We start from the raw sequence: 72089 nt of genomic DNA on the forward strand, positions 1-72089 counted from the left end.
TGCTGAATAAAGTGTCAAAACCAGAAATGCAGGACAGGCCATGGAGAAACGGGAGCCTTGCTACGCTGATGGGCGGGATGTAAATTGCCAACAGCCACTCTGGAGAAGGGTACGGTGTGTCCTGAAACATCTAAAAAACTCAGCTTACAGAGCATAGGGCACTTCCACTCATGGGCGAATAAATTGGGAAAACTAAAAATCAGCAAGACACAGGCATCCCAAAGTTTAGGGCTGCTGAGCTGACAAGAACCTCCACTTCGTTACACCTTAAATATCCCAGGAAAGAGAAAAATGGATAAAGAAGTTGTGGTCCTTATGTACAATGGAATATCACTCAGCCATGAAATCAACCTCATAATGCTGGCAGCAGCATGATGAGTGGATTGAGGTACGACGATTCTAAGTGAAATAAGTCACACAGAAAAAGACACTTATCAGAAGATATCACTTATAGAGGGAATGTAAAAACCGCTACACTTGAACTGAATTACAAAACAGAACAGAGTCACACGTTTAGAAAACACACTATGGCTGCTTAACGGGAAAGGTGTGATGGGGTGATGCATAAAACAAGGGTTTCAAATTAGCTCAGATACCGTTCCATAAACCCAATATGTAATAGACAAGACCTACTCCTTGCTCAGTGAACTGGACTCAAGACCCCCTATTCACCGCCCAAGAATATATCTGACTAGTAAGAATCTTAAAACCTATGTATTGATATCTCTCTGTAAGTGAGTCTAGTGGGTGTAAAGCAGCATAAACACAGCAGTGAAAAGCAGCTAAACCCCATTATAAAAATCAATTACTTTTAAAAACCCGTGAAACAAAGACAGTGAAAGAGAGAGAAATTCTTACCAAATTCGTTCAGGGGCTGTGATGCCACCTGGATTGACCATATCTAGACCCACAGCTGATTGAGACATAAGGGTGGACACTCAGGGGCTGAGAGGTTTGGTGAGGTTGGGGGAGCAAACGCAGACCCTTTAAAGGAATACTGCGTGGTACCCATCCCATGGGTCCCAAATCTACAGGTTCAAGGGCATCTTTCTACATCGAAAACATTCATGAGAAACCCAGAAGATGGTACACCGTGTGATCGGGAAAGGTTTCTAAAACGCTCCTCATTTCTCATCTCCTTGGGCTCGGGGTCGCCATTCCAGCCGCTTTACTAGCAATCTCCCTCCTTGGAGAATCAGCACCTTTAACCTCCTGTTCCGTACAGGTTGCAATTTGTCCTGAGGATGAACGGGAAGAGGGGGAACCAATGAGAGACTAGCTCTAGGTGATGGGACAGGCACAGCTCACTCTATTTTCCCATCAGGAAGAAGAATTAACCACAGGCTCAGCCTGCGCCCGGATCCAGAATAGGGTCTGAAGCAATCCTGCGCTTTTGCGGCCAGCTCCCAAGAAAGCGAGTTGAAAAATGGAGCTCAGGGGCACTGCAATTCACAAACCTGCAGAGTTAAAAATGATAACTCTCGGCCACAAATATTTTGAGGGAAGGCAACCAAGAGGATTTGAAAGCAAGGCAGAATTGCAGGAAACAGATTTCAGGAGGTAGATTCGAATCGCCTTTAAAGCACAGGAAAAGCGGCGAAACCTCGACAATGATGCCCTTGGCCAAAAAGGGCGTATGCGTTTTTTCCTGAATATATTCAGGAAAAAACGCATACGCCCTTTTTGGCCAACCAAGCAACCTGGAAAGGCAAATCAGCGCTACAAAGAAGTCTCGCTTCCCATCGGTCAAAAGGGCCATGCTGAATAAAGTGTCAAAACCAGAAATGCAGGACAGGCCATGGAGAAACGGGAGCCTTGCTACACTGATGGTCGGGATGTAAATTGCCAACAGCCACTCTGGAGAAGTGTACGGTGTGTCCTGAAACATCTAAAAAACTCAGCTTACAGAGCATAGGGCACTTCCACTCATGGGCGTATAAATTGGGAAAACTAAAAATCAGCAAGACACAGGCACCCCAAAGTTTAAGGCTGCTCTGTTGACAAGAACCTCCACTTCGTTACACCTTAAATATCCCAGGAAAGAGGAAAATGGATAAAGAAGTTGTGGTCCCTATGTACAAAGGAATGTCACTCAGCCATGAAATCAACGTCATAAGGCTACTAGCAGCATGATGAGTGGATTTAGGTACGACGATTCTAACTGAAATAAGTCACACAGAAAAAGACACTGATCCTAAGATATCACTTATAGAGGCAATGTAAAAACCGCTACACTTGAACTGAATTACAAAACAGAACACAGTCACACGTTTAGAAAACACACTATGGCTGCTTAACGGGAAAGGAGATGTGGGGTGATGCATAAAACAAGGGTTTGAAAGTAGCTCAGATACCATTCCATAAACCCAATATGTAATAGACAAGACCTACTCCTTGCTCAGTGAACTGGACTCAACACCCCCTATTCACCGCCCTAGAATATATCTGACTAGTAAGAATCTTAAAACCTATGTATTGATATCTCTCTGTAAGTGAGACTTGTGGATGTAAAGCGGCATAAACACAGCAGTGAAAAGCAGCTAAACCCCAGTACAAAAATCAATTACTGGGCTTTCCTGCTTGCGCAGTGGTTGAGAATCTGCCTGCTAATGCAGGAAACACGGGTTTGAGCCCTGGTCTGGGAAGATCCCACATGCCGTGGAGCAACTAGGCCCGTGAGCCACAACTACTGAGCCTGCGCGTCTGGAGCCTGTGCTCCGCAACAAGAGAGGCCACAATAGTGAGAGGCCCGCACACCGCGATGAAGAGTGGCCCCCACTTGCCACAACTGGAGAAAGCCCTAGCACAGAAACGAAGACCCAACATAGCAATCAATCAATCAATCAATCACTAAAGAAATCTTAAAAAAAATTTGCTTATATTTAAAAAAAAAACCATTACTTTAAAAAAACCCGTGAAACAAAGACAGTGAAAGAGAGAGAAATTCTTACCAAATTCGTTCAGGGGCTGTGATGCCACCTGGATTGACCATACCTAGACCCACAGGTGATTGAGACATAAGGGTGGACATTCAGGGGCTGAGAGGTTTGGTGAGGTTGGGGGAGCAAATGCAGACCCTTTAAAGGAATACTGCGTGGTACCCATCCCATGGGTCCCAAATCTCCAGGTTCAAGGGCATCTTCCTACATCGAAAACATGCATGAGAAACCCAGAAGATGGTACACCGTGTGATCGGGAAACGTTTCTAAAACGCACCTCATTTCTCATCTCCTTGTGCTCGGGTTCGCCATTCCAGCCACTTTACTAGCAATCTCCCTCCTTGGAGAATCAGCACCTTTAACCTCCTGTTCCGTAAAGGTTGCAATTTGTCCTGAGGATGAACGGGAAGAGGGGGAACCAATGAGAGACTAGCTCTAGGTGTTGGGACAGGCACAGCTCACTCTATTTTCCCATCAGGAAGAAGAATTAACCACAGGCTCAGCCTGCGCCCGGAACCAGAATAGGGCCTGAAGGAATCCTGCGCTTTTGCGGCCAGCCTTCAAGAAAGCGAGTTGAAAAATGGAGCTCAGGGGCACTGCAATTCACAAACCTGCAGAGTTATAAATGATAACTCTCGTCCACAAATATATCGAGGGAAGGCAACGAAGAGGATCTGAAAGCAAGGCAGAATTGCAGGAAACAGATTTCAGGAGGTAGATTCGAATCGCCTTTAAAGCACAGGAAAAGCGGCAAAACCTCGACAATGATGCCCTTGGCCAAAAAGGGCGTATGCGTTTTTTCCTGAATATATTCAGGAAAAAACGCATACGCCCTTTTTGGCCAACCAAGCAACCTGGAAAGGCAAATCAGCGCTACAAAGAAGTCTCGCTTCCCATCGGTCAAAAGGGCCATGCTGAATAAAGTGTCAAAACCAGAAATGCAGGACAGGCCATGGAGAAACGGGAGCCTTGCTACGCTGATGGGCGGGATGTAAATTGCCAACAGCCACTCTGGAGAAGTGTACGGTGTGTCCTGAAACATCTAAAAAACTCAGCTTACAGAGCATAGGGCACTTCCACTCATGGGCGAATAAATTGGGAAAACTAATAATCAGCAAGACACAGGCATCCCAAAGTTTAGGGCTGCTGAGCTGACAAGAACCTCCACTTCGTTACACCTTAAATATCCCAGGAAAGAGAAAAATGGATAAAGAAGTTGTGGTCATTATGTACAATGGAATATCACTCAGCCATGAAATCAACCTCATAATGCTGGCAGCAGCATGATGAGTGGATTGAGGTACGACGATTCTAAGTGAAATAAGTCACACAGAAAAAGACACTTATCAGAAGATATCACTTATAGAGGGAATGTAAAAACCGCTACACTTGAACTGAATTACAAAACAGAACAGAGTCACACGTTTAGAAAACACACTATGGCTGCTTAACGGGAAAGGTGTGATGGGGTGATGCATAAAACAAGGGTTTCTAATTAGCTCAGATACCGTTCCATAAACCCAATATGTAATAGACAAGACCTACTCCTTGCTCAGTGAACTGGACTCAAGACCCCCTATTCACCGCCCAAGAATATATCTGACTAGTAAGAATCTTAAAACCTATGTATTGATATCTCTCTGTAAGTGAGTCTAGAGGGTGCAAAGCAGCATAAACACAGCAGTGAAAAGCAGCTAAACCCCATTATAAAAATCAATTACTTTTAAAAACCCGTGAAACAAAGACAGTGAAAGAGAGAGAAATTCTTACCAAATTCGTTCAGGGGCTGTGATGCCACCTGGATTGACCATATCTAGACCCACAGCTGATTGAGACATAAGGGTGGACACTCAGGGGCTGAGAGGTTTGGTGAGGTTGGGGGAGCAAACGCAGACCCTTTAAAGGAATACTGCGTGGTACCCATCCCATGGGTCCCAAATCTCCAGGTTCAAGGGCATCTTCCTACATCGAAAACATGCATGAGAAACCCAGAAGATGGTACACCGTGTGATCGGGAAAGGTTTCTAAAACGCTCCTCATTTCTGATCTCCTTGGGCTCGGGTTCGCCATTCCAGCCGCTTTACTAGCAATCTCCCTCCTTGGAGAATCAGCACATTTAACCTCCTGTTCCGTACAGGTTGCAATTTGTCCTGAGGATGAACGGGAAGAGGGGGAACCAATGAGAGACTAGCTCTAGGTGTTGGGACAGGCACAGCTCACTCTATTTTCCCATCAGGAAGAAGAATTAACCACAGGCTCAGCCTGCGCCCGGATCCAGAATAGGGTCTGAAGCAATCCTGCGCTTTTGCGGCCAGCTCCCAAGAAAGCGAGTTGAAAAATGGAGCTCAGGGGCACTGCAATTCACAAACCTGCAGAGTTAAAAATGATAACTCTCGGCCACAAATATTTTGAGGGAAGGCAACCAAGAGGATTTGAAAGCAAGGCAGAATTGCAGGAAACAGATTTCAGGAGGTAGATTCGAATCGCCTTTAAAGCACAGGAAAAGCGGCGAAACCTCGACAATGATGCCCTTGGCCAAAAAGGGCGTATGCGTTTTTTCCTGAATATATTCAGGAAAAAACGCATACGCCCTTTTTGGCCAACCAAGCAACCTGGAAAGGCAAATCAGCGCTACAAAGAAGTCTCGCTTCCCATCGGTCAAAAGGGCCATGCTGAATAAAGTGTCAAAACCAGAAATGCAGGACAGGCCATGGAGAAACGGGAGCCTTTCTACGCTGATGGGCGGGATGTAAATTGCCAACAGCCACTCTGGAGAAGTGTACGGTGTGTCCTGAAACATCTAAAAAACTCAGCTTACAAAGCATAGGGAACTTCCACTCATGGGCGTATAAATTGGGAAAACTAAAAATCAGCAAGACACAGGCATCCCAAAGTTTAGGGCTGCTCTGTTGACAAGAACCTCCACTTCGTTACACCTTAAATATCCCAGGAAAGAGAAAAATGGATAAAGAAGTTGTGGTCCTTATGTACAATGGAATATCACTCAGCCATGAAATCAACCTCATAAGGCTGGTAGCAGCATGATGAGTGGATTTAGGTACGACGATTCTAAGTGAAATAAGTCACACAGAAAAAGACACTTATCAGAAGATATCACTTATAGAGGGAATGTAAAAACCGCTACACTTGAACTGAATTACAAAACAGAACAGAGACACACGTTTAGAAAACACACTATGGCTGCTTAACGGGAAAAGTGAGATGGGGTGATTCATAAAACAAGGGTTTCAAATTAGTTCAGATACCATTCCATAAACCCAATATGTAATAGACAAGACCTACTCCTTGCTCAGTGAACTGGACTCAAGACCCACTATTCACCGCCCAAGAATATATCTGACTAGTAAGAATCTTAAAACCTATGTATTGATACCTCTCTGTAAGTGAGTCTAGTGGGTGTAAAGCAGCATAAACACAGCAGTGAAAAGCAGCTAAACCCCGTTAGAAAAATGAAATACTTTAAAATACCCGTGAACAAAGACCGTGAAAGAGAGAGAAATTCTTACAAAATTCGTTCAGGGGCTGTGATGCCACCTGGATTGACCATATCTAGACCCACAGCTGATTGAGACATAAGGATGGACCCTCTTGGGGCTGAGAGGTTTGGTGAGGTTGGGGGAGCAAACGCAGACCCTTTAAAGGAATACTGCGTGGTACCCATCCCATGGGTCCCAAATCTCCAGGTTCAAGGGTATCTTCCTACATCGAAAACGTGCATCAGAAACCCAGAAGATGGTACACCGTGTGATCGGGAAAGGTTTCTAAAACGCTCCTCATTTCTCATCTCCTTGTGCTCGGGTTCGCCATTCCAGCCGCTTTACTAGCAATCTCCCTCCTTGGAGAATCAGCACCTTTAACCTCCTGTTCCGTACAGGTTGCAATTTGTCCTGAGGATGAACGGGAAGAGGGGGAACTAATGAGAGACTAGCTCTAGGTGTTGGGACAGGCACATGCCACTCTATTTTCCCATCAGGAAGAAGAATTAACCACAGGCTCAGCCTGCGCCCGGAACCAGAATAGGGCCTGAAGCAATCCTGCGCTTTTGCGGCCAGCTCCCAAGAAAGCGAGTTGAAAAATGGAGCTCAGGGGCACTGCAATTCACAAACCTGCAGAGGTAAAAATGATAACTCTCGGCCACAAATATTTTGAGGGAAGGCAACGAAGAGGATTTGAAAGCAAGGCAGAATTGCAGGAAACAGATTTCAGGAGGTAGATTCGAATCGCCTTTAAAGCACAGGAAAAGCGGCGAAACCTCGACAATGATGCCCTTGGCCAAAAAGGGCGTATGCGTTTTTTCCTGAATATATTCAGGAAAAAACGCATACGCCCTTTTTGGCCAACCAAGCAACCTGGAAAGGCAAATCAGCGCTACAAAGAAGTCTCGCTTCCCATCGGTCAAAAGGGCCATGCTGAATAAAGTGTCAAAACCAGAAATGCAGGACAGGCCATGGAGAAACGGGAGCCTTTCTACGCTGATGGGCGGGATGTAAATTGCCAACAGCCACTCTGGAGAAGTGTACGGTGTGGCCTGAAACATCTAAAAAACTCAGCTTACAGAGCATAGGGCACTTCCACTCATGGGCGTATAAATTGGGAAAACTAAAAATCAGCAAGACACAGGCATCCCAAAGTTTAGGGCTGCTCTGTTGACAAGAACCTCCACTTCATTACACCTTAAATATCCCAGGAAAGAGAAAAATGGATAAAGAAGTTGTGGTCCTTATGTACAATGGAATATCACTCAGCCATGAAATCAACCTCATAAGGCTAGTAGCAGCATGATGAGTGGATTTAGGTACGACGATTCTAAGTGAAATAAGTCACACAGAAAAAGACACTTATCAGAAGATATCACTTTTAGAGGGAATGGAAAAACCGCTACACTTGAACTGAATTACAAAACAGAATAGAGTCACACGTTTAGAAAACACACTATGGCTGCTTAACGGGAAAGGAGAGGTGGGGTGATGCATAAAACAAGGGTTTCAAATTAGCTCCGATACCGTTCCATAAACCCAATATGTAATAGACAAGACCTACTCCTTGCTCAGTGAACTGGACTCAACACCCCCTATTCACCGCTCAAGAATATATCTGACTAGTAAGAAAGTTAAAACCTATGTATTGATATCTCTCTGTAAGTGAGTCAAGTGGGTGTAAAGCGGCAGAAACACAGCAGTGAAAAGCAGCTAAACCCCATTATAAAAATCAAATACTTTAAAATACCCGTGAACAAAGACCGTGAAAGAGAGAGAAATTCTTACAAAATTCGTTCAGGGGCTGTGATGCCACCTGGATTGACCATATCTAGACCCACAGCTGATTGAGACATAAGGATGGACCCTCTTGGGGCTGAGAGGTTTGGTGAGGTTGGGGGAGCAAACGCAGACCCTTTAAAGGAATACTGCGTGGTACCCATCCCATGGGTCCCAAATCTCCAGGTTCAAGGGTATCTTCCTACATCGAAAACATGCATCAGAAACCCAGAAGATGGTACACCGTGTGATCGGGAAAGGTTTCTAAAACGCTCCTCATTTCTCATCTCCTTGTGCTCGGGTTCGCCATTCCAGCCGCTTTACTAGCAATCTCCCTCATTGGAGAATCAGCACCTTTAACCTCCTGTTCCGTACAGGTTGCAATTTGTCCTGAGGATGAACGGGAAGAGGGGGAACCAATGAGAGACTAGCTCTAGGTGTTGGGACAGGCACAGCTCACTCTATTTTCCCATCAGGAAGAAGAATTACCCACAGGCTCAGCCTGCGCCCGGAACCAGAATAGGGCCTGAAGCAATCCTGCGCTTTTTCGGCCAGCTCCCAAGAAAGCGAGTTGAAAAATGGAGCTCAGGGGCACTGCAATTCACAAACCTGCAGAGGTAAAAATGATAACTCTCGGCCACAAATATTTTGAGGGAAGGCAACGAAGAGGATTTGAAAGCAAGGCAGAATTGCAGGAAACAGATTTCAGGAGGTAGATTCGAATCGCCTTTAAAGCACAGGAAAAGCGGCAAAACCTCGACAATGATGCCCTTGGCCAAAAAGGGCGTATGCGTTTTTTCCTGAATATATTCAGGAAAAAACGCATACGCCCTTTTTGGCCAACCAAGCAACCTGGAAAGGCAAATCAGCGCTACAAAGAAGTCTCGCTTCCCATCGGTCAAAAGGGCCATGCTGAATAAAGTGTCAAAACCAGAAATGCAGGACAGGCCATGGAGAAACGGGAGCCTTTCTACGCTGATGGGCGGGATGTAAATTGCCAACAGCCACTCTGGAGAAGTGTACGGTGTGTCCTGAAACATCTAAAAAACTCAGCTTACAGAGCATAGGGCACTTCCACTCATGGGCGTACAAATTGGGAAAACTAAAAATCAGCAAGACACAGGCACCCCAAAGTTTAAGGCTGCTCTGTTGACAAGAACCTCCACTTCGTTACACCTTAAATATCCCAGGAAAGAGGAAAATGGATAAAGAAGTTGTGGTCCTTATGCACAAAGGAATATCACTCAGCCATGAAATCAACGTCATAAGGCTAGTAGCAGCATGATGAGTGGATTTAGGTACGACGATTCTAAGTGAAATAAGTCACACAGAAAAAGACTCAGATCCTAAGATATCACTTATAGAGGGAATGTAAAAACCGCTACACTTGAACTGAACTACAAAACAGAACAGAGTCACACGTTTAGAAAACACACTATGGCTGCTTAACGGGAAAGGAGAGGTGGGGTGATGCATAAAACAAGGGTTTGAAAGTAGCTCAGATACCATTCCATAAACCCAATATGTAATAGACAAGACCTACTCCTTGCTCAGTGAACTGGACTCAACACCCCCTATTCACCGCCCTCGAATATAGCTGACTAGTAAGAATCTTAAAACCTATGTATTGATATCTCTCTGTAAGTGAGACTTGTGGATGTAAAGCGGCATAAACACAGCAGTGAAAAGCAGCTAAACCCCATTACAAAAATCAATTACTGGGCTTCCCTGGTTGCGCAGTGGTTGAGAATCTGCCTGCTAATGCAGGAAACACGGGTTCGAGCCCTGGTCTGGGAAGATCCCACATGCCGTGGAGCAACTAGGCCCGTGAGCCACAACTACTGAGCCTGCGCGTCTGGAGCCTGTGCTCCGCAACAAGAGAGGCCACAATAGTGAGAGGCCCGCGCACCGCGATGAAGAGTGGCCCCCACTTGCCACAACTGGAGAAAGCCCTAGCACAGAAAGGAAGACCCAACATAGCAATCAATCAATCAATCAATCAGTAAAGAAATCTTAAAAAAAATTTGCTTATATTTAAAAAAAAAACCATTACTTTAAAAAACCCGTGAAACAAAGACAGTGAGAGAGAGAGAAATTCTTACCAAATTCGTTCAGGGGCAGTGATGCCACCTGGATTGACCATACCTAGACCCACAGGTGATTGAGACATAAGGGTGGACACTCAGGGGCTGAGAGGTTTGGTGAGGTTGGGGGAGCAAACGCAGACCCTTTAAAGGAATACTGCGTGGTACCCATCCCATGGGTCCCAAATCTACAGGTTCAAGGGCATCTTCCTACATCGAAAACATGCATGAGAAACCCAGAAGATGGTACACCGTGTGATCGGGAAAGGTTTCTAAAACGCATGTCATTTCTCATCTCCTTGTGCTCGGGTTCGCCATTCCAGCCGCTTTACTAGCAATCTCCCTCCTTGGAGAATCAGCACCTTTAACCTCCTGTTCCGTACAGGTTGCAATTTGTCCTGAGGATGAACGGGAAGAGGGGGAACCAATGAGAGACTAGCTCTAGGTGTTGGGACAGGCACAGCTCACTATATTTTCCCATCAGGAAGAAGAATTAACCACAGGCTCAGCCTGCGCCCGGAACCAGAATAGGGCCTGAAGCAATCCTGCGCTTTTGCGGCCAGCCTTCAAGAAAGCGAGTTGAAAAATGGAGCTCAGGGGCACTGCAATTCACAAACCTGCAGAGGTAAAAATGATAACTCTCGGCCACAAATATTTTGAGGGAAGGCAACGAAGAGGATTTGAAAGCAAGGCAGAATTGCAGGAAACAGATTTCAGGAGGTAGATTCGAATCGCTTTAAAGCACAGGAAAAGCGGCGAAATCTCGACAATGATGCCCTTGGCCAAAAAGGGCGTATGCGTTTTTTCCTGAATATATTCAGGAAAAAACGCATACGCCCTTTTTGGCCAACCAAGCAACCTGGAAAGGCAAATCAGCGCTACAAAGAAGTCTCGCTTCCCATCGGTCAAAAGGGCCATGCTGAATAAAGTGTCAAAACCAGAAATGCAGGACAGGCCATGGAGAGATGAGAGCCTTGCTACGCTGATGGGCGGGATGTAAATTGCCAACAGCCACTCTGGAGAAGTGTACGGTGTGTCCTGAAACATCTAAAAAACTCAGCTTACAGAGCATAGGGCACTTCCACTCATGGGCGTATAAATTGGGAAAACTAAAAATCAGCAAGACACAGGCATCCCAAAATTTAGGGCTGCTCTGTTGACAAGAACCTCCACTTCGTTACACCTTAAATATCCCAGGAAAGAGAAAAATGGATAAAGAAGTTGTGGTCCTTATGTACAATGGAATATCACTCAGCCATGAAATCAACCTCATAAGGCTAGTAGCAGCATGATGAGTGGATTTAGGTATGACGATTCTAAGTGAAATACGTCACACAGAAAAAGACACTTATCAGAAGATATCACTTATAGAGGGAATGTAAAAACCGCTACACTTGAACTGAATTACAAAACAGAATAGAGTCACACGTTTAGAAAACACACTATGGCTGCTTAACGGGAAAGGAGAGGTGGGGTGATGCATAAAACAAGGGTTTCAAATTAGCTCAGATACCGTTCCATAAACCCAATATGTAATAGATAAGACCTACTCCTTGCTCAGTGAACTGGACTCAACACCCCCTATTCACCGCCCAAGAATATATCTGAGTAGTAAGAATGTTAAAACCTATGTATTGATATCTCTCTGTAAGTGAGTCAAGTGGGTGTAAAGCGGCAGAAACACAGCAGTGAAAAGCAGCTAAACCCCATTATAAAAATCAAATACTTTAAAATACCCGTGAACAAAGACCGTGAAAGAGAGAGAAATTCTTACAAAATTCGTTCAGGGGCTGTGATGCCACCTGGATTGACCATATCTAGACCCACAGCTGATTGAGACATAAGGATGGACCCTCTTGGGGCTGAGAGGTTTGGTGAGGTTGGGGGAGCAAACGCAGACCCTTTAAAGGAATACTGCGTGGTACCCATCCCATGGGTCCCAAATCTCCAGGTTCAAGGGTATCTTCCTACATCGAAAACATGCATCAGAAACCCAGAAGATGGTACACCGTGTGATCGGGAAAGGTTTCTAAAACGCCCCTCATTTCTCATCTCCTTGTGCTCGGGTTCGCCATTCCAGCCGCTTTACTAGCAATCTCCCTCCTTGGAGAATCAGCACCTTTAACCTCCTGTTCCGTACAGGTTGCAATTTGTCCTGAGGATGAACGGGAAGAGGGGGAACCAATGAGAGACTAGCTCTAGGTGTTGGGACAGGCACAGCTCACTCTATTTTCCCATCAGGAAGAAGAATTACCCACAGGCTCAGCCTGCGCCCGGAACCAGAATAGGGCCTGAAGCAATCCTGCGCTTTTGCGGCCAGCTCCCAAGAAAGCGAGTTGAAAAATGGAGCTCAGGGGCACTGCAATTCACAAACCTGCAGAGGTAAAAATGATAACTCTCGGCCACAAATATTTTGAGGGAAGGCAACGAAGAGGATTTGAAAGCAAGGCAGAATTGGAGGAAACAGATTTCAGGAGGTAGATTCGAATCGCCTTTAAAGCACAGGAAAAGCGGCAAAACCTCGACAATGATGCCCTTGGCCAAAAAGGGCGTATGCGTTTTTTCCTGAATATATTCAGGAAAAAACGCATACGCCCTTTTTGGCCAACCAAGCAACCTGGAAAGGCAAATCAGCGCTACAAAGAAGTCTCGCTTCCCATCGGTCAAAAGGGCCATGCTGAATAAAGTGTCAAAACCAGAAATGCAGGACAGGCCAAGGAGAAACGGGAGCCTTGCTACGCTGATGGGCGGGATGTAAATTGCCAACAGCCACTCTCGAGAAGTGTACGGTGTGTCCTGAAACATCTAAAAAACTCAGTTTAGAGAGCATAGGGCACTTCCACTCATGGACGTATAAATTGGGAAAACTTAAAATCAGCAAGACAAGGGCACCCCAAAGTTTAGGGCTGCTCTGTTGACAAGAACCTCCACTTCGTTACACCTTAAATATCCCAGGAAAGAGAAAAATGGATAAAGAAGTTGTGGTCCTTATGTACAATGGAATATCACTCAGCCATGAAATCAACATCATAAGGCTAGTAGCAGCATGATGAGTGGATTTAGGTACGACGATTCTAAGTGAAATAAGTCACACAGAAAAAGACTCAGATCCTAAGATATCACTTATAGAGGGAATGTAAAAACCGCTACACTTGAACTGAACTACAAAACAGAACAGAGTCACACGTTTAGAAAACACACTATGGCTGCTTAACGGGAAAGGAGAGGTGGGGTGATGCATAAAACAAGGGTTTGAAAGTAGCTCAGATACCATTCCATAAACCCAATATGTAATAGACAAGACCTACTCCTTGCTCAGTGAACTGGACTCAACACCCCCTATTCACCGCCCTCGAATATAGCTGACTAGTAAGAATCTTAAAACCTATGTATTGATATCTCTCTGTAAGTGAGACTTGTGGATGTAAAGCGGCATAAACACAGCAGTGAAAAGCAGCTAAACCCCATTACAAAAATCAATTACTGGGCTTCCCTGGTTGCGCAGTGGTTGAGAATCTGCCTGCTAATGCAGGAAACACGGGTTCGAGCCCTGGTCTGGGAAGATCCCTCATGCCGTGGAGCAACTAGGCCCGTGAGCCACAACTACTGAGCCTGCGCGTCTGGAGCCTGTGCTCCGCAACAAGAGAGGCCACAATAGTGAGAGGCCCGCGCACCGCGATGAAGAGTGGCCCCCACTTGCCACAACTGGAGAAAGCCCTAGCACAGAAACGAAGACCCAACATAGCAATCAATCAATCAATCAATCAGTAAAGAAATCTTAAAAAAAATTTGCTTATATTTAAAAAAAAAACCATTACTTTAAAAAACCTGTGAAACAAAGACAGTGAGAGAGAGAGAAATTCTTACCAAATTCGTTCAGGGGCAGTGATGCCACCTGGATTGACCATACCTAGACCCACAGGTGATTGAGACATAAGGGTGGACACTCAGGGGCTGAGAGGTTTGGTGAGGTTGGGGGAGCAAACGCAGACCCTTTAAAGGAATACTGCGTGGTACCCATCCCATGGGTCCCAAATCTACAGGTTCAAGGGCATCTTCCTACATCGAAAACATGCATGAGAAACCCAGAAGATGGTACACCGTGTGATCGGGAAAGGTTTCTAAAACGCACGTCATTTCTCATCTCCTTGTGCTCGGGTTCGCCATTCCAGCCGCTTTACTAGCAATCTCCCTCCTTGGAGAATCAGCACCTTTAACCTCCTGTTCCGTACAGGTTGCAATTTGTCCTGAGGATGAACGGGAAGAGGGGGAACCAATGAGAGACTAGCTCTAGGTGTTGGGACAGGCACAGCTCACTCTATTTTCCCATCAGGAAGAAGAATTAACCACAGGCTCAGCCTGCGCCCGGAACCAGAATAGGGCCTGAAGCAATCCTGCGCTTTTGCGGCCAGCCTTCAAGAAAGCGAGTTGAAAAATGGAGCTCAGGGGCACTGCAATTCACAAACCTGCAGAGGTAAAAATGATAACTCTCGGCCACAAATATTTTGAGGGAAGGCAACGAAGAGGATTTGAAAGCAAGGCAGAATTGCAGGAAACAGATTTCAAGAGGTAGATTCGAATCGCTTTAAAGCACAGGAAAAGCGGCGAAACCTCGACAATGATGCCCTTGGCCAAAAAGGGCGTATGCGTTTTTTCCTGAATATATTCAGGAAAAAACGCATACGCCCTTTTTGGCCAACCAAGCAACCTGGAAAGGCAAATCAGCGCTACAAAGAAGTCTCGCTTCCCATCGGTCAAAAGGGCCATGCTGAATAAAGTGTCAAAACCAGAAATGCAGGACAGGCCATGGAGAGATGAGAGCCTTGCTACGCTGATGGGCGGGATGTAAATTGCCAACAGCCACTCTGGAGAAGTGTACGGTGTGTCCTGAAACATCTAAAAAACTCAGCTTACAGAGCATAGGGCACTTCCACTCATGGGCGTATAAATTGGGAAAACTAAAAATCAGCAAGACACAGGCATCCCAAAGTTTAGGGCTGCTCTGTTGACAAGAACCTCCACTTCGTTACACCTTAAATATCCCAGGAAAGAGAAAAATGGATAAAGAAGTTGTGGTCCTTATGTACAATGGAATATCACTCAGCCATGAAATCAACCTCATAAGGCTAGTAGCAGCATGATGAGTGGATTTAGGTATGACGATTCTAAGTGAAATACGTCACACAGAAAAAGACACTTATCAGAAGATATCACTTATAGAGGGAATGGAAAAACCGCTACACTTGAACTGAATTACAAAACAGAATAGAGTCACACGTTTAGAAAACACACTATGGCTGCTTAACGGGAAAGGAGAGGTGGGGTGATGCATAAAACAAGGGTTTCAAATTAGCTCAGATACCGTTCCATAAACCCAATATGTAATAGATAAGACCTACTCCTTGCTCAGTGAACTGGACTCAACACCCCCTATTCACCGCCCAAGAATATATCTGAGTAGTAAGAATGTTAAAACCTATGTATTGATATCTCTCTGTAAGTGAGTCAAGTGGGTGTAAAGCGGCAGAAACACAGCAGTGAAAAGCAGCTAAACCCCATTATAAAAATCAAATACTTTAAAATACCCGTGAACAAAGACCGTGAAAGAGAGAGAAATTCTTACAAAATTCGTTCAGGGGCTGTGATGCCACCTGGATTGACCATATCTAGACCCACAGCTGATTGAGACATAAGGAAGGACCCTCTTGGGGCTGAGAGGTTTGGTGAGGTTGGGGGAGCAAACGCAGACCCTTTAAAGGAATACTGCGTGGTACCCATCCCATGGGTCCCAAATCTCCAGGTTCAAGGGTATCTTCCTACATCGAAAACATGCATCAGAAACCCAGAAGATGGTACACCGTGTGATCGGGAAAGGTTTCTAAAACGCCCCTCATTTCTCATCTCCTTGTGCTCGGGTTCGCCATTCCAGCCGCTTTACTAGCAATCTCCCTCCTTGGAGAATCAGCACCTTTAACCTCCTGTTCCGTACAGGTTGCAATTTGTCCTGAGGATGAACGGGAAGAGGGGGAACCAATGAGAGACTAGCTCTAGGTGTTGGGACAGGCACAGCTCACTCTATTTTCCCATCAGGAAGAAGAATTAACCACAGGCTCAGCCTGCGCCCGGAACCAGAATAGGGCCTGAAGCAATCCTGCGCTTTTGCGGCCAGCTCCCAAGAAATCGAGTTGAAAAATGGAGCTCAGGGGCACTGCAATTCACAAACCTGCAGAGTTATAAATGATAACTCTCGTGTACAAATATATTGAGGGAAGGCAACGAAGAGGATTTGAAAGCAAGGCAGAATTGCAGGAAACAGATTTCAGGAGGTAGATTCGAATCGCCTTTAAAGCACAGGAAAAGCGGCAAAACCTCGACAATGATGCCCTTGGCCAAAAAGGGCGTATGCGTTTTTTCCTGAATATATTCAGGAAAAAACGCATACGCCCTTTTTGGCCAACCAAGCAACCTGGAAAGGCAAATCAGCGCTACAAAGAAGTCTCGCTTCCCATCGGTCAAAAGGGCCATGCTGAATAAAGTGTCAAAACCAGAAATGCAGGACAGGCCATGGAGAAACGGGAGCCTTGCTACGCTGATGGGCGGAATGTAAATTGCCAACAGCCACTCTGGAGAAGTGTACGGTGTGTCCTGAAACATCTAAAAAACTCAGCTTACAGAGCATAGGGCACTTCCACTCATGGGCGTACAAATTGGGAAAACTAAAAATCAGCAAGACACAGGCACCCCAAAGTTTAAGGCTGCTCTGTTGACAAGAACCTCCACTTCGTTACACCTTAAATATCATAGGAAAGAGGAAAATGGATAAAGAAGTTGTGGTCCTTATGCACAAAGGAATATCACTCAGCCATGAAATCAACGTCATAAGGCTAGTAGCAGCATGATGAGTGGATTTAGGTACGACGATTCTAAGTGAAATAAGTCACACAGAAAAAGACTCAGATCCTAAGATATCACTTATAGAGTGAATGTAAAAACCGCTACACTTGAACTGAACTACAAAACAGAACAGAGTCACACGTTTAGAAAACACACTATGGCTGCTTAACGGGAAAGGAGAGGTGGGGTGATGCATAAAACAAGGGTTTGAAAGTAGCTCAGATACCATTCCATAAACCCAATATGTAATAGACAAGACCTACTCCTTGCTCAGTGAACTGGACTCAACACCCCCTATTCACCGCCCTCGAATATATCTGACTAGTAAGAATCTTAAAACCTATGTATTGATATCTCTCTGTAAGTGAGACTTGTGGATGTAAAGCGGCATAAACACAGCAGTGAAAAGCAGCTAAACCCCATTACAAAAATCAATTACTGACCTTCCCTGGTTGCGCAGTGGTTGAGAATCTGCCTGCTAATGCAGGAAACACGGGTTCGAGCCCTGGTCTGGGAAGATCCCACATGCCGTGGAGCAACTAGGCCCGTGAGCCACAGCTACTGAGCCTGCGCGTCTGGAGCCTGTGCTCCGCAACAAGAGAGGCCACAATAGTGAGAGGCCCGCGCACCGCGATGAAGAGTGGCCCCCACTTGCCACAACTGGAGAAAGCCCTAGCACAGAAACGAAGACCCAACATAGCAATCAATCAATCAATCAATCACTAAAGAAATCTTAAAAAAAATTTGCTTATATTTAAAAAAAAAACCATTACTTTAAAAAACCCGTGAAACAAGACAGTGAGAGAGAGAGAAATTCTTACCAAATTCGTTCAGGGGCAGTGATGCCACCTGGATTGACCATACCTAGACCCACAGGTGATTGAGACATAAGGGTGGACACTCAGTGGCTGAGAGGTTTGGTGAGGTTGGGGGAGCAAACGCAGACCCTTTAAAGGAATACTGCGTGGTACCCATCCCATGGGTCCCAAATCTCCAGGTTCAAGGGCATCTTCCTACATCGAAAACATGCATGAGAAACCCAGAAGATGGTACACCGTGTGATCGGGAAAGGTTTCTAAAACGCACTTCATATCTCATCTCCTTGTGCTCGGGTTCGCCATTCCAGCCGCTTTACTAGCAATCTCCCTCCTTGGAGAATCAGCACCTTTAACCTCCTGTTCCGTACAGGTTGCAATTTGTCCTGAGGATGAACGGGAAGAGGGGGAACCAATGAGAGACTAGCTCTAGGTGTTGGGACAGGCACAGCTCACTCTATTTTCCCATCAGGAAGAAGAATTAACCACAGGCTCAGCCTGCGCCCGGAACCAGAATAGGGCCTGAAGCAATCCTGCGCTTTTGCGGCCAGCCTTCAAGAAAGCGAGTTGAAAAATGGAGCTCAGGGGCACTGCAATTCACAAACCTGCAGAGGTAAAAATGATAACTCTCGGCCACAAATATTTTGAGGGAAGGCAACGAAGAGGATTTGAAAGCAAGGCAGAATTGCAGGAAACAGATTTCAGGAGGTAGATTCGAATCGCCTTTAAAGCACAGGAAAAGCGGCGAAACCTCGACAATGATGCCCTTGGCCAAAAAGGGCGTATGCGTTTGTTCCTGAATATATTCAGGAAAAAACGCATACGCCCTTTTTGGCCAACCAAGCAACCTGGAAAGGCAAATCAGCGCTACAAAGAAGTCTCGCTTCCCATCGGTCAAAAGGGCCATGCTGAATAAAGTCTCAAAACCAGAAATGCAGGACAGGCCATGGAGAGACGGGAGCCTTGCTACGCTGATGGGCGGGATGTAAATTGCCAACAGCCACTCTGGAGAAGTGTACGGTGTGTCCTGAAACATCTAAAAAACTCAGCTTACAGAGCATAGGGCACTTCCACTCATGGGCGTATAAATTGGGAAAACTTAAAATCAGCAAGACACAGGCATCCCAAAGTTTAGGGCTGCTCTGTTGACAAGAACCTCCACTTCGTTACACCTTAAATATCCCAGGAAAGAGAAAAATGGATAAAGAAGTTGTGGTCCTTATGTACAATGGAATATCACTCAGCCATTAAATCAACGTCATAAGGCTAGTAGCAGCATGATGAGTGGATTTAGGTACGACGATTCTAAGTGAAATAAGTCACACAGAAAAAGACACTTATCAGAAGATATCACTTATAGAGGGAATGTAAAAACCGCTACACTTGAACTGAATTACAAAACAGAATAGAGTCACACGTTTAGAAAACACACTATGGCTGCTTAACGGGAAAGGAGAGGTGGGGTGATGCATAAAACAAGGGTTTCAAATTAGCTCAGATACCGTTCCATAAACCCAATATGTAATAGACAATACCTACTCCTTGCTCAGTGAACTGGACTCAACACCCCCTATTCACCGCCCAAGAATATATCTGAGTAGTAAGAATGTTAAAACCTATGTATTGATATCTCTCTGTAAGTGAGTCAAGTGGGTGTAAAGCGGCAGAAACACAGCAGTGAAAAGCAGCTAAACCCCATTATAAAAATCAAATACTTTAAAATACCCGTGAACAAAGACCGTGAAAGAGAGAGAAATTCTTACAAAATTCGTTCAGGGGCTGTGATGCCACCTGGATTGACCATATCTAGACCCACAGCTGATTGAGACATAAGGATGGACCCTCTTGGGGCTGAGAGGTTTGGTGAGGTTGGGGGAGCAAACGCAGACCCTTTAAAGGAATACTGCGTGGTACCCATCCCATGGGTCCCAAATCTCCAGGTTCAACGGTATCTTCCTACATCGAAAACATGCATCAGAAACCAAGATGATGGTACACCGTGTGATCGGGAAAGGTTTCTAAAACGCTCCTCATTTCTCATCTCCTTGTGCCCGGGTTCGCCATTCCAGCCGCTTTAATAGCAATCTCCCTCCTTGGAGAATCAGCACCTTTAACCTCCTGTTCCGTACAGGTTGCAATTTGTCCTGAGGATGAACGGGAAGAGGGGGAACCAATGAGAGACTAGCTCTAGGTGTTGGGACAGGCACAGCTCACTCTATTTTCCCATCAGGAAGAAGAATTAACCACAGGCTCAGCCTGCGCCCGGAACCAGAATAGGGCCTGAAGCAATCCTGCGCTTTTGCGGCCAGCCTTCAAGAAAGCGAGTTGAAAAATGGAGCTCAGGGGCACTGCAATTCACAAACCTGCAGAGTTATAAATGATAACTCTCGTCCACAAATATATCGAGGGAAGGCAACGAAGAGGATCTGAAAGCAAGGCAGAATTGCAGGAAACAGATTTCAGGAGGTAGATTCGAATCGCCTTTAAAGCACAGGAAAAGCGGCGAAACCTCGACAATGATGCCCTTGGCCAAAAAGGGCGTATGCGTTTTTTCCTGAATATATTCAGGAAAAAACGCATACGCCCTTTTTGGCCAACCAAGCAACCTGGAAAGGCAAATCAGCGCTACAAAGAAGTCTCGCTTCCCATCGGTCAAAAGGGCCATGCTGAATAAAGTGTCAAAACCAGAAATGCAGGACAGGCCATGGAGAAACGGGAGCCTTGCTACGCTGATGGGCGGGATGTAAATTGCCAACAGCCACTCTGGAGAAGTGTACGGTGTGTCCTGAAACATGTAAAAAACTCAGCTTACAGAGCATAGGGCACTTCCACTCATGGGCTTATAAATTGGGAAAACTAAAAATCAGCAAGACACAGGCACCCCAAAGTTTAAGGCTGCTCTGTTGACAAGAACCTCCACTTCGTTACACCTTAAATATCCCAGGAAAGAGGAAAATGGATAAAGAAGTTGTGGTCCTTATGCACAAAGGAATATCACTCAGCCATGAAATCAACGTCATAAGGCTAGTAGCAGCATGATGAGTGGATTTAGGTACGACGATTCTAAGTGAAATAAGTCACACAGAAAAAGACTCAGATCCTAAGATATCACTTATAGAGGGAATGTAAAAACCGCTACACTTGAACTGAACTACAAAACGGAACAGAGTCACACGTTTAGAAAACACACTATGGCTGCTTAACGGGAAAGGAGAGGTGGGGTGATGCATAAAACAAGGGTTTGAAATTAGCTCAGATACCATTCCATAAACCCAATATGTAATAGACAAGACCTACTCCTTGCTCAGTGAACTGGACTCAACACCCCCTATTCACCGCCCTCGAATATAGCTGACTAGTAAGAATCTTAAAACCTATGTATTGATATCTCTCTGTAAGTGAGACTTGTGGATGTAAAGCGGCATAAACACAGCAGTGAAAAGCAGCTAAACCCCATTACAAAAATCAATTACTGGGCTTCCCTGGTTGCGCAGTGGTTGAGAATCTGCCTGCTAATGCAGGAAACACGGGTTCGAGCCCTGGTCTGGGAAGATCCCACATGCCGTGGAGCAACTAGGCCCGTGAGCCACAACTACTGAGCCTGCGCGTCTGGAGCCTGTGCTCCGCAACAAGAGAGGCCACAATAGTGAGAGGCCCGCGCACCGCGATGAAGAGTGGCCCCCACTTGCCACAACTGGAGAAAGCCCTAGCACAGAAACGAAGACCCAACATAGCAATCAATCAATCAATCAATCACTAAAGAAATCTTAAAAAAAATTTGCTTATATTTAAAAAAAAAACCATTACTTTAAAAAACCCGTGAAACAAAGACAGTGAGAGAGAGAGAAATTCTTACCAAATTCGTTCAGGGGCAGTGATGCCACCTGGATTGACCATACCTAGACCCACAGGTGATTGAGACATAAGGGTGGACACTCAGGGGCTGAGAGGTTTGGTGAGGTTGGGGGAGCAAACGCAGACCCTTTAAAGGAATACTGCGTGGTACCCATCCCATGGGTCCCAAATCTCCAGGTTCAAGGGCATCTTCCTACATCGAAAACATGCATGAGAAACCCAGAAGATGGTACACCGTGTGATCGGGAAACGTTTCTAAAACGCACCTCATTTCTCATCTCCTTGTGCTCGGGTTCGCCATTCCAGCCGCTTTACTAGCAATCTCCCTCCTTGGAGAATCAGCACCTTTAACCTCCTGTTCCGTACAGGTTGCAATTTGTCCTGAGGATGAACGGGAAGAGGGGGAACCAATGAGAGACTAGCTCTAGGTGTTGGGACAGGCACAGCTCACTCTATTTTCCCATCAGGAAGAAGAATTAACCACAGGCTCAGCCTGCGCCCGGAACCAGAATAGGGCCTGAAGCAATCCTGCGCTTTTGCGGCCAGCCTTCAAGAAAGCGAGTTGAAAAATGGAGCTCAGGGGCACTGCAATTCACAAACCTGCAGAGGTAAAAATGATAACTCTCGTCCACAAATATATCGAGGGAAGGCAACGAAGACGATCTGAAAGCAAGGCAGAATTGCAGGAAACAGATTTCAGGAGGTAGATTCGAATCGCCTTTAAAGCACAGGAAAAGCGGCGAAACCTCGACAATGATGCCCTTGGCCAAAAAGGGCGTATGCGTTTTTTCCTGAATATATTCAGGAAAAAACGCATACGCCCTTTTTGGCCAACCAAGCAACCTGGAAAGGCAAATCAGCGCTACAAAGAAGTCTCGCTTCCCATCGGTCAAAAGGGCCATGCTGAATAAAGTGTCAAAACCAGAAATGCAGGACAGGCCATGGAGAGACGGGAGCCTTGCTACGCTGATGGGCGGGATGTAAATTGCCAACAGCCACTCTGGAGAAGTGTACGGTGTGTCCTGAAACATCTAAAAAACTCAGCTTACAGAGCATAGGGCACTTCCACTCATGGGCGTATAAATTGGGAAAACTAAAAATCAGCAAGACACAGGCATCCCAAAGTTTAGGGCTGCTCTGTTGACAAGAACCTCCACTTCGTTACACCTTAAATATCCCAGGAAAGAGAAAAATGGATAAAGAAGTTGTAGTCCTTATGTACAATGGAATATCACTCAGCCATGAAATCAACCTCATAAGGCTAGTAGCAGCATGATGAGTGGATTTAGGTACGACGATTCTAAGTGAAATAAGTCACACAGAAAAAGACACTTATCAGAAGATATCACTTATAGAGGGAATGTAAAAACCGCTACACTTGAACTGAATTACAAAACAGAATAGAGTCACACGTTTAGAAAACACACTATGGCTGCTTAACGGGAAAGGAGAGGTGGGGTGATGCATAAAACAAGGGTTTCAAATTAGCTCAGATACCGTTCCATAAACCCAATATGTAATAGACAAGACCTACTCCTTGCTCAGTGAACTGGACTCAACACCCCCTATTCACCGCCCAAGAATATATCTGAGTAGTAAGAATGTTAAAACCTATGTATTGATATCTCTCTGTAAGTGAGTCAAGTGGGTGTAAAGCGGCAGAAACACAGCAGTGAAAAGCAGCTAAACCCCATTATAAAAATCAAATACTTTAAAATACCCGTGAACAAAGACCGTGAAAGAGAGAGAAATTCTTACAAAATTCGTTCAGGGGCTGTGATGCCACCTGGATTGACCATATCTAGACCCACAGCTGATTGAGACATAAGGATGGACCCTCTTGGGGCTGAGAGGTTTGGTGAGGTTGGGGGAGCAAACGCAGACCCTTTAAAGGAATACTGCGTGGTACCCATCCCATGGGTCCCAAATCTCCAGGTTCAAGGGTATCTTCCTACATCGAAAACATGCATCAGAAACCAAGATGATGGTACACCGTGTGATCGGGAAAGGTTTCTAAAACGCTCCTCATTTCTCATCTCCTTGTGCTCGGGTTCGCCATTCGAGCCGCTTTACTAGCAATCTCCCTCCTTGGAGAATCAGCACCTTTAACCTCCTGTTCCGTACAGGTTGCAATTTGTCCTGAGGATGAACGGGAAGAGGGGGAACCAATGAGAGACTAGCTCTAGGTGTTGGGACAGGCACAGCTCACTCTATTTTCCCATCAGGAAGAAGAATTAACCACAGGCTCAGCCTGCGCCCGGAACCAGAATAGGGCCTGAAGCAATCCTGCGCTTTTGCGGCCAGCCTTCAAGAAAGCGAGTTGAAAAATGGAGCTCAGGGGCACTGCAATTCACAAACCTGCAGAGTTATAAATGATAACTCTCGTCCACAAATATATCGAGGGAAGGCAACGAAGAGGATCTGAAAGCAAGGCAGAATTGTAGGAAACAGATTTCAGGAGGTAGATTCGAATCGCCTTTAAAGCACAGGAAAAGCGGCGAAACCTCGACAATGATGCCCTTGGCCAAAAAGGGCGTATGCGTTTTTTCCTGAATATATTCAGGAAAAAACGCATACGCCCTTTTTGGCCAACCAAGCAACCTGGAAAGGCAAATCAGCGCTACAAAGAAGTCTCGCTTCCCATCGGTCAAAAGGGCCATGCTGAATAAAGTGTCAAAACCAGAAATGCAGGACAGGCCATGGAGAAACGGGAGCCTTGCTACGCTGATGGGCGGGATGTAAATTGCCAACAGCCACTCTGGAGAAGTGTACGGTGTGTCCTGAAACATGTAAAAAACTCAGCTTACAGAGCATAGGGCACTTCCACTCATGGGCTTATAAATTGGGAAAACTAAAAATCAGCAAGACACAGGCACCCCAAAGTTTAAGGCTGCTCTGTTGACAAGAACCTCCACTTCGTTACACCTTAAATATCCCAGGAAAGAGGAAAATGGATAAAGAAGTTGTGGTCCTTATGCACAAAGGAATATCACTCAGCCATGAAATCAACGTCATAAGGCTAGTAGCAGCATGATGAGTGGATTTAGGTACGACGATTCTAAGTGAAATAAGTCACACAGAAAAAGACTCAGATCCTAAGATATCACTTATAGAGGGAATGTAAAAACCGCTACACTTGAACTGAACTACAAAACGGAACAGAGTCACACGTTTAGAAAACACACTATGGCTGCTTAACGGGAAAGGAGAGGTGGGGTGATGCATAAAACAAGGGTTTGAAATTAGCTCAGATACCATTCCATAAACCCAATATGTAATAGACAAGACCTACTCCTTGCTCAGTGAACTGGACTCAACACCCCCTATTCACCGCCCTCGAATATAGCTGACTAGTAAGAATCTTAAAACCTATGTATTGATATCTCTCTGTAAGTGAGACATGTGGATGTAAAGCGGCATAAACACAGCAGTGAAAAGCAGCTAAACCCCATTACAAAAATCAATTACTGGGCTTCCCTGGTTGCGCAGTGGTTGAGAATCTGCCTGCTAATGCAGGAAACACGGGTTCGAGCCCTGGTCTGGGAAGATCCCACATGCCGTGGAGCAACTAGGCCCGTGAGCCACAACTACTGAGCCTGCGCGTCTGGAGCCTGTGCTCCGCAACAAGAGAGGCCACAATAGTGAGAGGCCCGCGCACCGCGATGAAGAGTGGCCCCCACTTGCCACAACTGGAGAAAGCCCTAGCACAGAAACGAAGACCCAACATAGCAATCAATCAATCAATCAATCACTAAAGAAATCTTAAAAAAAAATTAGCTTATATTTTAAAAAAAATCAATTACTTTAAAAAACTCGTGAAACAAAGACAGTGAAAGAGAGAGAAATTCTTACAAAATTCGTTCAGGGACTGTGATGCCACCTGGATTGACCATATCTAGACCCACAGCTGATTGAGACATAAGGGTGGACACTCAGGGGCTGAGAGGTTTGGTGAAGTTGGGGGAGCAAACGCAGACCATTTAAAGGAATACTGCGTGGTACTCATCCCAGGGGTCCCAAATCTCCAGGTTCAAGGGCATCTTCCTACATCGAAAACATGCATGAGAAACCCAGAAGATGGTACACCGTGTGATCGGGAAACATTTCTAAAACGCTCTTCATTTCTCATCTCCTTGTGCTCGGGTTCGCCATTCCAGCCGCTTTACTAGCAATCTCCCTCCTTGGAGAATCAGCACCTCTAACCTCCTGTTCCGTACAGGTTGCAATTTGTCCTGACGATGAACGGGAAGAGGGGGAACGAATGAGAGACTAGCTCTAGGTGTTGGGACAGACACAGGCCACTCTATTTTCCCATCAGGAAGAAGAATTAACCACAGGCTCACCTGTGCCCGGAAGCAGAATAGGGCCTGAAGCAATCCTGCGCTTTTGCGGCCAGCCTTCAAGAAAGCGAGTTGAAAAATGGAGCTCAGGGGCACTGCAATTCACAAACCTGCAGAGTTATAAATGATAACTCTCGTCCACAAATATATCGAGAGAAGGCAACGAAGAGGAACTGAAAGCAAGGCAGAATTGCAGGAAACAGATTTCAGGAGGTAGATTCGAATCGCCTTTAAAGCACAGGAAAAGCGGCGAAACCTCGACAATGATGCCCTTGGCCAAAAAGGGCGTATGCGTTTTTTCCTGAATATATTCAGGAAAAAACGCATACGCCCTTTTTGGCCAACCAAGCAACCTGGAAAGGCAAATCAGCGCTACAAAGAAGTCTCGCTTCCCATCGGTCAAAAGGGCCATGCTGAATAAAGTGTCAAAACCAGAAATGCAGGACAGGCCATGGAGAAACGGGAGCCTTGCTACGCTGATGGGCTGGATGTAAATTGCCAACAGCCACTCTGGAGAAGTGTACGGTGTGTCCTGAAACATCTAAAAAACTCAGCTTACAGAGCATAGGGCACTTCCACTCATGGGCGTATAAATTGGGAAAACTAAAAATCAGCAAGACACAGGCACCCCAAAGTTTAGGGCTGCCCTGTTGACAAGAGCCTCCACTTCATTTCACCTTAAATATCCCAGGAAAGAGAAAAATGGATAAAGAAGTTGTGGTCCTTATGTACAATGGAATATCACTCAGCCATGAAATCAACGTCATAAGGCTAGTAGCAGCATGATGAGTGGATTTAGCTACGACGATTCTAAGTGAAATAAGGCACACAGAAAAAGACACTGATCCTAAGATATCACTTTTAGAGCGAATGTAAAAACCGCTACACTTGAACTGAATTACAAAACAGAACAGAGTCACACGTTTAGAACACACACTATGGCTGCTTAACGGGAAAGGAGAGGTGGGGTGATGCATAAAACAAGGGTTTGAAATTAGCTTAGATTCCGTTCCATAAACCCAATATGTAATAGACAAGACCTACTCCTTGCTCAGTGAACTGGACTCAACATCCCCTATTCACCGCCGTAGAATATATCTGACTAGTAAGAATCTTAAAACCTATGTATTGATATCTCTCTGTAAGTGAGACATGTGGATGTAAAGCGGCATAAACACAGCAGTGAAAAGCAGCTAAACCCCATTATAAAAATCAATTACTGGGCTTCCCTGGTTGCGCAGTGGTTGAGAATCTGCCTGCTAATGCAGGAAACACGGGTTCGAGCCCTGGTCTGGGAAGATCCCACATGCCGTGGAGCAACTAGGCCCGTGAGCCACAACTACTGAGCCTGCGCGTCTGGAGCCTGTGCTCCGCCACAAGAGAGGCCACAATAGTGAGAGGCCCGCACACCGCGATGAAGAGTGGCCCCCACTTGCCACAACTGGAGAAAGCCCTAGCACAGAAACGAAGACCCAACATAGCAATCAATCAATCAATCAATCACTAAAGAAATCTTAAAAAAAAATTAGCTTATATTTTAAAAAAAATCAATTACTTTAAAAAACTCGTGAAACAAAGACAGTGAAAGAGAGAGAAATTCTTACAAAATTCGTTCAGGGGCTGTGATGCCACCTGGATTGACCATATCTAGACCCACAGCTGATTGAGACATAAGGGTGGACACTCAGGGGCTGAGAGGTTTGGTGAAGTTGGGGGAGCAAACGCAGACCATTTAAAGGAATACTGCGTGGTACTCATCCCAGGGGTCCCAAATCTCCAGGTTCAAGGGCATCTTCCTACATCGAAAACATGCATGAGAAACCCAGAAAATGGTACACCGTGTGATCGGGAAACGTTTCTAAAACGCACCTCATTTCTCATCTCCTTGTGCTCGGGTTCGCCATTCCAGCCGCTTTACTAGCAATGTCCCTCCTTGGAGAATCAGCACCTTTAACCTCCTGTTCCGTACAGTTTGCAATTTGTCCTGAGGATGAACGGGAAGAGGGGGAACCAATGAGAGACTAGCTCTAGGTGTTGGGACAGGCACAGCTCACTCTATTTTCCCATCAGGAAGAAGAATTAACCACAGGCTCAGCCTGCGCCCGGAACCAGAATAGGGCCTGAAGCAATCCTGCGCTTTTGCGACCAGCTCCCAAGAAAGCGAGTTGAAAAATGGAGCTCAGGGGCACTGCAATTCACAAACCTGCAGAGTTAAAAATGATAACTCTCGGCCACAAATATTTTGAGGGAAGGCAACGAAGAGGATTTGAAAGCAAGGCAGAATTGCAGGAAACAGATTTCAGGAGGTAGATTCGAATCGCCTTTAAAGGACAGGAAAAGCGGCGAAACCTCGACAATGATGCCCTTGGCCAAAAAGGGCGTATGCGTTTTTTCCTGAATATATTCAGGAAAAAACGCATACGCCCTTTTTGGCCAACCAAGCAACCTGGAAAGGCAAATCAGCGCTACAAAGAAGTCTCGCTTCCCATCGGTCAAAAGGGCCATGCTGAATAAAGTGTCAAAACCAGAAATGCAGGACAGGCCATGGAGAAACGGGAGCCTTGCTACGCTGATGGGCGGGATGTAAATTGCCAACAGCCACTCTGGAGAAGTGTACGGTGTGTCCTGAAACATCTAAAAAACTCAGCTTACAGAGCATAGGGCACTTCCACTCATGGGCGTATAAATTGGGAAAACTAAAAATCAGCAAGACACAGGCACCCCAAAGTTTAGGGCTGCCCTGTTGACAAGAACCTCCACTTCGTTACACCTTAAATATCCCTGGAAAGAGAAAAATGGATAAAGAAGTTGTGGTCCTTATGTACAATGGAATATCACTCAGCCATGAAATCAACGTCATAAGGCTAGTAGCAGCATGATGAGTGGATTTAGCTACGACGATTCTAAGTGAAATAAGGCACACAGAAAAAGACACTTATCATAAGATATCACTTATAGAGGGAATGGAAAAACCGCTACACTTGAACTGAATTACAAAACAGAATAGAGTCACACGTTTAGAAAACACACTATGGCTGCTTAACGGGAACGGAGAGGTGGGGTGATGCATAAAACAAGGGTTTCAAATTAGCTCAGATACCGTTCCATAAACCCAATATGTAATAGACAAGACCTACTCCTTGCTCAGTGAACTGGACTCAACATCCCCTATTCACCGCCGTAGAATATATCTGACTAGTAAGAATCTTAAAACCTATATATTGATATCTCTCTGTAAGTGAGACATGTGGATGTAAAGCGGCATAAACACAGCAGTGAAAAGCAGCTAAACCCCATTATAAAAATCAATTACTGGGCTTCCCTGGTTGCGCAGTGGTTGAGAATCTGCCTGCTAATGCAGGAAACACGGGTTCGAGCCCTGGTCTGGGAAGATCCCACATGCCGTGGAGCAACTAGGCCCGTGAGCCACAACTACTGAGCCTGCGCGTCTGGAGCCTGTGCTCCGCCACAAGAGAGGCCACAATAGTGAGAGGCCCGCACACCGCGATGAAGAGTGGCCCCCACTTGCCACAACTGGAGAAAGCCCTAGCACAGAAACGAAGACCCAACATAGCAATCAATCAATCAATCAATCACTAAAGAAATCTTAAAAAAAAATTAGCTTATATTTTAAAAAAAATCAATTACTTTAAAAAACTCGTGAAACAAAGACAGTGAAAGAGAGAGAAATTCTTACAAAATTCGTTCAGGGGCTGTGATGCCACCTGGATTGACCATATCTAGACCCACAGCTGATTCAGACATAAGGGTGGACACTCAGGGGCTGAGAGGTTTGGTGAAGTTGGGGGAGCAAACGCAGACCATTTAAAGGAATACTACGTGGTACTCATCCCAGGAGTCCCAAATCTCCAGGTTCAAGGGCATCTTCCTACATCGAAAACATGCATGAGAAACCCAGAAGATGGTACACCGTGTGATCGGGAAACGTTTCTAAAACGCTCTTCATTTCTCATCTCCTTGTGCTCGGGTTCGCCATTCCAGCCGCTTTACTAGCAATCTCCCTCCTTGGAGAATCAGCACCTCTAACCTCCTGTTCCGTACAGGTTGCAATTTGTCCTGAGGATGAATGGGAAGAGGGGGAACCAATGAGAGACTAGCTCTAGGTGTTGGGACAGACACAGGCCACTCTATTTTCCCATCAGGAAGAAGATTTAACCACAGGCTCAGCCTGCGCCCGGAACCAGAATAGGGCCTGAAGCAATCCTGCGCTTTTGCGGCCAGCCTTCAAGAAAGCGAGTTGAAAAATGGAGCTCAGGGGCACTGCAATTCACAAACCTGCAGAGTTAAAAATGATAACTCTCGGCCACAAATATTTTGAGGGAAGGCAACGAAGAGGATTTGAAAGCAAGGCAGAATTGCAGGAAACAGATTTCAGGAGGTAGATTCGAATCGCCTTTAAAGCACAGGAAAAGCGGCGAAACCTCGACAATGATGCCCTTGGCCAAAAAGGGCGTATGCGTTTTTTCCTGAATATATTCAGGAAAAAACGCATACGCCCTTTTTGGCCAACCAAGCAACCTGGAAAGGCAAATCAGCGCTACAAAGAAGTCTCGCTTCCCATCGGTCAAAAGGGCCATGCTGAATAAAGTGTCAAAACCAGAAATGCAGGACAGGCCATGGAGAAACGGGAGCCTTGCTACGCTGATGGGCGGGATGTAAATTGCCAACAGCCACTCTGGAGAAGTGTACGGTGTGTCCTGAAACATCTAAAAAACTCAGCTTACAGAGCATAGGGCACTTCCACTCCTGGGCGTATAAATTGGGAAAACTAAAAATCAGCAAGACACAGGCACCCCAAAGTTTAGGGCTGCCCTGTTGACAAGAGCCTCCACTTCATTTCACCTTAAATATCCCAGGAAAGAGAAAAATGGATAAAGAAGTTGTGGTCCTTATGTACAATGGAATATCACTCAGCCATGAAATCAACGTCATAAGGCTAGTAGCAGCATGATGAGTGGATTTAGCTACGACGATTCTAAGTGAAATAAGGCACACAGAAAAAGACACTTATCATAAGATATCACTTATAGAGGGAATGGAAAAACCGCTACACTTGAACTGAATTACAAAACAGAATAGAGTCACACGTTTAGAAAACACACTATGGCTGCCTAACGGGAACGGAGAGGTGGGGTGATGCATAAAACAAGGGTTTCAAATTAGCTCAGATACCGTTCCATAAACCCAATATGTAATAGACAAGACCTACTCCTTGCTCAGTGAACTGGACTCAACACCCCCTATTCACCACCCAAGAATATATCTGACTAATAAGAATGTTAATACCTATGTATTGATATCTCTCTGTAAGTGAGTCAAGTGGGTGTAAAGCGGCAGAAACACAGCAGTGAAAAGGAGCTAAACCCCATTATAAAAATCACTTACTTTAAAAAACCCGTGAAACAAAGACAGTGAAAGAGAGAGAAATTCTTACAAAATTCGTTCAGGGGCTGTGATGCCACCTGGATTGACCATATCTAGACCCACAGCTGATTCAGACATAAGGGTGGACACTCAGGGGCTGAGAGGTTTGGTGAGGTTGGGAGAGAAAACGCAGACCCTTTAAAGAAATACTGCGTGGTACCCATCCCAGGGGTCCCAAATCTCGAGGTTCAAGGGCATCTTCCTACATCGAAAACATGCATGAGAAACCCAGAAGATGGTACACCGTGTGATCGGGAAACGTTTCTAAAACGCTCTTCATTTCTCATCTCCTTGTGCTCGGGTTCGCCATTCCAGCCGCTTTACTAGCAATCTCCCTCCTTGGAGAATCAGCGCCTCTAACCTCCTGTTCCGTACAGGTTGCAATTTGTCCTGAGGATGAACGGGAAGAGGGGGAACCAATGAGAGACTAGCTCTAGGTGTTGGGACAGACACAGGCCACTCTATTTTCCCATCAGGAAGAAGAATTAACCACAGGCTCAGCCTGCGCCCGGAACCAGAATAGGGCCTGAAGCAATCCTGCGCTTTTGCGGCCAGCCTTCAAGAAAGCGAGTTGAAAAATGGAGCTCAGGGGCACTGCAATTCACAAACCTGCAGAGTTAAAAATGATAACTCTCGGCCACAAATATTTTGAGGGAAGGCAACGAAGAGGATTTGAAAGCAAGGCAGAATTGCAGGAAACAGATTTCAGGAGGTAGATTCGAATCGCCTTTAAAGCACAGGAAAAGCGGCGAAACCTCGACAATGATGCCCTTGGCCAAAAAGGGCGTATGCGTTTTTTCCTGAATATATTCAGGAAAAAACGCATACGCCCTTTTTGGCCAACCAAGCAACCTGGAAAGGCAAATCAGCGCTACAAAGAAGTCTCGCTTCCCATCGGTCAAAAGGGCCATGCTGAATAAAGTGTCAAAACCAGAAATGCAGGACAGGCCATGGAGAAACGGGAGCCTTGCTACGCTGATGGGCGGGATGTAAATTGCCAACAGCCACTCTGGAGAAGTGTACGGTGTGTCCTGAAACATCTAAAAAACTCAGCTTACAGAGCATAGGGCACTTCCACTCCTGGGCGTATAAATTGGGAAAACTAAAAATCAGCAAGACACAGGCACCCCAAAGTTTAGGGCTGCCCTGTTGACAAGAGCCTCCACTTCATTTCACCTTAAATATCCCAGGAAAGAGAAAAATGGATAAAGAAGTTGTGGTCCTTATGTACAATGGAATATCACTCAGCCATGAAATCAACGTCATAAGGCTAGTAGCAGCATGATGAGTGGATTTAGCTACGACGATTCTAAGTGAAATAAGGCACACAGAAAAAGACACTTATCATAAGATATCACTTATAGAGGGAATGGAAAAACCGCTACACTTGAACTGAATTACAAAACAGAATAGAGTCACACGTTTAGAAAACACACTATGGCTGCCTAACGGGAACGGAGAGGTGGGGTGATGCATAAAACAAGGGTTTCAAATTAGCTCAGATACCGTTCCATAAACCCAATATGTAATAGACAAGACCTACTCCTTGCTCAGTGAACTGGACTCAACACCCCCTATTCACCACCCAAGAATATATCTGACTAATAAGAATGTTAAAACCTATGTATTGATATCTCTCTGTAAGTGAGTCAAGTGGGTGTAAAGCGGCAGAAACACAGCAGTGAAAAGGAGCTAAACCCCATTATAAAAATCACTTACTTTAAAAAACCCGTGAAACAAAGACAGTGAAAGAGAGAGAAATTCTTACAAAATTCGTTCAGGGGCTGTGATGCCACCTGGATTGACCATATCTAGACCCACAGCTGATTCAGACATAAGGGTGGACACTCAGGGGCTGAGAGGTTTGGTGAGGTTGGGAGAGAAAACGCAGACCCTTTAAAGAAATACTGCGTGGTACCCATCCCAGGGGTCCCAAATCTCGAGGTTCAAGGGCATCTTCCTACATCGAAAACATGCATGAGAAACCCAGAAGATGGTACACCGTGTGATCGGGAAACGTTTCTAAAACGCTCTTCATTTCTCATCTCCTTGTGCTCGGGTTCGCCATTCCAGCCGCTTTACTAGCAATCTCCCTCCTTGGAGAATCAGCGCCTCTAACCTCCTGTTCCGTACAGGTTGCAATTTGTCCTGAGGATGAACGGGAAGAGGGGGAACCAATGAGAGACTAGCTCTAGGTATTGGGACAGACACAGGCCACTCTATTTTCCCATCAGGAAGAAGAATTAACCACAGGCTCAGCCTGCGCCCGGAACCAGAATAGGGCCTGAAGCAATCCTGCGCTTTTGCGGCCAGCCTTCAAGAAAGCGAGTTGAAAAATGGAGCTCAGGGGCACTGCAATTCACAAACCTGCAGAGTTAAAAATGATAACTCTCGGCCACAAATATTTTGAGGGAAGGCAACGAAGAGGATTTGAAAGCAAGGCAGAATTGCAGGAAACAGATTTCAGGAGGTAGTTTCGAATCGCCTTTAAAGCACAGGAAAAGCGCCGAAACCTCGACAATGATGCCCTTGGCCAAAAAGGGCGTATGCGTTTTTTCCTGAATATATTCAGGAAAAAACGCATACTCCCTTTTTGGCCAACCAAGCAACCTGGAAAGGCAAATCAGCGCTACAAAGAAGTCTCGCTTCCCATCGGTCAAAAGGGCCATGCTGAATAAAGTGTCAAAACCAGAAATGCAGGACAGGCCATGGAGAAACGGGAGCCTTGCTACGCTGATGGGCGGGATGTAAATTGCCAACAGCCACTCTGGAGAAGTGTACGGTGTGTCCTGAAACATCTAAAAAACTCAGCTTACAGAGCATAGGGCACTTCCACTCCTGGGCGTATAAATTGGGAAAACTAAAAATCAGCAAGACACAGGCACCCCAAAGTTTAGGGCTGCCCTGTTGACAAGAGCCTCCACTTCATTTCACCTTAAATATCCCAGGAAAGAGAAAAATGGATAAAGAAGTTGTGGTCCTTATGTACAATGGAATATCACTCAGTCATGAAATCAACGTCATAAGGCTAGTAGCAGCATGATGAGTGGATTTAGCTACGACGATTCTAAGTGAAATAAGGCACACAGAAAAAGACACTTATCATAAGATATCACTTATAGAGGGAATGGAAAAACCGCTACACTTGAACTGAATTACAAAACAGAATAGAGTCACACGTTTAGAAAACACACTATGGCTGCTTAACGGGAAAGGAGAGGTGGGGTGATGCATAAAACAAGGGTTTCAAATTAGCTCAGATACCGTTCCATAAACCCAATATGTAATAGACAAGACCTACTCCTTGCTCAGTGAACTGGACTCAACACCCCCTATTCACCACCCAAGAATATATCTGACTAATAAGAATGTTAAAACCTATGTATTGATATCTCTCTGTAAGTGAGTCAAGTGGGTGTAAAGCGGCAGAAACACAGCAGTGAAAAGGAGCTAAACCCCATTATAAAAATCACTTACTTTAAAAAACCCGTGAAACAAAGACAGTGAAAGAGAGAGAAATTCTTACAAAATTCGTTCAGGGGCTGTGATGCCACCTGGATTGACCATATCTAGACCCACAGCTGATTCAGACATAAGGGTGGACACTCAGGGGCTGAGAGGTTTGGTGAGGTTGGGAGAGAAAACGCAGACCCTTTAAAGGAATACTGCGTGGTACCCATCCCAGGGGTCCCAAATCTCGAGGTTCAAGGGCATCTTCCTACATCGAAAACATGCATGAGAAACCCAGAAGATGGTACACCGTGTGATCGGGAAACGTTTCTAAAACGCTCTTCATTTCTCATCTCCTTGTGCTCGGGTTCGCCATTCCAGCCGCTTTACTAGCAATCTCCCTCCTTGGAGAAACAGCGCCTCTAACCTCCTGTTCCGTACAGGTTGCAATTTGTCCTGAGGATGAACGGGAAGAGGGGGAACCAATGAGAGACTAGCTCTAGGTGTTGGGACAGACACAGGCCACTCTATTTTCCCATCAGGAAGAAGAATTAACCACAGGCTCAGCCTGCGCCCGGAACCAGAATAGGTCCTGAAGCAATCCTGCGCTTTTGCGGCCAGCCTTCAAGAAAGCGAGTTGAAAAATGGAGCTCAGGGGCACTGCAATTCACAAACCTGCAGAGTTAAAAATGATAACTCTCGGCCACAAATATTTTGAGGGAAGGCAACGAAGAGGATTTGAAAGCAAGGCAGAATTGCAGGAAACAGATTTCAGGAGGTAGATTCGAATCGCCTTTAAAGCACAGGAAAAGCGGCGAAACCTCGACAATGATGCCCTTGGCCAAAAAGGGCGTATGCGTTTTTTCCTGAATATATTCAGGAAAAAACGCATACGCCCTTTTTGGCCAACCAAGCAACCTGGAAAGGCAAATCAGCGCTACAAAGAAGTCTCGCTTCCCATCGGTCAAAAGGGCCATGCTGAATAAAGTGTCAAAACCAGAAATGCAGGACAGGCCATGGAGAAACGGGAGCCTTGCTACGCTGATGGGCTGGATGTAAATTGCCAACAGCCACTCTGGAGAAGTGTACGGTGTGTCCTGAAACATCTAAAAAACTCAGCTTACAGAGCATAGGGCACTTCCACTCATGGGCGTATAAATTGGGAAAACTAAAAATCAGCAACACACAGGCACCCCAAAGTTTAGGGCTGCCCTGTTGACAAGAGCCTCCACTTCATTTCACCTTAAATATCCCAGGAAAGAGAAAAATGGATAAAGAAGTTGTGGTCCTTATGTACAATGGAATATCACTCAGCCATGAAATCAACGTCATAAGGCTAGTAGCAGCATGATGAGTGGATTTAGCTACGACGATTCTAAGTGAAATAAGGCACACAGAAAAAGACACTGATCCTAAGATATCACTTTTAGAGGGAATGTAAAAACCGCTACACTTGAACTGAATTACAAAACAGAACAGAGTCACACGTTTAGAACACACACTATGGCTGCTTAACGGGAAAGGAGAGGTGGGGTGATGCATAAAACAAGGGTTTGAAATTAGCTTAGATTCCGTTCCATAAACCCAATATGTAATAGACAAGACCTACTCCTTGCTCAGTGAACTGGACTCAACATCCCCTATTCACCGCCGTAGAATATATCTGACTAGTAAGAATCTTAAAACCTATGTATTGATATCTCTCTGTAAGTGAGACATGTGGATGTAAAGCGGCATAAACACAGCAGTGAAAAGCAGCTAAACCCCATTATAAAAATCAATTACTGGGCTTCCCTGGTTGCGCAGTGGTTGAGAATCTGCCTGCTAATGCAGGAAACACGGGTTCGAGCCCTGGTCTGGGAAGATCCCACATGCCGTGGAGCAACTAGGCCCGTGAGCCACAACTACTGAGCCTGCGCGTCTGGAGCCTGTGCTCCGCCACAAGAGAGGCCACAATAGTGAGAGGCCCGCACACCGCGATGAAGAGTGGCCCCCACTTGCCACAACTGGAGAAAGCCCTAGCACAGAAACGAAGACCCAACATAGCAATCAATCAATCAATCAATCACTAAAGAAATCTTAAAAAAAAATTAGCTTATATTTTAAAAAAAATCAATTACTTTAAAAAACTCGTGAAACAAAGACAGTGAAAGAGAGAGAAATTCTTACAAAATTCGTTCAGGGGCTGTGATGCCACCTGGATTGACCATATCTAGACCCACAGCTGATTGAGACATAAGGGTGGACACTCAGGGGCTGAGAGGTTTGGTGAAGTTGGGGGAGCAAACGCAGACCATTTAAAGGAATACTGCGTGGTACTCATCCCAGGGGTCCCAAATCTCCAGGTTCAAGGGCATCTTCCTACATCGAAAACATGCATGAGAAACCCAGAAAATGGTACACCGTGTGATCGGGAAACGTTTCTAAAACGCACCTCATTTCTCATCTCCTTGTGCTCGGGTTCGCCATTCCAGCCGCTTTACTAGCAATGTCCCTCCTTGGAGAATCAGCACCTTTAACCTCCTGTTCCGTACAGTTTGCAATTTGTCCTGAGGATGAACGGGAAGAGGGGGAACCAATGAGAGACTAGCTCTAGGTGTTGGGACAGGCACAGCTCACTCTATTTTCCCATCAGGAAGAAGAATTAACCACAGGCTCAGCCTGCGCCCGGAACCAGAATAGGGCCTGAAGCAATCCTGCGCTTTTGCGACCAGCTCCCAAGAAAGCGAGTTGAAAAATGGAGCTCAGGGGCACTGCAATTCACAAACCTGCAGAGTTAAAAATGATAACTCTCGGCCACAAATATTTTGAGGGAAGGCAACGAAGAGGATTTGAAAGCAAGGCAGAATTGCAGGAAACAGATTTCAGGAGGTAGATTCGAATCGCCTTTAAAGGACAGGAAAAGCGGCGAAACCTCGACAATGATGCCCTTGGCCAAAAAGGGCGTATGCGTTTTTTCCTGAATATATTCAGGAAAAAACGCATACGCCCTTTTTGGCCAACCAAGCAACCTGGAAAGGCAAATCAGCGCTACAAAGAAGTCTCGCTTCCCATCGGTCAAAAGGGCCATGCTGAATAAAGTGTCAAAACCAGAAATGCAGGACAGGCCATGGAGAAACGGGAGCCTTGCTACGCTGATGGGCGGGATGTAAATTGCCAACAGCCACTCTGGAGAAGTGTACGGTGTGTCCTGAAACATCTAAAAAACTCAGCTTACAGAGCATAGGGCACTTCCACTCCTGGGCGTATAAATTGGGAAAACTAAAAATCAGCAAGACACAGGCACCCCAAAGTTTAGGGCTGCCCTGTTGACAAGAACCTCCACTTCGTTACACCTTAAATATCCCTGGAAAGAGAAAAATGGATAAAGAAGTTGTGGTCCTTATGTACAATGGAATATCACTCAGCCATGAAATCAACGTCATCAGGCTAGTAGCAGCATGATGAGTGGATTTAGCTACGACGATTCTAAGTGAAATAAGGCACACAGAAAAAGACACTTATCATAAGATATCACTTATAGAGGGAATGGAAAAACCGCTACACTTGAACTGAATTACAAAACAGAATAGAGTCACACGTTTAGAAAACACACTATGGCTGCTTAACGGGAACGGAGAGGTGGGGTGATGCATAAAACAAGGGTTTCAAATTAGCTCAGATACCGTTCCATAAACCCAATATGTAATAGACAAGACCTACTCCTTGCTCAGTGAACTGGACTCAACACCCCCTATTCACCACCCAAGAATATATCTGACTAATAAGAATGTTAAAACCTATGTATTGATATCTCTCTGTAAGTGAGTCAAGTGGGTGTAAAGCGGCAGAAACACAGCAGTGAAAAGGAGCTAAACCCCATTATAAAAATCACTTACTTTAAAAAACCCGTGAAACAAAGACAGTGAAAGAGAGAGAAATTCTTACAAAATTCGTTCAGGGGCTGTGATGCCACCTGGATTGACCATATCTAGACCCACAGCTGATTCAGACATAAGGGTGGACACTCAGGGGCTGAGAGGTTTGGTGAGGTTGGGAGAGAAAACGCAGACCCTTTAAAGAAATACTGCGTGGTACCCATCCCAGGGGTCCCAAATCTCGAGGTTCAAGGGCATCTTCCTACATCGAAAACATGCATGAGAAACCCAGAAGATGGTACACCGTGTGATCGGGAAACGTTTCTAAAACGCTCTTCATTTCTCATCTCCTTGTGCTCGGGTTCGCCATTCCAGCCGCTTTACTAGCAATCTCCCTCCTTGGAGAATCAGCACCTCTAACCTCCTGTTCCGTACAGGTTGCAATTTGTCCTGAGGATGAATGGGAAGAGGGGGAACCAATGAGAGACTAGCTCTAGGTGTTGGGACAGACACAGGCCACTCTATTTTCCCATCAGGAAGAAGAATTAACCACAGGCTCAGCCTGCGCCCGGAACCAGAATAGGGCCTGAAGCAATCCTGCGCTTTTGCGGCCAGCCTTCAAGAAAGCGAGTTGAAAAATGGAGCTCAGGGGCACTGCAATTCACAAACCTGCAGAGTTAAAAATGATAACTCTCGGCCACAAATATTTTGAGGGAAGGCAACGAAGAGGATTTGAAAGCAAGGCAGAATTGCAGGAAACAGATTTCAGGAGGTAGATTCGAATCGCCTTTAAAGGACAGGAAAAGCGGCGAAACCTCGACAATGATGCCCTTGGCCAAAAAGGGCGTATGCGTTTTTTCCTGAATATATTCAGGAAAAAACGCATACGCCCTTTTTGGCCAACCAAGCAACCTGGAAAGGCAAATCAGCGCTACAAAGAAGTCTCGCTTCCCATCGGTCAAAAGGGCCATGCTGAATAAAGTGTCAAAACCAGAAATGCAGGACAGGCCATGGAGAAACGGGAGCCTTGCTACGCTGATGGGCGGGATGTAAATTGCCAACAGCCACTCTGGAGAAGTGTACGGTGTGTCCTGAAACATCTAAAAAACTCAGCTTACAGAGCATAGGGCACTTCCACTCCTGGGCGTATAAATTGGGAAAACTAAAAATCAGCAAGACACAGGCACCCCAAAGTTTAGGGCTGCCCTGTTGACAAGAACCTCCACTTCGTTACACCTTAAATATCCCTGGAAAGAGAAAAATGGATAAAGAAGTTGTGGTCCTTATGTACAATGGAATATCACTCAGCCATGAAATCAACGTCATCAGGCTAGTAGCAGCATGATGAGTGGATTTAGCTACGACGATTCTAAGTGAAATAAGGCACACAGAAAAAGACACTTATCATAAGATATCACTTATAGAGGGAATGGAAAAACCGCTACACTTGAACTGAATTACAAAACAGAATAGAGTCACACGTTTAGAAAACACACTATGGCTGCTTAACGGGAACGGAGAGGTGGGGTGATGCATAAAACAAGGGTTTCAAATTAGCTCAGATACCGTTCCATAAACCCAATATGTAATAGACAAGACCTACTCCTTGCTCAGTGAACTGGACTCAACACCCCCTATTCACCACCCAAGAATATATCTGACTAATAAGAATGTTAAAACCTATGTATTGATATCTCTCTGTAAGTGAGTCAAGTGGGTGTAAAGCGGCAGAAACACAGCAGTGAAAAGGAGCTAAACCCCATTATAAAAATCACTTACTTTAAAAAACCCGTGAAACAAAGACAGTGAAAGAGAGAGAAATTCTTACAAAATTCGTTCAGGGGCTGTGATGCCACCTGGATTGACCATATCTAGACCCACAGCTGATTCAGACATAAGGGTGGACACTCAGGGGCTGAGAGGTTTGGTGAGGTTGGGAGAGAAAACGCAGACCCTTTAAAGAAATACTGCGTGGTACCCATCCCAGGGGTCCCAAATCTCGAGGTTCAAGGGCATCTTCCTACATCGAAAACATGCATGAGAAACCCAGAAGATGGTACACCGTGTGATCGGGAAACGTTTCTAAAACGCTCTTCATTTCTCATCTCCTTGTGCTCGGGTTCGCCATTCCAGCCGCTTTACTAGCAATCTCCCTCCTTGGAGAATCAGCACCTCTAACCTCCTGTTCCGTACAGGTTGCAATTTGTCCTGAGGATGAATGGGAAGAGGGGGAACCAATGAGAGACTAGCTCTAGGTGTTGGGACAGACACAGGCCACTCTATTTTCCCATCAGGAAGAAGATTTAACCACAGGCTCAGCCTGCGCCCGGAACCAGAATAGGGCCTGAAGCAATCCTGCGCTTTTGCGGCCAGCCTTCAAGAAAGCGAGTTGAAAAATGGAGCTCAGGGGCACTGCAATTCACAAACCTGCAGAGTTAAAAATGATAACTCTCGGCCACAAATATTTTGAGGGAAGGCAACGAAGAGGATTTGAAAGCAAGGCAGAATTGCAGGAAACAGATTTCAGGAGGTAGATTCGAATCGCCTTTAAAGCACAGGAAAAGCGGCGAAACCTCGACAATGATGCCCTTGGCCAAAAAGGGCGTATGCGTTTTTTCCTGAATATATTCAGGAAAAAACGCATACGCCCTTTTTGGCCAACCAAGCAACCTGGAAAGGCAAATCAGCGCTACAAAGAAGTCTCGCTTCCCATCGGTCAAAAGGGCCATGCTGAATAAAGTGTCAAAACCAGAAATGCAGGACAGGCCATGGAGAAACGGGAGCCTTGCTACGCTGATGGGCGGGATGTAAATTGCCAACAGCCACTCTGGAGAAGTGTACGGTGTGTCCTGAAACATCTAAAAAACTCAGCTTACAGAGCATAGGGCACTTCCACTCCTGGGCGTATAAATTGGGAAAACTAAAAATCAGCAAGACACAGGCACCCCAAAGTTTAGGGCTGCCCTGTTGACAAGAGCCTCCACTTCATTTCACCTTAAATATCCCAGGAAAGAGAAAAATGGATAAAGAAGTTGTGGTCCTTATGTACAATGGAATATCACTCAGCCATGAAATCAACGTCATAAGGCTAGTAGCAGCATGATGAGTGGATTTAGCTACGACGATTCTAAGTGAAATAAGGCACACAGAAAAAGACACTTATCATAAGATATCACTTATAGAGGGAATGGAAAAACCGCTACACTTGAACTGAATTACAAAACAGAATAGAGTCACACGTTTAGAAAACACACTATGGCTGCCTAACGGGAACGGAGAGGTGGGGTGATGCATAAAACAAGGGTTTCAAATTAGCTCAGATACCGTTCCATAAACCCAATATGTAATAGACAAGACCTACTCCTTGCTCAGTGAACTGGACTCAACACCCCCTATTCACCACCCAAGAATATATCTGACTAATAAGAATGTTAATACCTATGTATTGATATCTCTCTGTAAGTGAGTCAAGTGGGTGTAAAGCGGCAGAAACACAGCAGTGAAAAGGAGCTAAACCCCATTATAAAAATCACTTACTTTAAAAAACCCGTGAAACAAAGACAGTGAAAGAGAGAGAAATTCTTACAAAATTCGTTCAGGGGCTGTGATGCCACCTGGATTGACCATATCTAGACCCACAGCTGATTCAGACATAAGGGTGGACACTCAGGGGCTGAGAGGTTTGGTGAGGTTGGGAGAGAAAACGCAGACCCTTTAAAGAAATACTGCGTGGTACCCATCCCAGGGGTCCCAAATCTCGAGGTTCAAGGGCATCTTCCTACATCGAAAACATGCATGAGAAACCCAGAAGATGGTACACCGTGTGATCGGGAAACGTTTCTAAAACGCTCTTCATTTCTCATCTCCTTGTGCTCGGGTTCGCCATTCCAGCCGCTTTACTAGCAATCTCCCTCCTTGGAGAATCAGCGCCTCTAACCTCCTGTTCCGTACAGGTTGCAATTTGTCCTGAGGATGAATGGGAAGAGGGGGAACCAATGAGAGACTAGCTCTAGGTGTTGGGACAGACACAGGCCACTCTATTTTCCCATCAGGAAGAAGAATTAACCACAGGCTCAGCCTGCGCCCGGAACCAGAATAGGGCCTGAAGCAATCCTGCGCTTTTGCGGCCAGCCTTCAAGAAAGCGAGTTGAAAAATGGAGCTCAGGGGCACTGCAATTCACAAACCTGCAGAGTTAAAAATGATAACTCTCGGCCACAAATATTTTGAGGGAAGGCAACGAAGAGGATTTGAAAGCAAGGCAGAATTGCAGGAAACAGATTTCAGGAGGTAGTTTCGAATCGCCTTTAAAGCACAGGAAAAGCGCCGAAACCTCGACAATGATGCCCTTGGCCAAAAAGGGCGTATGCGTTTTTTCCTGAATATATTCAGGAAAAAACGCATACTCCCTTTTTGGCCAACCAAGCAACCTGGAAAGGCAAATCAGCGCTACAAAGAAGTCTCGCTTCCCATCGGTCAAAAGGGCCATGCTGAATAAAGTGTCAAAACCAGAAATGCAGGACAGGCCATGGAGAAACGGGAGCCTTGCTACGCTGATGGGCGGGATGTAAATTGCCAACAGCCACTCTGGAGAAGTGTACGGTGTGTCCTGAAACATCTAAAAAACTCAGCTTACAGAGCATAGGGCACTTCCACTCCTGGGCGTATAAATTGGGAAAACTAAAAATCAGCAAGACACAGGCACCCCAAAGTTTAGGGCTGCCCTGTTGACAAGAGCCTCCACTTCATTTCACCTTAAATATCCCAGGAAAGAGAAAAATGAATAAAGAAGTTGTGGTCCTTATGTACAATGGAATATCACTCAGTCATGAAATCAACGTCATAAGGCTAGTAGCAGCATGATGAGTGGATTTAGCTACGACGATTCTAAGTGAAATAAGGCACACAGAAAAAGACACTTATCATAAGATATCACTTATAGAGGGAATGGAAAAACCGCTACACTTGAACTGAATTACAAAACAGAATAGAGTCACACGTTTAGAAAACACACTATGGCTGCTTAACGGGAAAGGAGAGGTGGGGTGATGCATAAAACAAGGGTTTCAAATTAGCTCAGATACCGTTCCATAAACCCAATATGTAATAGACAAGACCTACTCCTTGCTCAGTGAACTGGACTCAACACCCCCTATTCACCACCCAAGAATATATCTGACTAATAAGAATGTTAAAACCTATGTATTGATATCTCTCTGTAAGTGAGTCAAGTGGGTGTAAAGCGGCAGAAACACAGCAGTGAAAAGGAGCTAAACCCCATTATAAAAATCACTTACTTTAAAAAACCCGTGAAACAAAGACAGTGAAAGAGAGAGAAATTCTTACAAAATTCGTTCAGGGGCTGTGATGCCACCTGGATTGACCATATCTAGACCCACAGCTGATTCAGACATAAGGGTGGACACTCAGGGGCTGAGAGGTTTGGTGAGGTTGGGAGAGAAAACGCAGACCCTTTAAAGAAATACTGCGTGGTACCCATCCCAGGGGTCCCAAATCTCGAGGTTCAAGGGCATCTTCCTACATCGAAAACATGCATGAGAAACCCAGAAGATGGTACACCGTGTGATCGGGAAACGTTTCTAAAACGCTCTTCATTTCTCATCTCCTTGTGCTCGGGTTCGCCATTCCAGCCGCTTTACTAGCAATCTCCCTCCTTGGAGAAACAGCGCCTCTAACCTCCTGTTCCGTACAGGTTGCAATTTGTCCTGAGGATGAACGGGAAGAGGGGGAACCAATGAGAGACTAGCTCTAGGTGTTGGGACAGACACAGGCCACTCTATTTTCCCATCAGGAAGAAGAATTAACCACAGGCTCAGCCTGCGCCCGGAACCAGAATAGGTCCTGAAGCAATCCTGCGCTTTTGCGGCCAACCTTCAAGAAAGCGAGTTGAAAAATGGAGCTCAGGGGCACTGCAATTCACAAACCTGCAGAGTTAAAAATGATAACTCTCGGCCACAAATATTTTGAGGGAAGGCAACGAAGAGGATTTGAAAGCAAGGCAGAATTGCAGGAAACAGATTTCAGGAGGTAGATTCGAATCGCCTTTAAAGCACAGGAAAAGCGGCGAAACCTCGACAATGATGCCCTTGGCCAAAAAGGGCGTATGCGTTTTTTCCTGAATATATTCAGGAAAAAACGCATACGCCCTTTTTGGCCAACCAAGCAACCTGGAAAGGCAAATCAGCGCTACAAAGAAGTCTCGCTTCCCATCGGTCAAAAGGGCCATGCTGAATAAAGTGTCAAAACCAGAAAAGCAGGACAGGCCATGGAGAAACGGGAGCCTTGCTACGCTGATGGGCGGGATGTAAATTGCCAACAGCCACTCTGGAGAAGTGTACGGTGTGTCCTGAAACATCTAAAAAACTCAGCTTACAGAGCATAGGGCACTTCCACTCCTGGGCGTATAAATTGGGAAAACTAAAAATCAGCAAGACACAGGCACCCCAAAGTTTAGGGCTGCCCTGTTGACAAGAGCCTCCACTTCATTTCACCTTAAATATCCCAGGAAAGAGAAAAATGGATAAAGAAGTTGTGGTCCTTATGTACAATGGAATATCACTCAGCCATGAAATCAACGTCATAAGGCTAGTAGCAGCATGATGAGTGGATTTAGCTACGACGATTCTAAGTGAAATAAGGCACACAGAAAAAGACACTTATCATAAGATATCACTTATAGAGGGAATGGAAAAACCGCTACACTTGAACTGAATTACAAAACAGAATAGAGTCACACGTTTAGAAAACACACTATGGCTGCTTAACGGGAACGGAGAGGTGGGGTGATGCATAAAACAAGGGTTTCAAATTAGCTCAGATACCGTTCCATAAACCCAATATGTAATAGACAAGACCTACTCCTTGCTCAGTGAACTGGACTCAACACCCCCTATTCACCACCCAAGAATATATCTGACTAATAAGAATGTTAAAACCTATGTATTGATATCTCTCTGTAAGTGAGTCAAGTGGGTGTAAAGCGGCAGAAACACAGCAGTGAAAAGGAGCTAAACCCCATTATAAAAATCACTTACTTTAAAAAACCCGTGAAACAAAGACAGTGAAAGAGAGAGAAATTCTTACAAAATTCGTTCAGGGGCTGTGATGCCACCTGGATTGACCATATCTAGACCCACAGCTGATTCAGACATAAGGGTGGACACTCAGGGGCTGAGAGGTTTGGTGAGGTTGGGAGAGAAAACGCAGACCCTTTAAAGAAATACTGCGTGGTACCCATCCCAGGGGTCCCAAATCTCGAGGTTCAAGGGCATCTTCCTACATCGAAAACATGCATGAGAAACCCAGAAGATGGTACACCGTGTGATCGGGAAAGGTTTCTAAAACGCACGTCATTTCTCATCTCCTTGTGCTCGGGTTCGCCATTCCAGCCGCTTTACTAGCAATCTCCCTCCTTGGAGAATCAGCACCTTTAACCTCCTGTTCCGTACAGGTTGCAATTTGTCCTGAGGATGAACGGGAAGAGGGGGAACCAATGAGAGACTAGCTGTAGGTGTTGGGACAGGCACAGCTCACTCTATTTTCCCATCAGGAAGAAGAATTACCCACAGGCTCAGCCTGCGCCCGGAACCAGAATAGGGCCTGAAGCAATCCTGCGCTTTTGCGGCCAGCTCCCAAGAAAGCGAGTTGAAAAATGGAGCTCAGGGGCACTGCAATTCACAAACCTGCAGAGTTAAAAATGATAACTCTCGGCCACAAATATTTTGAGGGAAGGCAACGAAGAGGATTTGAAAGCAAGGCAGAATTGCAGGAAACAGATTTCAGGAGGTAGATTCGAATCGCCTTTAAAGCATAGGAAAAGCGGCGAAACCTCGACAATGATGCCCTTGGCCAAAAAGGGCGTATGCGTTTTTTCCTGAATATATTCAGGAAAAAACGCATACGCCCTTTTTGGCCAACCAAGCAACCTGGAAAGGCAAATCAGCGCTACAAAGAAGTCTCGCTTCCCATCGGTCAAAAGGGCCATGCTGAATAAAGTGTCAAAACCAGAAATGCAGGACAGGCCATGGAGAAACGGGAGCCTTGCTACGCTGATGGGCGGGATGTAAATTGCCAACAGCCACTCTGGAGAAGTGTACGGTGTGGCCTGAAACATCTAAAAAACTCAGCTTACAGAGCATAGTGCACTTCCACTCATGGGCGTATAAATTGGGAAAACTAAAAATCAGCAAGACACAGGCATCCCAAAGTTTAGGGCTGCTCTGTTGACAAGAACCTCCACTTCGTTACACCTTAAATATCCCAGGAAAGAGAAAAATGGATAAAGAAGTTGTGGTCCTTATGTACAATGGAATATCACTCAGCCATGAAATCAACCTCATAAGGCTAGTAGCAGCATGATGAGTGGATTTAGGTACGACGATTCTAAGTGAAATAAGTCACACAGAAAAAGACACTTATCAGAAGATATCACTTTTAGAGGGAATGGAAAAACCGCTACACTTGAACTGAATTACAAAACAGAATAGAGTCACACGTTTAGAAAACACACTATGGCTGCTTAACGGGAAAGGAGAGGTGGGGTGATGCATAAAACAAGGGTTTGAAATTAGCTCAGATACCGTTCCATAAACCCAATATGTAATAGACAAGACCTACTCCTTGCTCAGTGAACTGGACTCAACACCCCCTATTCACCGCTCAAGAATATATCTGACTAGTAAGAATGTTAAAACCTATGTATTGATATCTCTCTGTAAGTGAGTCAAGTGGGTGTAAAGCGGCAGAAACACAGCAGTGAAAAGCAGCTAAACCCCATTATAAAAATCAAATACTTTAAAATACCCGTGAACAAAGACCGTGAAAGAGAGAGAAATTCTTACAAAATTCGTTCAGGGGCTGTGATGCCACCTGGATTGACCATATCTAGACCCACAGCTGATTGAGACATAAGGATGGACCCTCTTGGGGCTGAGAGGTTTGGTGAGGTTGGGGGAGCAAACGCAGACCCTTTAAAGAAATACTGAGTGGTACCCATCCCATGGGTCCCAAATCTCCAGGTTCAAGGGCATCTTCCTACATCGAAAACATGCATCAGAAACCCAGAAGATGGTACACCGTGTGATCGGGAAAGGTTTCTAAAACGCACGTCATTTCTCATCTCCTTGTGCTCGGGTTCGCCATTCCAGCCGCTTTACTAGCAATCTCCCTCCTTGGAGAATCAGCACCTTTAACCTCCTGTTCCGTACAGGTTGCAATTTGTCCTGAGGATGAACGGGAAGAGGGGGAACCAATGAGAGACTAGCTCTAGGTGTTGGGACAGGCACAGCTCACTCTATTTTCCCATCAGGAAGAAGAATTAACCACAGGCTCAGCCTGCGCCCGGAACCAGAATAGGGCCTGAAGCAATCCTGCGCTTTTGCGGCCAGCCTTCAAGAAAGCGAGTTGAAAAATGGAGCTCAGGGGCACTGCAATTCACAAACCTGCAGAGTTAAAAATGATAACTCTCGGCCACAAATATTTTGAGGGAAGGCAACGAAGAGGATTTGAAAGCAAGGCAGAATTGCAGGAAACAGATTTCAGGAGGAAGATTCGAATCGCCTTTAAAGCACAGGAAAAGCGGCGAAACCTCGACAATGATGCCCTTGGCCAAAAAGGGCGTATGCGTTTTTTCCTGAATATATTCAGGAAAAAACGCATACGCCCTTTTTGGCCAACCAAGCAACCTGGAAAGGCAAATCAGCGCTACAAAGAAGTCTCGCTTCCCATCGGTCAAAAGGGCCATGCTGAATAAAGTGTCAAAACCAGAAATGCAGGACAGGCCATGGAGAGACGGGAGCCTTGCTACGCTGATGGGCGGGATGTAAATTGCCAACAGCCACTCTGGAGAAGTGTACGGTGTGTCCTGAAACATCTAAAAAACTCAGCTTACAGAGCATAGGGCACTTCCACTCATGGGCGTATAAATTGGGAAAACTAAAAATCAGCAAGACACAGGCATCCCAAAGTTTAGGGCTGCTCTGTTGACAAGAACCTCCACTTCGTTACACCTTAAATATCCCAGGAAAGAGAAAAATGGATAAAGAAGTTGTGGTCCTTATGTACAATGGAATATCACTCAGCCATGAAATCAACGTCATAAGGCTAGTAGCAGCATGATGAGTGGATTTAGCTACGACGATTCTAAGTGAAATAAGGCACACAGAAAAAGACACTTATCATAAGATATCACTTATAGAGGGAATGGAAAAACCGCTACACTTGAACTGAATTACAAAACAGAATAGAGTCACACGTTTAGAAAACACACTATGGCTGCTTAACAGGAACGGAGAGGTGGGGTGATGCATAAAACAAGGGTTTCAAATTAGCTCAGATACCGTTCCATAAACCCAATATGTAATAGACAAGACCTACTCCTTGCTCAGTGAACTGGACTCAACACCCCCTATTCACCACCCAAGAATATATCTGACTAATAAGAATGTTAAAACCTATGTATTGATATCTCTCTGTAAGTGAGTCAAGTGGGTGTAAAGCGGCAGAAACACAGCAGTGAAAAGCAGCTAAACCCCATTATAAAAATCAAATCCTTTAAAATACCCGTGAACAAAGACCGTGGAAGAGAGAGAAATTCTTACAAAATTCATTCAGTGGCTGTGATGCCACCTGGATTGACCATATCTAGACCCACAGCTGATTGAGACATAAGGATGGACCCTCTTGGGGCTGAGAGGTTTGGTGAGGTTGGGGGAGCAAACGCAGACCCTTTAAAGGAATACTGCGTGGTACCCATCCCATGGGTCCCAAATCTCCAGGTTCAAGGGTATCTTCCTACATCGAAAACATGCATCAGAAACCCAGAAGATGGTACACCGTGTGATCGGGAAAGGTTTCTAAAACGCTCCTCATTTCTCATCTCCTTGTGCTCGGGTTCGCCATTCCAGCCGCTTTACTAGCAATCTCCCTCCTTGGAGAATCAGCACCTTTAACCTCCTGTTCTGTACAGGTTGCAATTTGTCCTGAGGATGAACGGGAAGAGGGGGAACCAATGAGAGACTAGCTCTAGGTGTTGGGACAGGCACAGTTTACTCTATTTTCCCATCAGGAAGAAGAATTAACCACAGGCTCAGCCTGCGCCCGGAACCAGAATAGGGCCTGAAGCAATCCTGCGATTTTGCGGCCAGCTCCCAAGAAAGCGAGTTGAAAAATGGAGCTCAGGGGCACTGCAATTCACAAACCTGCAGAGTTATAAATGATAACTCTCGTGCACAAATATATTGAGGGAAGGCAACGAAGAGGATTTGAAAGCAAGGCAGAATTGCAGGAAACAGATTTCAGGAGGTAGATTCGAATCGCCTTTAAAGCACAGGAAAAGCGGCAAAACCTCGACAATGATGCCCTTGGCCAAAAAGGGCGTATGCGTTTTTTCCTGAATATATTCAGGAAAAAACGCATACGCCCTTTTTGGCCAACCAAGCAACCTGGAAAGGCAAATCAGCGCTACAAAGAAGTCTCGCTTCCCATCGGTCAAAAGGGCCATGCTGAATAAAGTGTCAAAACCAGAAATGCAGGACAGGCCATGGAGAAACGGGAGCCTTGCTACGCTGATGGGCGGGATGTAAATTGCCAACAGCCACTCTGGAGAAATGTACGGTGTGTCCTGAAACATCTAAAAAACTCAGCGTACAGAGCATAGGGCACTTCCACTCATGGGCGTATAAATTGGGAAAACTAAAAATCAGCAAGACACAGGCACCCCAAAGTTTAAGGCTGCTCTGTTGACAAGAACCTCCACTTCGTTACACCTTAAATATCCCAGGAAAGAGGAAAATGGATAAAGAAGTTGTGGTCCTTATGCACAAAGGAATATCACTCAACCATGAAATCAACGTCATAAGGCTAGTAGCAGCATGATGAGTGGGTTTAGGTACGACGATTCTAAGTGAAATAAGTCACACAGAAAAAGACTCAGATCCTAAGATATCACTTATAGAGGGAATGTAAAAACCGCTACACTTGAACTGAACTACAAAACAGAACAGAGTCACACGTTTAGAAAACACACTATGGCTGCTTAACGGGAAAGGAGAGGTGGGGTGATGCATAAAACAAGGGTTTGAAATTAGCTCAGATACCATTCCATAAACCCAATATGTAATAGACAAGACCTACTCCTTGCTCAGTGAACTGGACTCAACACCCCCTATTCACCGCCCTCGAATATATCTGACTAGTAAGAATCTTAAAACCTATGTATTGATATCTCTCTGTAAGTGAGACTTGTGGATGTAAAGCGGCATAAACACAGCAGTGAAAAGCAGCTAAACCCCATTACAAAAATCAATTACTAAGCTTCCCTGGTTGCGCAGTGGTTGAGAATCTGCCTGCTAATGCAGGAAACACGGGTTCGAGCCCTGGTCTGGGAAGATCCCACATGCCGTGGAGCAACTAGGCCCGTGAGCCACAACTACTGAGCCTGCGCGTCTGGAGCCTGTGCTCCGCAACAAGAGAGGCCACAATAGTGAGAGGCCCGCGCACCGCGATGAAGAGTGGCCCCCACTTGCCACAACTGGAGAAAGCCCTAGCACAGAAACGAAGACCCAACATAGCAATCAATCAATCAATCAATCACTAAAGAAATCTTAAAAAAAATTTGCTTATATTTAAAAAAAAACCATTACTTTAAAAAAGCCGTGAAACAAAGACAGTGAGAGAGAGAGAAATTCTTACCAAATTCGTTCAGGGGCAGTGATGCCACCTGGATTGACCATACCTAGACCCACAGGTGATTGAGACATAAGGGTGGACACTCAGGGGCTGAGAGGTTTGGTGAGGTTGGGGGAGCAAACGCAGACCCTTTAAAGGAATACTGCGTGGTACCCATCCCATGGGTCCCAAATCTACAGGTTCAAGGGCATCTTCCTACATCGAAAACATGCATGAGAAACCCAGAAGATGGTACACCGTGTGATCGGGAAAGGTTTCTAAAACGCACGTCATTTCTCATCTCCTTGTGCTCGGGTTCGCCATTCCAGCCGCTTTACTAGCAATCTCCCTCCTTGGAGAATCAGCACCTTTAACCTCCTGTTCCGTACAGGTTGCAATTTGTCCTGAGGATGAACGGGAAGAGGGGGAACCAATGAGAGACTAGCTCTAGGTGTTGGGACAGGCACAGCTCACTCTATTTTCCCATCAGGAAGAAGAATTAACCACAGGCTCAGCCTGCGCCCGGAACCAGAATAGGGCCTGAAGCAATCCTGCGCTTTTGCGGCCAGCCTTCAAGAAAGCGAGTTGAAAAATGGAGCTCAGGGGCACTGCAATTCACAAACCTGCAGAGTTATAAATGATAACTCGTCCACAAATATATCGAGGGAAGGCAACGAAGAGGATCTGAAAGCAAGGCAGAATTGCAGGAAACAGATTTCAGGAGGTAGATTCGAATCGCCTTTAAAGCACAGGAAAAGCGGCGAAACCTCGACAATGATGCCCTTGGCCAAAAAGGGGCGTATGCGTTTTTTCCTGAATATATTCAGGAAAAAACGCATACGCCCCTTTTTGGCCAACCAAGCAACCTGGAAAGGCAAATCAGCGCTACAAAGAAGTCTCGCTTCCCATCGGTCAAAAGGGCCATGCTCAATAAAGTGTCAAAACCAGAAATGCAGGACAGGCCATGGAGAGACGGGAGCCTTGCTACGCTGATGGGCGGGATGTAAATTGCCAACAGCCACTCTGGAGAAGTGTACGGTGTGTCCTGAAACATCTAAAAAACTCAGCTTACAGAGCATAGGGCACTTCCACTCATGGGCGTATAAATTGGGAAAACTAAAAATCAGCAAGACACAGGCATCCCAAAGTTTAGGGCTGCTCTGTTGACAAGAACCTCCACTTCGTTACACCTTAAATATCCCAGGAAAGAGAAAAATGGATAAAGAAGTTGTGGTCCTTATGTACATTGGAATATCACTCAGCCATGAAATCAACGTCATAAGGCTAGTAGCAGCATGATGAGTGGATTTAGGTACGACGATTCTAAGTGAAATAAGGCACACAGAAAAAGACACTTATCATAAGATATCACTTATAGAGGGAATGGAAAAACCGCTACACTTGAACTGAATTACAAAACAGAATAGAGTCACACGTTTAGAAAACACACTATGGCTGCTTAACAGGAATGGAGAGGTGGGGTGATGCATAAAACAAGGGTTTCAAATTAGCTCAGATACCGTTCCATAAACCCAATATGTAATAGACAAGACCTACTCCTTGCTCAGTGAACTGGACTCAACACCCCCTATTCACCACCCAAGAATATATCTGACTAATAAGAATGTTAAAACCTATGTATTGATATCTCTCTGTAAGTGAGTCAAGTGGGTGTAAAGCGGCAGAAACACAGCAGTGAAAAGCAGCTAAACCCCATTATAAAAATCAAATACTTTAAAATACCCGTGAACAAAGACCGTGAAAGAGAGAGAAATTCTTACAAAATTCGTTCAGGGGCTGTAATGCCACCTGGATTGACCATATCTAGACCCACAGCTGATTGAGACATAAGGATGGACCCTCTTGGGGCTGAGAGGTTTGGTGAGGTTGGGGGAGCAAACGCAGACCCTTTAAAGGAATACTGCGTGGTACCCATCCCATGGGTCCCAAATCTCCAGGTTCAAGGGCATCTTCCTACATCGAAAACATGCATCAGAAACCCAGAAGATGGTACACCGTGTGATCGGGAAAGGTTTCTAAAACGCACGTCATTTCTCATCTCCTTGTGCTCGGGTTCGCCATTCCACCCGCTTTACTAGCAATCTCCCTCCTTGGAGAATCAGCACCTTTAACCTCCTGTTCCGTACAGGTTGCAATTTGTCCTGAGGATGAACGGGAAGAGGGGGAACCAATGAGAGACTAGCTCTAGGTGTTGGGACAGGCACAGCTCACTCTATTTTCCCATCAGGAAGAAGAATTAACCACAGGCTCAGCCTGCGCCCGGAACCAGAATAGGGCCTGAAGCAATCCTGCGCTTTTGCGGCCAGCCTTCAAGAAAGCGAGTTGAAAAATGGAGCTCAGGGGCACTGCAATTCACAAACCTGCAGAGTTAAAAATGATAACTCTCGGCCACAAATATTTTGAGGGAAGGCAACGAAGAGGATTTGAAAGCAAGGCAGAATTGCAGGAAACAGATTTCAGGAGGTAGATTCGAATCGCCTTTAAAGGACAGGAAAAGCGGCGAAACCTCGACAATGATGCCCTTGGCCAAAAAGGGCGTATGCGTTTTTTCCTGAATATATTCAGGAAAAAACGCATACGCCCTTTTTGGCCAACCAAGCAACCTGGAAAGGCAAATCAGCGCTACAAAGAAGTCTCGCTTCCCATCGGTCAAAAGGGCCATGCTGAATAAAGTGTCAAAACCAGAAATGCAGGACAGGCCATGGAGAAACGGGAGCCTTGCTACGCTGATGGGCGGGATGTAAATTGCCAACAGCCACTCTGGAGAAGTGTACGGTGTGTCCTGAAACATCTAAAAAACTCAGCTTACAGAGCATAGGGCACTTCCACTCATGGGCGTATAAATTGGGAAAACTAAAAATCAGCAAGACACAGGCACCCCAAAGTTTAGGGCTGCCCTGTTGACAAGAACCTCCACTTCGTTACACCTTAAATATCCCTGGAAAGAGAAAAATGGATAAAGAAGTTGTGGTCCTTATGTACAATGGAATATCACTCAGCCATGAAATCAACGTCATAAGGCTAGTAGCAGCATGATGAGTGGATTTAGCTACGACGATTCTAAGTGAAATAAGGCACACAGAAAAAGACACTTATCATAAGATATCACTTATAGAGGGAATGGAAAAACCGCTACACTTGAACTGAATTACAAAACAGAATAGAGTCACACGTTTAGAAAACACACTATGGCTGCTTAACGGGAACGGAGAGGTGGGGTGATGCATAAAACAAGGGTTTCAAATTAGCTCAGATACCGTTCCATAAACCCAATATGTAATAGACAAGACCTACTCCTTGCTCAGTGAACTGGACTCAACACCCCCTATTCACCACCCAAGAATATATCTGACTAATAAGAATGTTAAAACCTATGTATTGATATCTCTCTGTAAGTGAGTCAAGTGGGTGTAAAGCGGCAGAAACACAGCAGTGAAAAGGAGCTAAACCCCATTATAAAAATCACTTACTTTAAAAAACCCGTGAAACAAAGACAGTGAAAGAGAGAGAAATTCTTACAAAATTCGTTCAGGGGCTGTGATGCCACCTGGATTGACCATATCTAGACCCACAGCTGATTCAGACATAAGGGTGGACACTCAGGGGCTGAGAGGTTTGGTGAGGTTGGGAGAGAAAACGCAGACCCTTTAAAGAAATACTGCGTGGTACCCATCCCAGGGGTCCCAAATCTCGAGGTTCAAGGGCATCTTCCTACATCGAAAACATGCATGAGAAACCCAGAAGATGGTACACCGTGTGATCGGGAAACGTTTCTAAAACGCTCTTCATTTCTCATCTCCTTGTGCTCGGGTTCGCCATTCCAGCCGCTTTACTAGCAATCTCCCTCCTTGGAGAATCAGCACCTCTAACCTCCTGTTCCGTACAGGTTGCAATTTGTCCTGAGGATGAATGGGAAGAGGGGGAACCAATGAGAGACTAGCTCTAGGTGTTGGGACAGACACAGGCCACTCTATTTTCCCATCAGGAAGAAGATTTAACCACAGGCTCAGCCTGCGCCCGGAACCAGAATAGGGCCTGAAGCAATCCTGCGCTTTTGCGGCCAGCCTTCAAGAAAGCGAGTTGAAAAATGGAGCTCAGGGGCACTGCAATTCACAAACCTGCTGAGTTAAAAATGATAACTCTCGGCCACAAATATTTTGAGGGAAGGCAACGAAGAGGATTTGAAAGCAAGGCAGAATTGCAGGAAACAGATTTCAGGAGGTAGATTCGAATCGCCTTTAAAGCACAGGAAAAGCGGCGAAACCTCGACAATGATGCCCTTGGCCAAAAAGGGCGTATGCGTTTTTTCCTGAATATATTCAGGAAAAAACGCATACGCCCTTTTTGGCCAACCAAGCAACCTGGAAAGGCAAATCAGCGCTACAAAGAAGTCTCGCTTCCCATCGGTCAAAAGGGCCATGCTGAATAAAGTGTCAAAACCAGAAATGCAGGACAGGCCATGGAGAAACGGGAGCCTTGCTACGCTGATGGGCGGGATGTAAATTGCCAACAGCCACTCTGGAGAAGTGTACGGTGTGTCCTGAAACATCTAAAAAACTCAGCTTACAGAGCATAGGGCACTTCCACTCCTGGGCGTATAAATTGGGAAAACTAAAAATCAGCAAGACACAGGCACCCCAAAGTTTAGGGCTGCCCTGTTGACAAGAGCCTCCACTTCATTTCACCTTAAATATCCCAGGAAAGAGAAAAATGGATAAAAAAGTTGTGGTCCTTATGTACAATGGAATATCACTCAGCCATGAAATCAACGTCATAAGGCTAGTAGCAGCATGATGAGTGGATTTAGCTACGACGATTCTAAGTGAAATAAGGCACACAGAAAAAGACACTTATCATAAGATATCACTTATAGAGGGAATGGAAAAACCGCTACACTTGAACTGAATTACAAAACAGAATAGAGTCACACGTTTAGAAAACACACTATGGCTGCCTAACGGGAACGGAGAGGTGGGGTGATGCATAAAACAAGGGTTTCAAATTAGCTCAGATACCGTTCCATAAACCCAATATGTAATAGACAAGACCTACTCCTTGCTCAGTGAACTGGACTCAACACCCCCTATTCACCACCCAAGAATATATCTGACTAATAAGAATGTTAATACCTATGTATTGATATCTCTCTGTAAGTGAGTCAAGTGGGTGTAAAGCGGCAGAAACACAGCAGTGAAAAGGAGCTAAACCCCATTATAAAAATCACTTACTTTAAAAAACCCGTGAAACAAAGACAGTGAAAGAGAGAGAAATTCTTACAAAATTCGTTCAGGGGCTGTGATGCCACCTGGATTGACCATATCTAGACCCACAGCTGATTCAGACATAAGGGTGGACACTCAGGGGCTGAGAGGTTTGGTGAGGTTGGGAGAGAAAACGCAGACCCTTTAAAGAAATACTGCGTGGTACCCATCCCAGGGGTCCCAAATCTCGAGGTTCAAGGGCATCTTCCTACATCGAAAACATGCATGAGAAACCCAGAAGATGGTACACCGTGTGATCGGGAAACGTTTCTAAAACGCTCTTCATTTCTCATCTCCTTGTGCTCGGGTTCGCCATTCCAGCCGCTTTACTAGCAATCTCCCTCCTTGGAGAATCAGCACCTCTAACCTCCTGTTCCGTACAGGTTGCAATTTGTCCTGAGGATGAATGGGAAGAGGGGGAACCAATGAGAGACTAGCTCTAGGTGTTGGGACAGACACAGGCCACTCTATTTTCCCATCAGGAAGAAGATTTAACCACAGGCTCAGCCTGCGCCCGGAACCAGAATAGGGCCTGAAGCAATCCTGCGCTTTTGCGGCCAGCCTTCAAGAAAGCGAGTTGAAAAATGGAGCTCAGGGGCACTGCAATTCACAAACCTGCTGAGTTAAAAATGATAACTCTCGGCCACAAATATTTTGAGGGAAGGCAACGAAGAGGATTTGAATGCAAGGCAGAATTGCAGGAAACAGATTTCAGGAGGTAGATTCGAATCGCCTTTAAAGCACAGGAAAAGCGGCGAAACCTCGACAATGATGCCCTTGGCCAAAAAGGGCGTATGCGTTTTTTCCTGAATATATTCAGGAAAAAACGCATACGCCCTTTTTGGCCAACCAAGCAACCTGGAAAGGCAAATCAGCGCTACAAAGAAGTCTCGCTTCCCATCGGTCAAAAGGGCCATGCTGAATAAAGTGTCAAAACCAGAAATGCAGGACAGGCCATGGAGAAACGGGAGCCTTGCTACGCTGATGGGCGGGATGTAAATTGCCAACAGCCACTCTGGAGAAGTGTACGGTGTGTCCTGAAACATCTAAAAAACTCAGCTTACAGAGCATAGGGCACTTCCACTCCTGGGCGTATAAATTGGGAAAACTAAAAATCAGCAAGACACAGGCACCCCAAAGTTTAGGGCTGCCCTGTTGACAAGAGCCTCCACTTCATTTCACCTTAAATATCCCAGGAAAGAGAAAAATGGATAAAAAAGTTGTGGTCCTTATGTACAATGGAATATCACTCAGCCATGAAATCAACGTCATAAGGCTAGTAGCAGCATGATGAGTGGATTTAGCTACGACGATTCTAAGTGAAATAAGGCACACAGAAAAAGACACTTATCATAAGATATCACTTATAGAGGGAATGGAAAAACCGCTACACTTGAACTGAATTACAAAACAGAATAGAGTCACACGTTTAGAAAACACACTATGGCTGCCTAACGGGAACGGAGAGGTGGGGTGATGCATAAAACAAGGGTTTCAAATTAGCTCAGATACCGTTCCATAAACCCAATATGTAATAGACAAGACCTACTCCTTGCTCAGTGAACTGGACTCAACACCCCCTATTCACCACCCAAGAATATATCTGACTAATAAGAATGTTAATACCTATGTATTGATATCTCTCTGTAAGTGAGTCAAGTGGGTGTAAAGCGGCAGAAACACAGCAGTGAAAAGGAGCTAAACCCCATTATAAAAATCACTTACTTTAAAAAACCCGTGAAACAAAGACAGTGAAAGAGAGAGAAATTCTTACAAAATTCGTTCAGGGGCTGTGATGCCACCTGGATTGACCATATCTAGACCCACAGCTGATTCAGACATAAGGGTGGACACTCAGGGGCTGAGAGGTTTGGTGAGGTTGGGAGAGAAAACGCAGACCCTTTAAAGAAATACTGCGTGGTACCCATCCCAGGGGTCCCAAATCTCGAGGTTCAAGGGCATCTTCCTACATCGAAAACATGCATGAGAAACCCAGAAGATGGTACACCGTGTGATCGGGAAACGTTTCTAAAACGCTCTTCATTTCTCATCTCCTTGTGCTCGGGTTCGCCATTCCAGCCGCTTTACTAGCAATCTCCCTCCTTGGAGAATCAGCGCCTCTAACCTCCTGTTCCGTACAGGTTGCAATTTGTCCTGAGGATGAACGGGAAGAGGGGGAACCAATGAGAGACTAGCTCTAGGTGTTGGGACAGACACAGGCCACTCTATTTTCCCATCAGGAAGAAGAATTAACCACAGGCTCAGCCTGCGCCCGGAACCAGAATAGGGCCTGAAGCAATCCTGCGCTTTTGCGGCCAGCCTTCAAGAAAGCGAGTTGAAAAATGGAGCTCAGGGGCACTGCAATTCACAAACCTGCAGAGTTAAAAATGATAACTCTCGGCCACAAATATTTTGAGGGAAGGCAACGAAGAGGATTTGAAAGCAAGGCAGAATTGCAGGAAACAGATTTCAGGAGGTAGATTCGAATCGCCTTTAAAGCACAGGAAAAGCGGCGAAACCTCGACAATGATGCCCTTGGCCAAAAAGGGCGTATGCGTTTTTTCCTGAATATATTCAGGAAAAAACGCATACGCCCTTTTTGGCCAACCAAGCAACCTGGAAAGGCAAATCAGCGCTACAAAGAAGTCTCGCTTCCCATCGGTCAAAAGGGCCATGCTGAATAAAGTGTCAAAACCAGAAATGCAGGACAGGCCATGGAGAAACGGGAGCCTTGCTACGCTGATGGGCGGGATGTAAATTGCCAACAGCCACTCTGGAGAAGTGTACGGTGTGTCCTGAAACATCTAAAAAACTCAGCTTACAGAGCATAGGGCACTTCCACTCCTGGGCGTATAAATTGGGAAAACTAAAAATCAGCAAGACACAGGCACCCCAAAGTTTAGGGCTGCCCTGTTGACAAGAGCCTCCACTTCATTTCACCTTAAATATCCCAGGAAAGAGAAAAATGGATAAAGAAGTTGTGGTCCTTATGTACAATGGAATATCACTCAGTCATGAAATCAACGTCATAAGGCTAGTAGCAGCATGATGAGTGGATTTAGCTACGACGATTCTAAGTGAAATAAGGCACACAGAAAAAGACACTTATCATAAGATATCACTTATAGAGGGAATGGAAAAACCGCTACACTTGAACTGAATTACAAAACAGAATAGAGTCACACGTTTAGAAAACACACTATGGCTGCTTAACGGGAAAGGAGAGGTGGGGTGATGCATAAAACAAGGGTTTCAAATTAGCTCAGATACCGTTCCATAAACCCAATATGTAATAGACAAGACCTACTCCTTGCTCAGTGAACTGGACTCAACACCCCCTATTCACCACCCAAGAATATATCTGACTAATAAGAATGTTAAAACCTATGTATTGATATCTCTCTGTAAGTGAGTCAAGTGGGTGTAAAGCGGCAGAAACACAGCAGTGAAAAGGAGCTAAACCCCATTATAAAAATCACTTACTTTAAAAAACCCGTGAAACAAAGACAGTGAAAGAGAGAGAAATTCTTACAAAATTCGTTCAGGGGCTGTGATGCCACCTGGATTGACCATATCTAGACCCACAGCTGATTCAGACATAAGGGTGGACACTCAGGGGCTGAGAGGTTTGGTGAGGTTGGGAGAGAAAACGCAGACCCTTTAAAGAAATACTGCGTGGTACCCATCCCAGGGGTCCCAAATCTCGAGGTTCAAGGGCATCTTCCTACATCGAAAACATGCATGAGAAACCCAGAAGATGGTACACCGTGTGATCGGGAAACGTTTCTAAAACGCTCTTCATTTCTCATCTCCTTGTGCTCGGGTTCGCCATTCCAGCCGCTTTACTAGCAATCTCCCTCCTTGGAGAATCAGCGCCTCTAACCTCCTGTTCCGTACAGGTTGCAATTTGTCCTGAGGATGAACGGGAAGAGGGGGAACCAATGAGAGACTAGCTCTAGGTGTTGGGACAGACACAGGCCACTCTATTTTCCCATCAGGAAGAAGAATTAACCACAGGCTCAGCCTGCGCCCGGAACCAGAATAGGGCCTGAAGCAATCCTGCGCTTTTGCGGCCAGCCTTCAAGAAAGCGAGTTGAAAAATGGAGCTCAGGGGCACTGCAATTCACAAACCTGCAGAGTTAAAAATGATAACTCTCGGCCACAAATATTTTGAGGGAAGGCAACGAAGAGGATTTGAAAGCAAGGCAGAATTGCAGGAAACAGATTTCAGGAGGTAGATTCGAATCGCCTTTAAAGCACAGGAAAAGCGGCGAAACCTCGACAATGATGCCCTTGGCCAAAAAGGGCGTATGCGTTTTTTCCTGAATATATTCAGGAAAAAACGCATACGCCCTTTTTGGCCAACCAAGCAACCTGGAAAGGCAAATCAGCGCTACAAAGAAGTCTCGCTTCCCATCGGTCAAAAGGGCCATGCTGAATAAAGTGTCAAAACCAGAAATGCAGGACAGGCCATGGAGAAACGGGAGCCTTGCTACGCTGATGGGCGGGATGTAAATTGCCAACAGCCACTCTGGAGAAGTGTACGGTGTGTCCTGAAACATCTAAAAAACTCAGCTTACAGAGCATAGGGCACTTCCACTCCTGGGCGTATAAATTGGGAAAACTAAAAATCAGCAAGACACAGGCACCCCAAAGTTTAGGGCTGCCCTGTTGACAAGAGCCTCCACTTCATTTCACCTTAAATATCCCAGGAAAGAGAAAAATGGATAAAGAAGTTGTGGTCCTTATGTACAATGGAATATCACTCAGTCATGAAATCAACGTCATAAGGCTAGTAGCAGCATGATGAGTGGATTTAGCTACGACGATTCTAAGTGAAATAAGGCACACAGAAAAAGACACTTATCATAAGATATCACTTATAGAGGGAATGGAAAAACCGCTACACTTGAACTGAATTACAAAACAGAATAGAGTCACACGTTTAGAAAACACACTATGGCTGCTTAACGGGAAAGGAGAGGTGGGGTGATGCATAAAACAAGGGTTTCAAATTAGCTCAGATACCGTTCCATAAACCCAATATGTAATAGACAAGACCTACTCCTTGCTCAGTGAACTGGACTCAACACCCCCTATTCACCACCCAAGAATATATCTGACTAATAAGAATGTTAAAACCTATGTATTGATATCTCTCTGTAAGTGAGTCAAGTGGGTGTAAAGCGGCAGAAACACAGCAGTGAAAAGGAGCTAAACCCCATTATAAAAATCACTTACTTTAAAAAACCCGTGAAACAAAGACAGTGAAAGAGAGAGAAATTCTTACAAAATTCGTTCAGGGGCTGTGATGCCACCTGGATTGACCATATCTAGACCCACAGCTGATTCAGACATAAGGGTGGACACTCAGGGGCTGAGAGGTTTGGTGAGGTTGGGAGAGAAAACGCAGACCCTTTAAAGAAATACTGCGTGGTACCCATCCCAGGGGTCCCAAATCTCGAGGTTCAAGGGCATCTTCCTACATCGAAAACATGCATGAGAAACCCAGAAGATGGTACACCGTGTGATCGGGAAACGTTTCTAAAACGCTCTTCATTTCTCATCTCCTTGTGCTCGGGTTCGCCATTCCAGCCGCTTTACTAGCAATCTCCCTCCTTGGAGAAACAGCGCCTCTAACCTCCTGTTCCGTACAGGTTGCAATTTGTCCTGAGGATGAACGGGAAGAGGGGGAACCAATGAGAGACTAGCTCTAGGTGTTGGGACAGACACAGGCCACTCTATTTTCCCATCAGGAAGAAGAATTAACCACAGGCTCAGCCTGCGCCCGGAACCAGAATAGGTCCTGAAGCAATCCTGCGCTTTTGCGGCCAGCCTTCAAGAAAGCGAGTTGAAAAATGGAGCTCAGGGGCACTGCAATTCACAAACCTGCAGAGTTAAAAATGATAACTCTCGGCCACAAATATTTTGAGGGAAGGCAACGAAGAGGATTTGAAAGCAAGGCAGAATTGCAGGAAACAGATTTCAGGAGGTAGATTCGAATCGCCTTTAAAGCACAGGAAAAGCGGCGAAACCTCGACAATGATGCCCTTGGCCAAAAAGGGCGTATGCGTTTTTTCCTGAATATATTCAGGAAAAAACGCATACGCCCTTTTTGGCCAACCAAGCAACCTGGAAAGGCAAATCAGCGCTACAAAGAAGTCTCGCTTCCCATCGGTCAAAAGGGCCATGCTGAATAAAGTGTCAAAACCAGAAATGCAGGACAGGCCATGGAGAAACGGGAGCCTTGCTACGCTGATGGGCTGGATGTAAATTGCCAACAGCCACTCTGGAGAAGTGTACGGTGTGTCCTGAAACATCTAAAAAACTCAGCTTACAGAGCATAGGGCACTTCCACTCATGGGTGTATAAATTGGGAAAACTAAAAATCAGCAACACACAGGCACCCCAAAGTTTAGGGCTGCCCTGTTGACAAGAGCCTCCACTTCATTTCACCTTAAATATCCCAGGAAAGAGAAAAATGGATAAAGAAGTTGTGGTCCTTATGTACAATGGAATATCACTCAGCCATGAAATCAACGTCATAAGGCTAGTAGCAGCATGATGAGTGGATTTAGCTACGACGATTCTAAGTGAAATAAGGCACACAGAAAAAGACACTGATCCTAAGATATCACTTTTAGAGGGAATGTAAAAACCGCTACACTTGAACTGAATTACAAAACAGAACAGAGTCACACGTTTAGAACACACACTATGGCTGCTTAACGGGAAAGGAGAGGTGGGGTGATGCATAAAACAAGGGTTTGAAATTAGCTTAGATTCCGTTCCATAAACCCAATATGTAATAGACAAGACCTACTCCTTGCTCAGTGAACTGGACTCAACATCCCCTATTCACCGCCGTAGAATATATCTGACTAGTAAGAATCTTAAAACCTATGTATTGATATCTCTCTGTAAGTGAGACATGTGGATGTAAAGCGGCATAAACACAGCAGTGAAAAGCAGCTAAACCCCATTATAAAAATCAATTACTGGGCTTCCCTGGTTGCGCAGTGGTTGAGAATCTGCCTGCTAATGCAGGAAACACGGGTTCGAGCCCTGGTCTGGGAAGATCCCACATGCCGTGGAGCAACTAGGCCCGTGAGCCACAACTACTGAGCCTGCGCGTCTGGAGCCTGTGCTCCGCCACAAGAGAGGCCACAATAGTGAGAGGCCCGCACACCGCGATGAAGAGTGGCCCCCACTTGCCACAACTGGAGAAAGCCCTAGCACAGAAACGAAGACCCAACATAGCAATCAATCAATCAATCAATCACTAAAGAAATCTTAAAAAAAATTAGCTTATATTTTAAAAAAAATCAATTACTTTAAAAAACTCGTGAAACAAAGACAGTGAAAGAGAGAGAAATTCTTACAAAATTCGTTCAGGGGCTGTGATGCCACCTGGATTGACCATATCTAGACCCACAGCTGATTGAGACATAAGGGTGGACACTCAGGGGCTGAGAGGTTTGGTGAAGTTGGGGGAGCAAACGCAGACCATTTAAAGGAATACTGCGTGGTACTCATCCCAGGGGTCCCAAATCTCCAGGTTCAAGGGCATCTTCCTACATCGAAAACATGCATGAGAAACCCAGAAAATGGTACACCGTGTGATCGGGAAACGTTTCTAAAACGCACCTCATTTCTCATCTCCTTGTGCTCGGGTTCGCCATTCCAGCCGCTTTACTAGCAATGTCCCTCCTTGGAGAATCAGCACCTTTAACCTCCTGTTCCGTACAGTTTGCAATTTGTCCTGAGGATGAACGGGAAGAGGGGGAACCAATGAGAGACTAGCTCTAGGTGTTGGGACAGGCACAGCTCACTCTATTTTCCCATCAGGAAGAAGAATTAACCACAGGCTCAGCCTGCGCCCGGAACCAGAATAGGGCCTGAAGCAATCCTGCGCTTTTGCGACCAGCTCCCAAGAAAGCGAGTTGAAAAATGGAGCTCAGGGGCACTGCAATTCACAAACCTGCAGAGTTAAAAATGATAACTCTCGGCCACAAATATTTTGAGGGAAGGCAACGAAGAGGATTTGAAAGCAAGGCAGAATTGCAGGAAACAGATTTCAGGAGGTAGATTCGAATCGCCTTTAAAGCACAGGAAAAGCGGCGAAACCTCGACAATGATGCCCTTGGCCAAAAAGGGCGTATGCGTTTTTTCCTGAATATATTCAGGAAAAAACGCATACGCCCTTTTTGGCCAACCAAGCAACCTGGAAAGGCAAATCAGCGCTACAAAGAAGTCTCGCTTCCCATCGGTCAAAAGGGCCATGCTGAATAAAGTGTCAAAACCAGAAATGCAGGACAGGCCATGGAGAAACGGGAGCCTTGCTACGCTGATGGGCGGGATGTAAATTGCCAACAGCCACTCTGGAGAAGTGTACGGTGTGTCCTGAAACATCTAAAAAACTCAGCTTACAGAGCATAGGGCACTTCCACTCATGGGCGTATAAATTGGGAAAACTAAAAATCAGCAAGACACAGGCACCCCAAAGTTTAGGGCTGCCCTGTTGACAAGAACCTCCACTTCGTTACACCTTAAATATCCCTGGAAAGAGAAAAATGGATAAAGAAGTTGTGGTCCTTATGTACAATGGAATATCACTCAGCCATGAAATCAACGTCATCAGGCTAGTAGCAGCATGATGAGTGGATTTAGCTACGACGATTCTAAGTGAAATAAGGCACACAGAAAAAGACACTTATCATAAGATATCACTTATAGAGGGAATGGAAAAACCGCTACACTTGAACTGAATTACAAAACAGAATAGAGTCACACGTTTAGAAAACACACTATGGCTGCTTAACGGGAACGGAGAGGTGGGGTGATGCATAAAACAAGGGTTTCAAATTAGCTCAGATACCGTTCCATAAACCCAATATGTAATAGACAAGACCTACTCCTTGCTCAGTGAACTGGACTCAACACCCCCTATTCACCACCCAAGAATATATCTGACTAATAAGAATGTTAAAACCTATGTATTGATATCTCTCTGTAAGTGAGTCAAGTGGGTGTAAAGCGGCAGAAACACAGCAGTGAAAAGGAGCTAAACCCCATTATAAAAATCACTTACTTTAAAAAACCCGTGAAACAAAGACAGTGAAAGAGAGAGAAATTCTTACAAAATTCGTTCAGGGGCTGTGATGCCACCTGGATTGACCATATCTAGACCCACAGCTGATTCAGACATAAGGGTGGACACTCAGGGGCTGAGAGGTTTGGTGAGGTTGGGAGAGAAAACGCAGACCCTTTAAAGAAATACTGCGTGGTACCCATCCCAGGGGTCCCAAATCTCGAGGTTCAAGGGCATCTTCCTACATCGAAAACATGCATGAGAAACCCAGAAGATGGTACACCGTGTGATCGGGAAACGTTTCTAAAACGCTCTTCATTTCTCATCTCCTTGTGCTCGGGTTCGCCATTCCAGCCGCTTTACTAGCAATCTCCCTCCTTGGAGAATCAGCACCTCTAACCTCCTGTTCCGTACAGGTTGCAATTTGTCCTGAGGATGAATGGGAAGAGGGGGAACCAATGAGAGACTAGCTCTAGGTGTTGGGACAGACACAGGCCACTCTATTTTCCCATCAGGAAGAAGAATTAACCACAGGCTCAGCCTGCGCCCGGAACCAGAATAGGGCCTGAAGCAATCCTGCGCTTTTGCGACCAGCTCCCAAGAAAGCGAGTTGAAAAATGGAGCTCAGGGGCACTGCAATTCACAAACCTGCAGAGTTAAAAATGATAACTCTCGGCCACAAATATTTTGAGGGAAGGCAACGAAGAGGATTTGAAAGCAAGGCAGAATTGCAGGAAACAGATTTCAGGAGGTAGATTCGAATCGCCTTTAAAGGACAGGAAAAGCGGCGAAACCTCGACAATGATGCCCTTGGCCAAAAAGGGCGTATGCGTTTTTTCCTGAATATATTCAGGAAAAAACGCATACGCCCTTTTTGGCCAACCAAGCAACCTGGAAAGGCAAATCAGCGCTACAAAGAAGTCTCGCTTCCCATCGGTCAAAAGGGCCATGCTGAATAAAGTGTCAAAACCAGAAATGCAGGACAGGCCATGGAGAAACGGGAGCCTTGCTACGCTGATGGGCGGGATGTAAATTGCCAACAGCCACTCTGGAGAAGTGTACGGTGTGTCCTGAAACATCTAAAAAACTCAGCTTACAGAGCATAGGGCACTTCCACTCATGGGCGTATAAATTGGGAAAACTAAAAATCAGCAAGACACAGGCACCCCAAAGTTTAGGGCTGCCCTGTTGACAAGAACCTCCACTTCGTTACACCTTAAATATCCCTGGAAAGAGAAAAATGGATAAAGAAGTTGTGGTCCTTATGTACAATGGAATATCACTCAGCCATGAAATCAACGTCATCAGGCTAGTAGCAGCATGATGAGTGGATTTAGCTACGACGATTCTAAGTGAAATAAGGCACACAGAAAAAGACACTTATCATAAGATATCACTTATAGAGGGAATGGAAAAACCGCTACACTTGAACTGAATTACAAAACAGAATAGAGTCACACGTTTAGAAAACACACTATGGCTGCTTAACGGGAACGGAGAGGTGGGGTGATGCATAAAACAAGGGTTTCAAATTAGCTCAGATACCGTTCCATAAACCCAATATGTAATAGACAAGACCTACTCCTTGCTCAGTGAACTGGACTCAACACCCCCTATTCACCACCCAAGAATATATCTGACTAATAAGAATGTTAAAACCTATGTATTGATATCTCTCTGTAAGTGAGTCAAGTGGGTGTAAAGCGGCAGAAACACAGCAGTGAAAAGGAGCTAAACCCCATTATAAAAATCACTTACTTTAAAAAACCCGTGAAACAAAGACAGTGAAAGAGAGAGAAATTCTTACAAAATTCGTTCAGGGGCTGTGATGCCACCTGGATTGACCATATCTAGACCCACAGCTGATTCAGACATAAGGGTGGACACTCAGGGGCTGAGAGGTTTGGTGAGGTTGGGAGAGAAAACGCAGACCCTTTAAAGAAATACTGCGTGGTACCCATCCCAGGGGTCCCAAATCTCGAGGTTCAAGGGCATCTTCCTACATCGAAAACATGCATGAGAAACCCAGAAGATGGTACACCGTGTGATCGGGAAACGTTTCTAAAACGCTCTTCATTTCTCATCTCCTTGTGCTCGGGTTCGCCATTCCAGCCGCTTTACTAGCAATCTCCCTCCTTGGAGAATCAGCACCTCTAACCTCCTGTTCCGTACAGGTTGCAATTTGTCCTGAGGATGAATGGGAAGAGGGGGAACCAATGAGAGACTAGCTCTAGGTGTTGGGACAGACACAGGCCACTCTATTTTCCCATCAGGAAGAAGAATTAACCACAGGCTCAGCCTGCGCCCGGAACCAGAATAGGGCCTGAAGCAATCCTGCGCTTTTGCGGCCAGCTCCCAAGAAAGCGAGTTGAAAAATGGAGCTCAGGGGCACTGCAATTCACAAACCTGCAGAGTTAAAAATGATAACTCTCGGCCACAAATATTTTGAGGGAAGGCAACGAAGAGGATTTGAAAGCAAGGCAGAATTGCAGGAAACAGATTTCAGGAGGTAGATTCGAATCGCCTTTAAAGCACAGGAAAAGCGGCGAAACCTCGACAATGATGCCCTTGGCCAAAAAGGGCGTATGCGTTTTTTCCTGAATATATTCAGGAAAAAACGCATACGCCCTTTTTGGCCAACCAAGCAACCTGGAAAGGCAAATCAGCGCTACAAAGAAGTCTCGCTTCCCATCGGTCAAAAGGGCCATGCTGAATAAAGTGTCAAAACCAGAAATGCAGGACAGGCCATGGAGAAACGGGAGCCTTGCTACGCTGATGGGCGGGATGTAAATTGCCAACAGCCACTCTGGAGAAGTGTACGGTGTGTCCTGAAACATCTAAAAAACTCAGCTTACAGAGCATAGGGCACTTCCACTCCTGGGCGTATAAATTGGGAAAACTAAAAATCAGCAAGACACAGGCACCCCAAAGTTTAGGGCTGCCCTGTTGACAAGAGCCTCCACTTCATTTCACCTTAAATATCCCAGGAAAGAGAAAAATGGATAAAGAAGTTGTGGTCCTTATGTACAATGGAATATCACTCAGCCATGAAATCAACGTCATAAGGCTAGTAGCAGCATGATGAGTGGATTTAGCTACGACGATTCTAAGTGAAATAAGGCACACAGAAAAAGACACTTATCATAAGATATCACTTATAGAGGGAATGGAAAAACCGCTACACTTGAACTGAATTACAAAACAGAATAGAGTCACACGTTTAGAAAACACACTATGGCTGCCTAACGGGAACGGAGAGGTGGGGTGATGCATAAAACAAGGGTTTCAAATTAGCTCAGATACCGTTCCATAAACCCAATATGTAATAGACAAGACCTACTCCTTGCTCAGTGAACTGGACTCAACACCCCCTATTCACCACCCAAGAATATATCTGACTAATAAGAATGTTAATACCTATGTATTGATATCTCTCTGTAAGTGAGTCAAGTGGGTGTAAAGCGGCAGAAACACAGCAGTGAAAAGGAGCTAAACCCCATTATAAAAATCACTTACTTTAAAAAACCCGTGAAACAAAGACAGTGAAAGAGAGAGAAATTCTTACAAAATTCGTTCAGGGGCTGTGATGCCACCTGGATTGACCATATCTAGACCCACAGCTGATTCAGACATAAGGGTGGACACTCAGGGGCTGAGAGGTTTGGTGAGGTTGGGAGAGAAAACGCAGACCCTTTAAAGAAATACTGCGTGGTACCCATCCCAGGGGTCCCAAATCTCGAGGTTCAAGGGCATCTTCCTACATCGAAAACATGCATGAGAAACCCAGAAGATGGTACACCGTGTGATCGGGAAACGTTTCTAAAACGCTCTTCATTTCTCATCTCCTTGTGCTCGGGTTCGCCATTCCAGCCGCTTTACTAGCAATCTCCCTCCTTGGAGAATCAGCGCCTCTAACCTCCTGTTCCGTACAGGTTGCAATTTGTCCTGAGGATGAACGGGAAGAGGGGGAACCAATGAGAGACTAGCTCTAGGTGTTGGGACAGACACAGGCCACTCTATTTTCCCATCAGGAAGAAGAATTAACCACAGGCTCAGCCTGCGCCCGGAACCAGAATAGGGCCTGAAGCAATCCTGCGCTTTTGCGGCCAGCCTTCAAGAAAGCGAGTTGAAAAATGGAGCTCAGGGGCACTGCAATTCACAAACCTGCAGAGTTAAAAATGATAACTCTCGGCCACAAATATTTTGAGGGAAGGCAACGAAGAGGATTTGAAAGCAAGGCAGAATTGCAGGAAACAGATTTCAGGAGGTAGTTTCGAATCGCCTTTAAAGCACAGGAAAAGCGCCGAAACCTCGACAATGATGCCCTTGGCCAAAAAGGGCGTATGCGTTTTTTCCTGAATATATTCAGGAAAAAACGCATACTCCCTTTTTGGCCAACCAAGCAACCTGGAAAGGCAAATCAGCGCTACAAAGAAGTCTCGCTTCCCATCGGTCAAAAGGGCCATGCTGAATAAAGTGTCAAAACCAGAAATGCAGGACAGGCCATGGAGAAACGGGAGCCTTGCTACGCTGATGGGCGGGATGTAAATTGCCAACAGCCACTCTGGAGAAGTGTACGGTGTGTCCTGAAACATCTAAAAAACTCAGCTTACAGAGCATAGGGCACTTCCACTCCTGGGCGTATAAATTGGGAAAACTAAAAATCAGCAAGACACAGGCACCCCAAAGTTTAGGGCTGCCCTGTTGACAAGAGCCTCCACTTCATTTCACCTTAAATATCCCAGGAAAGAGAAAAATGAATAAAGAAGTTGTGGTCCTTATGTACAATGGAATATCACTCAGTCATGAAATCAACGTCATAAGGCTAGTAGCAGCATGATGAGTGGATTTAGCTACGACGATTCTAAGTGAAATAAGGCACACAGAAAAAGACACTTATCATAAGATATCACTTATAGAGGGAATGGAAAAACCGCTACACTTGAACTGAATTACAAAACAGAATAGAGTCACACGTTTAGAAAACACACTATGGCTGCTTAACGGGAAAGGAGAGGTGGGGTGATGCATAAAACAAGGGTTTCAAATTAGCTCAGATACCGTTCCATAAACCCAATATGTAATAGACAAGACCTACTCCTTGCTCAGTGAACTGGACTCAACACCCCCTATTCACCACCCAAGAATATATCTGACTAATAAGAATGTTAAAACCTATGTATTGATATCTCTCTGTAAGTGAGTCAAGTGGGTGTAAAGCGGCAGAAACACAGCAGTGAAAAGGAGCTAAACCCCATTATAAAAATCACTTACTTTAAAAAACCCGTGAAACAAAGACAGTGAAAGAGAGAGAAATTCTTACAAAATTCGTTCAGGGGCTGTGATGCCACCTGGATTGACCATATCTAGACCCACAGCTGATTCAGACATAAGGGTGGACACTCAGGGGCTGAGAGGTTTGGTGAGGTTGGGAGAGAAAACGCAGACCCTTTAAAGAAATACTGCGTGGTACCCATCCCAGGGGTCCCAAATCTCGAGGTTCAAGGGCATCTTCCTACATCGAAAACATGCATGAGAAACCCAGAAGATGGTACACCGTGTGATCGGGAAACGTTTCTAAAACGCTCTTCATTTCTCATCTCCTTGTGCTCGGGTTCGCCATTCCAGCCGCTTTACTAGCAATCTCCCTCCTTGGAGAAACAGCGCCTCTAACCTCCTGTTCCGTACAGGTTGCAATTTGTCCTGAGGATGAACGGGAAGAGGGGGAACCAATGAGAGACTAGCTCTAGGTGTTGGGACAGACACAGGCCACTCTATTTTCCCATCAGGAAGAAGAATTAACCACAGGCTCAGCCTGCGCCCGGAACCAGAATAGGTCCTGAAGCAATCCTGCGCTTTTGCGGCCAACCTTCAAGAAAGCGAGTTGAAAAATGGAGCTCAGGGGCACTGCAATTCACAAACCTGCAGAGTTAAAAATGATAACTCTCGGCCACAAATATTTTGAGGGAAGGCAACGAAGAGGATTTGAAAGCAAGGCAGAATTGCAGGAAACAGATTTCAGGAGGTAGATTCGAATCGCCTTTAAAGCACAGGAAAAGCGGCGAAACCTCGACAA

The sequence above is a fragment of the Balaenoptera acutorostrata genome, chromosome 7 (genome assembly GCF_949987535.1).
Source record: "Balaenoptera acutorostrata chromosome 7, mBalAcu1.1, whole genome shotgun sequence".
Classification (NCBI taxonomy): domain Eukaryota; kingdom Metazoa; phylum Chordata; class Mammalia; order Artiodactyla; family Balaenopteridae; genus Balaenoptera; species Balaenoptera acutorostrata.